The following is a 70,210-nucleotide window of genomic DNA, read 5'->3' on the forward strand; positions in this document are numbered from 1 at the left end:
ACAGCAGGGGGAGGAGGGGAGTCCTTGAGACTCTGTGCTGGGAAAGGGAGCCTCTGTGACAATTTCCCGAAGACAAAGAGCCTTTACTACCTGAGAAAGAAAGCCTTTGTAGCTGCACATGATCCCCAAGGTTTAAAAGGGGAAGACAGGGGGGCACCTAGAAGCTGACGAAAGTGTATAGCCCCTGAACCCCAGTAGTTAGCACTCAGATTAGCTGAGTGCCCACTCGCAGGCTTGGCTCAACTGTACAGAACACACTTTCTAGCAAACGTATTAGCCGCCTTATTTCCCCTACACGTGCGGCATTCAGACTAGCCCGGTGCCCACTTGCAGCTTCGTGTCCCTGTGTCTTTCTTAAATAAACCTGCTGTCTCATTTCCAGTGTACGTGTTGTCTCTCGCGTGAATTCGTCTCTTGTGAGAGGCAAGAGCTGAGGAACTAGCAGGGTGGCCCCTGACTGGAGCCTCTCCCATAACAAAGGTATTGAGTTTTTTTTTTTTGTTTCCTGAATTTCTTCTCTTTAATTTTTTTTATGCTTATTGATTTTAGAGAGAGAGGAAGGGGTAGAGGGAGGGGGAGAGAAACACCAATGTAAGAGAGAAATACCCCTACTGGGGACCAAACCCAAAACCTAGGCATGTGCCCTGACCAGGAATTGAACCTGTGAACTTTTGGTTTACAGGACAGTGCTCCAGCCAATGGAGCCACCTTGTCCGGGCCTCTTCTCTTTTTTTAAATGGACTCTGATGCTATTCTTGGCTGCTGGTTCTCTTATCCCTCTGAAGATATTATTCATAGATATTTTAATGTTTTGCCTTATTGTGTGGGCTGTTTCTTCCAAGTTGCCATGTTCTGTCCCTTTGAGTGTGTTTTGTTTTGCCCTCTTTGATGTTAAAAGATCTCAGCTACGTGGTGATCATATGTAAAATGTGGAGGCTAAAAAGGTGGTTGGGAGCTCAGAGCCTATAAATAAATAGGCCTTGGTGGGGTTTAGTTTACATAAGTTTGTCACACAAATACTTCATAGAAACAGGAATGTGTCAAGCAAGGTCAGGGTAGTAGGAAATGGCTTTAAAATGTAGGTTTGGCCCTGGCTAGGTGGCTCAGCCGGTCGGAGCATTGTTCTGATCTGCTGGGGCTGTGGGTTTGACTCCCGGCCCGTCAGGGCACATCCGGGAGACAACCGATGGACGCATGGTGAGCAGGGTGGTGACTCAGCCTCTCCCTCCCTCTCTCTCTCTCTCTCTCTCTCCAATCAATGAACACACATTTTAGGAAATAATAGAACGTGTAGGCTTGTACGTGCTGTTCTGTTTACATGAGGGAACAGGCCCTCCCAGTGTCAGGCTGGTACAACATGTGAAGCATGGGCGGCGGCAGGTCTCTTCTGCAGGAAGTGCCTTTGCACTGTTTGCACGTTTGGGAGCAGGGCAGATGAAAGTTCAGGAGCCTCTCGGCGGGAACATCTGGGGCAGGGACATCTGGGGTTCGTTTTGAGCTGAGGTGAGGTCAGAGGTCCAGAGCAAGTGCAGACAAAGTACTTGGGCTGGCTGGCAGGCAGTGTGCTCTGGGGCACGCTGTGAACTTAATTATGGGGTGATCTGGCTGGGCCGTCTTACTGGGCAGCCTTGACTTCAGTATCTCTTCTGTTCCCACGACCCAAAGACGGTTCTTCTAATATCCTCCCGCCGAGAGGCTGGAGACCTGGCAACAATGTTTCTGTTGCTGAGTACAGAAATCGGGCTGGGGGTTGTGGGAGAAATTGTTTTATTGTTCAGTATGTACGTGTTTGCTTCATCTTCATTTTGTTTTATCCTCTCCAGAAGGGAAAGTTTACAATCTTCTTCCAAGAAGGGGGTGGTTTATATTTCCAGTTACTCAAGTCGGGGAGGGGACCTAACTGCCTCTGAAACAGTTTTAACCAATCCTCCTAATCACAGGACCTGTCTCTCCCGCTTCACTGCCACTTCAGGGGTGCCTGAGGTTATCAGGTCCTAAACCTTTAAGTGATCCCACGATGCCAATAAAAGTGCCTTTGAGCTTTCCCCGTAATCGGCTTTCTAAGCCGGCCAGTAGTCGTCCACTTTGGGATGCCTTCCAAAATGTTGGTGCTGTAGCATCCTCTCCCGTTCTCCTCATCCTTATGGACTGAGGCTTAAAAAACCAAACAAACCCATTTGTGTTTTCAGCAGTTTCAGGAGAAAGAAAATAAAGATACATCTGTTCAATCTAGTATCTTTCCCAGGGAGTGACTCCCGTTTGCGCTCGCTCCTCCTGCGACTGCCCTGTGATCCGAGCCGCCACCAGCATGGCTCAGCTGGTCCAGGCGGCAGCCTGCCGGCTTCCTGGCCCAGTCCCAGGCCGCTCTTTCCTGACCTGTCCTATCTCACTGAGGTCAGAGTGGACTTCCTACAAAGCAAGTACTATTATTTCTCCACCCTCCTTTACACATTTTTTTTATTCCCTTTTCCTTTTAAGTATAAGGTCCTGCATCATCTAGCCTTGATCTGTTAGTGGTGAAATGGCACCAGAAAGTTACTGGTGACTGAAACTCGGTTCAGCAGCCTTGATGCTTGAGCTCTGGCTAAGAAAGAATTCAGAGTCAAGACTTAAACACGAGCAAATTGTAACAGAGTACAGCCAGGGGGACCCCCCAAATAGGGATTTGTAATGGGGTCCTGAACTCAGAGTGTCCAGGAAATATTAAAAACAACATAGGATGTCCTCACTCCCACAAGTCTGAACTGGGGGATGGGACACATGGGGCAGGGCCATTGAGAGTTGCCCTGCATAGCAACAGTTTTGCAACTAATCTCAGGCATGGTCATTTAGCATATCGATAACTTTTGACTGTTTTCATGGATATGTGAAATAGCTGTGGCTGTGCTTTGAGCCAGGGGGATGGGAGTGTCTTCCACCTAGGTTGTAACTGGGAGGCAACTCCCCCCAGTTGCAGCGCCTGCACGAGAGCTTGGAGATGATTCGCTCCATGCCATGGGGCCATGCCTGCCTGGACTTACTATGGCAGCCCAGAAAAGCTGGAAAACTTTGGCAATGCTGGCAGGTGTAGCCGATTGTGGGAGGAGTTGGAAATAGAGCTGCCGAGGAAGACTGGCGCTGGGATTTAAACCCAGGCATGGTGGCCATGCCAGGTTGGGACCATGTAGCTTTTGGTGAGAAAGGGGGAGTCATGTGGTTTGGGTGCTCCCTTTGCCACGCAGCTTAGGAAGCTGGAAAGCAAGATGTAGCGATGGTGCAGAGCTCTCTCTCAGCAGTTTGGAAGAATGCAGGAGAGACGCTGCAGGAAGGAAGGGGGTGAAAGGACTCTTGCTGGTGGGCCATGAGAAGGTGTCCCACAGTTTTGAATTAACTGGAGATCATGGTGGTGACACAGCTGATGGTGCTGGGAACCGAGGGAGGCCTGCCAGCCGAGCACGGATTACCGGGAAGAACCAGGGGCTACCTGAGCCACGGACTTCTATTTCTTTTCCTGAGATACGGTACCCCTGACTGGGCAAAGCGGGGAAGGAAGGTCTGTGCGTTTGTCGGTATTTTAAGGGACATTGGGATCTTAATGAAGACACTAAGTCATTACTCTAAGTCTGTATAGCCTTTGAATAAGTAATTCTTTTCCTTTTCACCAATCTCTGGCATTGAGATCTATAATTCCCTGGTGGTGGGCAAGGAGAATCTAGTTGCAGGGGGATCCCGGGAGAAGTGGGGGGGTCCATTTGGTAATAGTATATCATCTCTCCCCACCTTGGGTCCATTTTGTAACAAAGTGTTTATTTAGAAAGTCAAAGAGGTAGAAAAAGTGAGCCAGCTGGGCTGTATGGGCTCAGGGAATGAGTTATAGAAGCAAAAGAAGGGGACCTTGGAACTTAGAAAAAAGCAAGCAAGGATATAGATGCCTGGGGGAAGGAGGGGGATTGGGTGTGGGAGGGAGGGAAGGGGGAGGGAGATGAGAGAGCGTGCACATGCGCTGGGGCCTCAGTCCTGAGGGTTTGTACCCTCTCTGAAGGTGGGGCTCTTCGGAGAGGTCCCAGGGGAGGATCTCAATGAAACATTCATCAGCTCTCCAGGTGTGCCCTTTCAGGGTCCTGGTCTCTACTGACTGGTTGGCACCCGAGCAGGGGGTCATTAGTCATCACACTGGGTCCTGATGTCAGCCGTGGCGTCACCCTGCCAGGCCTTGCTGCTTTTCTGGACCTGGCGCTGAGACAACTGAAGCCCAGATGTTATCTCTAGTTCGGCCAAAACTGTCTTGGACTTTCGGTCAAGATGGAGGCAAAGGCAAACATGGCTCGCCTCTCTGTAAAACCACAACAAAATTACAACTAAAATATAGAACCACCATTGCTCAGAACTGACAGAAATTGAGTTGAATGGAAGCCTGACAACTATAGAATTAAAGAAACCACATCCATCCAGACTGGTAGGAGGGGCGCAGGTGTGGAATGGGCTTTTATCCATGTGTGGTGAAGAAGAATTCAGGAGGATATTTTGGGGTGAGAAGTCCCAGCCCACACCAGGTCCCCCAGCCCAGGGTTTCAGTGCCAGGAAGATAACTCTCCACTTAGCTGTCTGCAAAAACCAGAGGGGATTGAGTCAGTGGAAGAAACTACTGGAGCCCCAAGCAGCTCCTCTTAAAGAACCCACACATGGATTTGTGTGCTCAGACTCACTCCCTCTGGGTCCCAGCACCGCGGTGGCAGCTCGAGTGGCACCAGTGGTATGCGGGCAGAGGATGAAGTGTCTGGCATCAAAGTAAGCGGAGGCCAGTGTCTCTTTGCTGAGCCCTCCCCCCACAGAACTGGCCGACTGGCGGCATATCTAAGATTCCATCAACTTGGCTAACACTGTCTGACCCGCCTGCCTTGGAGATCCCCAGAGACTCCACCCCATCCAATTTATGGGCACACCCAGGCTACTTTTCCATATGAGTGGCTGGTCTTAGCTCATGTGGCACAGCAAACAGAATCAGCAGGCCTGTGATTCCCAGGCCTGGAACTTGCAGCCTAGATTCACAGCTTGGCTTCGCCTGGAAATCCTAAAGCCCAGCACAAGTAGCAGCCACCTCAGATTTCTTTATAACTTCGGCATTGTGGTCCCAAGCAAAACACAGGTTGGGGCTGATCTTGGCGTGCACCATCCAGGAACCCCCAGGGGTCAGTGCACCCAGTGGACAGCTAGAGACCCTGTCAGAGCACCGCCACCCCGTTCCTGTCCCTGCACAGCTGATCCTCCCCGGAGGGCAGATGTTGGTGGTAATTGGTCACAGCCAATCCTTGCATCTGAATGGCCTGGGTGAATCCCTCCCATTGATCTGCCAACAGCAACCAAGGCTGAAGAGGAGGGTGCACCTTGAGCACCCAGCTTGGGTGATAATGAAACCGGAAAAGACACGAGTTCAGGCTGCCCGTCACTACCACGCCCAATAAGCAGAGACAGGGACTGAATCTCTATGGCGCTTTATTCAGATGGCTGGCGACCTGAGAAGATGGTGGGTTCACACCCTAACAGACTACCTTGTCTTTTCTTTCCAGGCCAAGGTTTTTGTTTTTTTTTTTTTAAGATTTTATTTATTTATTTTTAGGGAGGAAAGGGAAGGAGGGAGGGAGAGAGAGAGAGAAACATTAATGTGCAGTTGCTGGGGCTTATGGCCTGCAACCCAGGAATGTACCCTGGCTGGGAATCGAACCTGGGACACTTTGGTTCCCAGCCTGCGCTCAATCCACTGAGCTCCGCCAGCCAGGGCCAGGCCAAGGTTTTTATAGAAGGGAATAAACAAGGTGTGGTGAGGGGGCTTTGAAATTCTGGAAAAAGTCAATTGGATTAAAAGAAATGACTTCAGCATTCTTGTCCTGGGGGGTGGTCTTTAGCTGTGTCCTGGGTAGAGATCTTCTCACCCTGGAGTACAGTGGCTCAGATATCATCTTGAGTTGCTTGCAGTCCTTCTGAGGAACAAAGGTAGAACTGCTTATGGTCTCCTGGAGTCAGGGTGGGTCATACCTTCAGTTCCTGGAACAAAAGCTTTTGCATGCATCAATTACTAAGCTTATTAGCTATCACTTAAACTAAAATTTTCTAACTTTTAAGTCCTCTATCAATAGGGGAGGCTATGGCACTGGACCCTACAGGACACCTACTACATTAGGTCACATGACCAAGACAGGGAGGCTGCCAAAATGAGACAAAGAAACATGGCCCAAATGCAAGAACAGATCAAAACTCCAGAAAAAGAACTAAACAAAATGTAGATAAGCAATCTATTAGATGCAGAGCTCGATACACTGGTCAAGGATGCTCAAGAAACTTAGTGAGGACCTTAACAGTGTAAAAAAGATCCAGTCAGAAATCAAGTATACACTAATGGAAATAAAGAACAATTTACAGGGAAACAACTCTTAAGTGGATGAAGTTGAGAATCAAATCAATAAGGAACATAAGGAAGCAAAAACAATCAGAATAGCAAGAAGAAAAGAGAATCTAGAAAAACAAGGATAGTGTAAGCAGCCTTGGGACAACTTTAAGCATTCCAACATTCGCTTCATTGGGTAACAGAAGAAGAGAAAGAGCAAGAAGTTGGAAATCTATTTCAAAACACAATGAAAGAAAACTTCTCTAATTTGGTGAAAGAAATAGACATGCAAGTCCAGGAAGCACAGAGTCCCAAACAAGATGGAGAAGAGGCTGCCAAGGCACATCATAATTAAAATGTCAAAGGTTAGAGGTAAAGAGATGGGAGGGGGCGTGTGGGAGAAGGAGCGAGAGGTGAGCGGATTAAGAAGTACAGTGGGGAAATCCCAGAGGGGATTAGGTAGTTACAGATTAGCTATGGGGAAGTAAAGTCCGGTGTAGGAAATGGAGTAGCAAAAGAATTTACACGCACGACCGTGGACAGGAACAAGGTGGGGTGGGATTGCCTGAGGGATGGGGGGTGCTGGGTGAAGGGGGCAAAGGGGGAAAAATCAGAACAACTGTAATAGCATGATCAAGAAAATATATTTAAAAACAAGAAATAATGTCAAACAAAACAAAACTCTCTGTGGTCAACAGACCAGAGGCTTTGGTTCTAAGATTATTTGACGCAGGTCCAAACCTCATCATCTGGAGGGCTTCATACTTAGGAAAGTGGTTGTGTGAGGGCTTGTCTGGGAGTCTGCTCTCTGGCCCCTTTGTCCCTCCTGTCCACCACAGGACTAGCCACGTGCCAAGGCAGGAAAGGTCAGAAGAGGGTCCAAACGGTGTAAGCAGTGATATGCTGGGGGAGGAAAGGTCACCCCGGGGGGTAGGGTCCCACTCTGTAATTGTCTGTTGTTGCTAGGCACCCAGGGCTCTCCGCACTGGCTCCCTTCTGTGCCTGGCCTCTCACTCCCGCTCTGCTCCTGTCTAACTGCCCACTTTGCATCTCAGCTCCCCGCTTTCTCCCACTTGCTCACAGGGCTCCGGCCATACTCTAAGCTACATTTCTCTTAGCACCCAAATGGGCATCTCAGAGTATCTCTAAGAGCTGTCTCTTACCACTCCCTCCAAGCCCTCTTCCTCAAGCTTTTCCAGGTAATTTCTGCTAGTTGTCCTTTAGGTATCAACTTTGATTTTGCTTCGTCAGAGAAGGCTTTTATGTCACTGTAGACTAGGTTGTTGACAGTCTGATTGTTTGAAATAGTTGTTATCCCTCCCCATTAGAAAAATTCTACCTCCTTCTCTTGGGGGGAAATTCTACACTGTAACTCTCACTGCACTTTAATTTATTGTTATTATGGGTTTAAGTGTCTGTCTTTCTGACAGACAAGAGAATTGCCAGGAAGGAAGGGTTCTGTGTGTACATGACGGTATCCCCGGTGTTCAGCATGCTGCCTTGCACACGCACAGTAATGACACGGACTCTCCCTGGACAAACTTGAGCACAGCTTCTAGCAGCTTAAGGCCATGCGCCTAGGATGACCCGTCTCCTTTAACATGCCTGCCTGACAAAGCTCAGCACTGCAAGAAGAATTCACTGTCTGTTCCAGCCAAAACCTGGTGTTAGGCGTATAATCCCCGGAACCTCTTCTTAAAGTAGTTACTTCAGAAAGCTTGCAATTGTAAATCCTTTCTCCTCCCCTCTGAGATACAAATCACACAGAACTATGTCTTCTAGGACTGGAGAGTTGTCGCCTCCCAGCTTGGTGTGTACCTTGCTCTAACTTGTGTCACTGCCTGTCATAAAGGAAAGAGAACTTGGTTGCCCCTCCTGATGAAGTTCAATGAACAAACTCAGGTGGCCTCTTCCATTGGACCAGTCCGCCTTAGCGCCCTCCAGTGGCTTTGACTTTGCACAGTGTTCAAAAAGTCTCAAGCCTTCTGTTTTGGGGAGGTTTAGTTCACCATGTTCCCCCTTCCCTATTTCAATAGTCAGTACTTAATAAAAATCTATCCTTATTGCTTTCCCTAGTGTCTGGTTTTGTTTTTATATTTGACAGTAAACACTAAATACTTACTGAATTAAGCAATAAACAGGTTCTCCAAAGGCGTGAACAGCTAGGGGGCGGTGTCATAATTTCCAAGCTTCTTTTGAGGTCTCTTCCATTTCCCTCTTCGAGAAACTGCTTGTCCGTTATTTTTTTCTTTCCTAATTTCTGTGAAAAAAAAAAAAAAAAGACAATTAGATCCTTATTATCCACAATGCAATTTGGGGATGAACTAGTCAGATTATTGTAGTTATAGAAAGCTATTTTAAAAGTCACAACCCTAAGTTTCAATTACCTGGTTTCTCTCTTTTTCTTAAAAAGAGACTTGACTTATTTACTTTTAGGGAAAAGGGCAGGGAGGGAAGAGAGAGGGAGAGAAACATCAATGTGTGGTTGCCTCTCACATGCTTCCCCACAAGGGACCTGGCCTACAACCCAGGCATGTGCCCTGGCTGGGAATCCAACCAGTGACCCTTGCGTTTGCAGGCTGGCACTCAATCCACTGGGCCACACCAGCCAGGGCTGGTTTCTCTTTTATTTAAACATTTTTTTCCCTTATGGTTTATCAACTTCAGAAGTTTTACCATTTTTATTTCTGAGCCAAAGACGAGTTCAGTTCAGCCCAGAAAAAACATGTAGGCGGGTTAGATACGGGTGCGTTTGGCTAGGCCTTGGCTACTGTTGCCCCTACACCTCGTCTTCTCTGCCTGTGGACTGCGCCCTGCTGCCTGCTCCTGTGGGCTTCTGCTGTTCCTGCAAAATGTTTGCCAGTTACACCCTTGTCGGTACTTTTAAAAAGCGCCCCCTCCAATTCAGGACTTTCAGCGTTAACTCGTGTCTCGATTCAGAAACCACACCACTTCCCCTAGCTTTAGCCTCCGCCTCCAGTCTCGCCTCCCCCACGGCCGGGTGTCACGTGCTAAAACTCGAGCTTGAAGCCGGCGCCGCCATATTACTTCATGGCAGCTCCAGCTAGGGGCAGGAAGAGGGTCAGGGACCATCCCGAGTTCCGGTCCTTGTGCGCAAGTGCGGAAGTGTGTTGGCCCCGAGCGTGACTGGTTTCCGGCCAGTGGCGCCTCACCGGCTTCCCGGAGACGTGTAACGGGTGGTGGGCCACAGCCATGGCCGAAAGGAAACCTAACGGTGGGGGCGCCGCCTCCACCTCCTTGTCGGGCACTAACTTACTCTTCTCATCCTCGGCAACGGAGTTCAGCTTCAATGTGCCCTTCATCCCAGTCACCCAAGCCGCCCCTGCCTCGGCCTCCTTGCTCCTGCCCGGAGGTAGTGACGGGATGGGGGTCTGGTGGGGCGATTGTGCGGGGGAGGCGGGGGAGGGGCGGGTGATCGGGTGACGACAGTCGGACTGCAGGTTTTTCTTCTGCCTCGACCCGACCCTCTGGGTGGTTGCCAGGGCCATCAGTGGCCAACTTTGGGTGGCCTGGGTACTCGAGGACCTTGGGGGCGGGGTCAGGTCACGGGACTTGCTTTGCTCTTCGTTGGAGGACCCCTGTTCTGAGTGCTGGACACCAGTGCGCTCCACAGATCTTTATTGAGCACTTCCTGGTGTGCCCGGTACTTTCAGGGGGTGCGCACGAAGCGGACAGTGCTCTCTCTTCTAGGATACAGTAGGGTATCTGCTAGGGTAGACGAGTAACGTTCGCAGGGTTGAGGTCCAGAATGCAATCCTCCTCTCTGAACACGCTGCATCACTTCCTCCAGGGCTGTTTCTTGTTCTCTCGGGTCCCACTCCTATGTGCACCTTAACTCCGTGTTCACATTTTTGTTATTGCAGCGAGATTGCTTTTCAGCGACTGTGTGGGATAAACCCGGAGAGCGGTGTTTAGGAGCGCATGCTGTGCTCCGGCCCGGCCCTTGCCAGTAACTTTCTGTGCGACCTCAGGCAGGTTGCTTTACCTCTCTGTGCGCAGTTTCCATTCCGTGCAGCCTGATGGGGCTGTAATGAGAAGTGAGTTAATTTTTGTAAGGCGCTGAGAATAGTGCCTGGCACATAGTGTTACATAAATGTTTGCAAAATAAACACACATGCCTATTGGGATTGTGGACTTCTTGAAGTTTGCAGCTCTGATTCACCTTTTTTATTTCTAGGATATTTCGTGCCTAGCATGTAGATCCTCAGTGAATGGGGACTATTTCCCCATTGACTCACTTATCCTGGCTCTCCAGACTGAGAAGAGTTTCGTTGGAGACCTGAAGGGCAAGCTGGAGGCCGTTGTGCATGCAGATTCCCTTTCCCTTGTGTTGTGTTTCTTCTTGGTGCTTGTCACCAGCTGACCTGCACACGTATTTATCTCACCCCTCTAGAACATAAGCTCCACGAGAGCAGGGAGTTATACCGAGAACGGTTCCTGGTATGCTGTAGACCAGTTTTTCAATGGACGGTTGTTGAACGAATGAAAGCATAGGAGTCAGGAATATATACGTCTCGTTTTGATAACACGGCTGGAAGGTTAGGCACTGCCGTTCTTGGTGAAGGACTAGCCCGGGTGGAGCAGGAGGTTGCAGGGACACATAAGGCCACACGCGGGGCTTTCGGATCGTCCCCTGCTTCACAAACGCTTGGCGCAGGCCCCCCGTCCCCCTGTGCAGTGTTTGGTTTGTGTGTGTCGCTGTCAGCTGCTGGACGACTACCTGTTTTGAAAACTCTGGTTTCTTGGACATACCTTATTTTGTAGTGAGAAAATTAATATATATTTTTTTGGAACTGAAATTCTGTACAATTATTTTTCCATCTCTAAAAAACACTTGGTCATTAGAAACCCATTCAGAAAAGCAACAGTTAATCGTCTTGGGGAAACAGTTACCTGATACGTAGGAAGCGATTTCGTTCATTCAGCAAACGTGGATTGAGTAGCTTCTGTTTACCAGGCCTTGTTCCGTGTGCCTGGGAGACCCAGAGCAGATAGCAGCGCCCGCAGTGATTGCACAGTGTTCGTGTACACACTGCCCAGCTGTGTGAGCAGTTGTGTTGCAGGTTCATCACGGCTAGAGGGAGGGATTGATAGGCTGCTGTGAAAGCTCTGGGTGTCAGTCTGGCTGACCTGGGAGAGGACATCCTTTGGGCCTCACAGAAGAGGTGATTCTTGAGCTCAGTGCAGGAGGATACACAGAAATTAGGGAGTCTGGAGAGGCAGGCGTACGTAAAAGTCTGAGGTGGGAGAGAATCTGCACACCCGGCAGGATTCGATGGTAGGTGTTCACATTGTCTCTTCCCCCACGTCCTTCTCTCCCCGCCCCTTCTCCCCTCCCCCAGTGGACCGGTGTGACCAGAGGGTATGCAGGGGAGCAGCTTGAGTGGTCAGCGGGGACCAGGTCACAAAGGGCCTCCTATAACAAATTGAGGAGTTTGTAGTCACCCTTGGTAAACAAGGCAGTGAAATTAGAGGTGTGTTTCAGAAAGACCGGAGTATTCTGAGACTGCCCTGGAGTAAAGCTGACGGTAGCAGGAGCGGTCAGCCTGGAGGCCATTGTGAATCAGGCAGGAGTGGGTAGCGCTCTAGCCCTGGTCAGCCACATGGAGTATGGAGAGCAGGGAATGGATGTGAGAGGTTCTCAGGCTATAAAATCTTAGGGACTTAGTGGCTCATTGGTGGCCAGGTTGTCTACCATAGTGACTCCTTCTCCTAGTTCCGTTTTAGCCTCCAGACCTAGCTCCAGCGCCTGGCACAGAATGGATGCTTTGTACATGTTTCTGGAATGAGGGTCCGAACGATTAAATCAATGGGACGGGAGAGAGGGAGGAGACTGAGAGGCGAGGTTCTGGTTTGAGGGGATGGATGCGTGGGAGTTGTGATAGACGTGGCAGAGGAGCACGCGGAAGGGGACGGCGGTGATGGTACGTTCTGTCTGAGCTCACTGAGCTCAGGGTGTACGTGGCTGGGCCTGCTGAAAGTATTGAGGAAGCAGGTGGAAAGTGGGTTCTGGAACGAATGAGAACAGTCTCGTTTGAGACGGAGTTGGGAGCGTCACAATATACAGGGAGGTAGGTGCCCATTAAAGGTGTGGGTCTTGATGTTCACTGTGTTCACATGTAATTAGAAAGTGCCCGTGAGGTGAGGCTGGCGTTATGGTGAGATCACTATTTCATTTGTAATTGACGCTAATCAGAAAAAAGCTTCCTGGATGAGGTTGATTCCCAAATTGTCTTAAAGGATGAAAGAGGTTTTTTTTTTCCCCTCCTATCCTTGCAGTTATTTTTCTTTTCTTTGAGATTTTTAAAATCGATTTTTAGAGAGAGGGGAAGGGAGGGAGAAGAAGAGGTAGAGAAACATCAGTGTGTGGTTGCCTTCCGTGCGCCCCCTGCTAGGGACCTGACCTTCAACCCAGGCATGTGCCTTGACTGGGAATTGAACTGGTGACCCTTTGGTTCTCATGCCCGCATTCAGTCCACTGAGCCACACCAGGCAGGGCGATGCTGGTAATTACTGAGAGATGAAATATAGGTAAGTCCAAGTGAGTTACATGACTGAAGAGAGAAGGGTGGGAACTGGAAATACGTAAGAAAAGTAGACTGATACAAGCCAACAAAAGCCTTTGTGCAGGAGGTGCTATTTTATTTTTAGTTACAAAGAAACAACCTAGAGGAGTATTTTGAATACTGGGTTATTTCTGTTACATTGATGAAAAATAGTGGGAACAACCTAGAAACCCAAGCCAGAATCTGCCAGCCCGGGGTCCTCCTTGGGCAGACCAGGATGGAGGCTGCAGCTGGAAAGAAGGCCTCCTTTGCCAGGTCTCACAGGCAGGGACCTCGGCGTGCCTGTGTCTTGGGAGCCGGGCCGCCCCTCGGACAGGCTCCACCCTTCAGCAGTAGGAGATAAGAAGGTGTGGAGCCCGAGAGGGAAGAGATTAGGGAGAGGACACAAGTTTGGATGGGAGAGCGGGCTGGACTTTGAGGCCACGCAGAGGAAAAGCGCTTTGATTGTACAACTTGGTGGCAGAACAGAAGGTGAATAGTGGGTGCCGGTAACACCTGCAGTGGAGACCAGGTTGGGCAGAGGGAAGTGAGGGGACTTCCCTGGGTTAGAGAAGGACTTTCTAGTGGTTAGGCATTCTCTGATGACAAATGATCTGGTTGTGACACTCTGTGATTGTAGGGATGGCAGTTCACGGTTGACCTGTTTTGCCTTGTGAATACAAATACCACGTGTTCATTTGTACAGTCCGTGCTTTGCTGATAAGAGCCGTAACATACCCCTTCTCGTCAACAGAGTTAATATCTGTCCTTTAGTTTCTTGCCATTACTGTAGAAATAAAATAATGTGTGTCGGGTAGCAGAATACTATTTGATTTCTTACCAGGAAACAAGAGCATTCAAAAGAACATGTAAAAATAGTAGGTATAGATTTTGTTTCTATTTTAAAAAAATGTCTATATGCAAACATGTATAATTTCTATATATCTACAGAAGAAATAACACATAACTGTTTATATTCATTTAAAAAGTATGGAAAAGTATGGACCAAAATGTTGTTAGTGGTGATTGTCTCTGGAAAGTGGGCTTATGAATGAATTATAATTTTTTCTTCCTTTTTCATTTCTTGTATTTTTAATTTTTAAAAAGATTTATTTATTTTTAGAGAGGGGGAAGGGGGGGAGAAAAAGAGGGAAACATGTACAAGAGATGCATCGATTGGTTGCCTCTTGCACACCCTCAGCTGGGGACCTGGCCTGCAGCTCAGGCATGTACCCTGACCGGGAATTGAACTGGTGACCTTGCGGTTCACAGGCCGGCACTCAATCCCTCGAGCCACACCATCCAGGGCTATTCATTTTCTTTTAAAAAATTTTTTTATTTATTGATTTTGAGAGGGAGAGAAAGAGAGAGAAACATCAATTTGTTGTTCTGCTTATTTATGCATTCATTGGTTGATTCTTATATGTGCCCTGACTGGGGATTGAACCTGCAACCTTGTTGTATGGGTATGGCAGTCTAACCAACTGAGCTACCTGGCTAGAGCCTTTTTGTTGTTTCTTACTCACATTTTTTAGTTTTTTATTTCAAAAAGAAATTTTCTTTTTTTTTTTTTTTAAGATTTTATTTATTTATTTTTAGAGAGGGAAGGGAGGGAGAAAGAGAGAGAGAAACATCAATGTGCGGTTGCTGGGGGCCGTGGCCTGCAACCCAGGAATGTGGCCTGACTGGGAATTGAACCTGTGACACTTTGGTTCTCAGCCTGCGCTCAATCCACTGAGCTATGCCAGCCAGGGCTTCAAAAAGAAATTTTCAGAGAAAAAACAAATAAAAATTTTTCATTTTTTTCCTGTAATGCAGAAGTGAAAGTTTGAGCAAAATAGGAGTAACGAGCACTGGATCTGTAGAACGATGTCATACTTTTGAGACCATTTGCCCTTCTGCCTTTTTCAGAGGATTCCACAGACGTTGGTGAGGAGGACAGCTTCCTCGGCCAGACTTCGGTTCACACGTCCACCCCACAGACGTTTAGTTACTTCTCTCAGGCATCAAGCAGCGGCGATCCGTTTGGGAACATCGGGCAGTCGCCGTTGACAGCCGCGGGGGCATCGGCTGGCCCGCCCGCGTTCTCCAAGCCCCCAGCTGCGCTCCCTTTCACACCCGCATCCCAAGACGCGTGTCCACCGTCCAGCGCAAAGGCTCCACATGGTGCTCCGCCTTCGTCACAGATGGGAACGAACGCTTACTTGCCTTCTCAGCCGAGTAGTCTCCCTCCTTCAAATTTTGGGAGCCCACCCCAAGGAATGCCCCAACAAGGGTACAACCCCTATCGCCATACTCCCGTGAGCAGCAGAGCCAACCCTTACATTACACCGCCACAGCTGCAACAGTGCCAAACCCCGGGCCACCCCGCCCATCCGCCACCCTCCGGGCCCCCCGGGGCTCACCTGTACCAGACGCCTCCGGGACCTGTGCCGCCGGTATGGACACCTGCTCCCGTTTCCTTGATTTGTCTCACCAGTTATTCATTTGATTTGTAGTCTCTCTCTCAGTGCTTTTTGTAATCAATATGATGACACATTATTTTCAGAGATTGCTTTGTAAGCTGTATGCTTTGATTTCTTACCAGGAAAAAAGAGCATTCAATAGGACATGTAAAAATACTAGGTATAGATTTTGTTTCTATTTTTAAAAACTTTTTTATACAAGCATATGTTAAAGGTAGTGTGTTGAATGGTTCACGTTTTCATTTGTATTCATCTGTATTGAAGCAGTAATTGATTTTAATGAGTTAATCTGTGCCAGTATTTCCAGATTTTAGTGCTAGATACCAATAATTAATGGGATCTAAGGACCGGTGAGAGTCAAAGCAATTATTATCTTAACAGACTGCCAACTTCTCATTTTTTAATTATACTATTCAATCTAGATATTTAATTACAGGGACTAAAATGAATTACTCCAATAATTTCTTTTATTTGCATTTATGAAGTTTGGATCTAGACAGTTAAACTCTGTCTCAGGAGAGTGATAGAATAACATTTACACCGGGTAAATTTTATGAAGTTCCTTTTGTTCTTTTCCCAACCGATATCCAGCTGACTTCCAAGGGGAGATCAACTAAATCAGAAAAGGGGAAACAGTGGAAAGAAGAACCCAACCCAGAGTGGCAGAGATATCAGTATCATAATGAGACTGGAACATAACTTTACTCTTGGGGGTGGAGAATGGGTTTCGTTTTATTTGATGTAAATCAGACTGTTACGCAGACTCTTGATAATGGGTCTGAAGCGTGTCCAGAACTGTTCCTTGGAACAAGCGTGACGGTCTTAACTTTTCCGTCCCCTCCAGATCCCTCCTCCGGTGCAGCCAGGGCTGTCCCCTGCAGCACAGCCGCCGGCCCTGCCCAGGCCCCCGGGTCCCGCTGTGCAGGGGCCGCCTCCTTTCTTACTTCAGAACCAGTACGAGCCCGTCCAGCCGCACTGGTTTTACTGCAAGGAGGTCGAATACAAGCAAGTGTGGATGCCTTTCAGTGTGTTTGACTCTTTGAACCTCGAAGAAGTCTATAATTCAGGTAAGCACTGACTGTGCGTCATTTATCAGTGTAGCTGATTTTAGGGAGAGAAGAAATGAGGGGTGTTTGGCCATGGCTTACTTTTTGTGAATGTCACATTGCTTAATCCTCGCAGATCCCACCAAACTCTGTACTTTAAGATGATGATATTAATGTAAGTCCTGAGTTGTCTGAGCAAGTTATTTGAAGAAGGGTTTTAATAGAGGCTTTTTGAATCAGAGAAATAGAGCAGTTCATATAATCTAGGTGTCAGGTTTTTTTGGGTGTCAGCTTTCTTATTTCCATTATTCATAGGGTATTTGCAAAGCGTTTTCTCTGGAAATTTTATTTTTTAAGATACTGTGAAAAAAATACTGTAACCATGGTCACCTGAGTCGTGGAACTGCTGTAGCTACGTCTGTTGAAATAGCCAGTGTATGGGAGCGCGCTGAGGCTCTGAGAAGTCTTGCAGTATAGAAATATGGGATTTTTTGTGTGTGTACCCTGATGATATTCTTTCATGAAACTTAATTACCTATTAATATTCTTTAGAAATATACTTCTTCATGAGTATTACTGCTTTGGTTTAAAAAATATATACCAGTTATTTCACTTATTTTACCATCGTGTTTTAAAAAAGTTTGCTCTGGCTGTTTGTTCACTCGAGAACAATCATACCCTGGTCGGCGTGGCTCAAGTTGGTTGAGTGTCTTCCCTCAAAATGAAGGGTCGCTGGTTCGATTCCCACTCAGGGCATATGCCTGGGTTGTGGTCCTGGTCCCCAGTCGGGCATGTGTAAGAAGCAACCAGTCAGTGTTTCTCTCACACATCAGTGTTTCGCTCCCTCTTTTTCCTTACCTTCCCCTCTCTCTCAAATAAACAAATTTTTAAAAAAGATTTTTATTTATTTATTTTTAGAGAGGGAAGGGAGGGAGATAGAGAGAGACAGAGAAACATCAATGTGCGGTTGCTGGAGGTCATGGCCTGCAACCCAGGCATGTACCCTGACTGGGAATTGAACCTGCGACACTTTGGTTCGCAGCCCGCGCTCCATCCACTGAGCTACGCCAGCCAGGCAAATAAACAAAATCTTAAAAAAAAAGGAATCGTAATTTTGATCAGTACAGATTAATCTCAAATCTTTTCAAATAAAAATGAGCTTCGTTCTTTGTCTTTCAAGATCAGTCAGTCACTGTACTCATTATGCATGACTTGTAAACATGCCTTGTAACCGCCGGGTTAAAACGTGGGCTTCGCTTCCAGTGCAGCCAGACCCCGAGAGTGTGGTCCTCGGCACGGACGGGGGGCGCTACGACGTGCACCTCTACGACCGAGTGAGGAGAGCCGTGTACTGGGAAGAGGGGCCCGCCGAGGTGAGGCGCTGCACTTGGTTTTACAAGGGGGACACGGACAGCAGATTCATTCCCTACACAGAGGAGTTCAGCGAAAAACTAGAGGTACGTGCGCTTTATTCCTCCGTGCTTTGGTTTAAAAGACCTGGGCCCTGTGTGCGTTGGAGCCGCGGGTGATCCCGCCCACAGGGAGCAGCCTCTGTTGACGAGAGAGCCTGTCTCGGTCCCGCCACGAAGATCACCCTCGTCGGTGTCAGCAAGTTGCAGGCAGAGTGAACTGCAGCTCCGCCTCGGCTGCTTGCCACTGTGCAATCTCATGCAGCTGGGAAGGAAAAGGCCTGCTAGGGGTTGGGTTGTGTCCCCTCCAGAAGAGACAGGTTGAAGTCCTAACCTCCGGCAGCTCAGAATGTGACTTTGTTTGCAACTAGGGTCATTGCACATACAGTTACTTAAGAGGAGATGATCGTGGAGTGGGGTGGGCCCCTTATCCCGTGTAACTGGCATTTTAAGAAGACAGTATGATAAGACACAGGGAGACGGCTCTGTGAAAATAGAAGATTGGAGTGATGCACCTGTAAGCCGAGGGACACTGAAGATTGTCAGCAGGCTGCCAGCAGCCAGGGGGAGGTGAGGAAGGAGTCCCCTGTAGCTCTCAGAGGGAACGTGGCCCTGCGGACACCTTGATTTCAGACTCCTGGCCTCCAGGGCGGAGGGAGTAAATTTCTGTCGTTTTACACCTCCCAGTTTGTGGTGCTTTGTTATGGCAGCTCGAGGAAACTGACTGTCTAATGTTGGCTTTTGCCTCTGTGTAATGTGGATAACGTTATTTAAAGTGATTGAAAGTAATTAATTAAATGAGGTAATACATGTAAAGTGATAAGTATGGTAACCAGTTAGCACATGAGAGCTGCTGTTACTGTTATTTTTATTACCATCATAGTTATAATTTTCTTCCTCTTTTTCTCTTAATGTGTTACAGATTTGTAATAATGAATACATGTTGTTTCCATTATTGTAGGCTGAATACAAAAAAGCTGTAACCACAAATCAGTGGCACCGCAGATTAGAATTTCCAAGTGGGGAGACAATTGTTATGCACAATCCAAAGGTAATGGCATTTTTAAGATATTAAAGTTTATAGGTTCATTAAGATAATTATTTTGCAGAACGTGTTTGATAAATGTTCGTTTTTCTGCAGTAGGGATAGATTTATAACAATGCATTGCTTTTAAGTTTATCGTTCACAGTGATCATAGAAACAAAAATAACATTTAAATCTGGCTCATGAAGCTTCTATTTGTGGCAACGTGTTAGCTGAGCTTGGTATGCAGCACAGAGGTTGCTTGATAAATTTGTGCACTTCATCAGAGGTCAGCTTACTCTTTCTGGAAAGGGCAAGAGAGTAAATATTTAAGGCTTTTTACACCATATGGTCTTTGTTGTAGCTGTCAATTCTGCCTTTGTAGCCTGAAAGCAGCTACAGACATTGTAAAACTTTATTTTTAATAAAACTTTATTTGTGTAAACAAGTGGTGGGCCAGTTTGGCCTATGGGCCCTAGTTTACCCACCATGCCCTTGATGACAGTTTGTTTCAACCTTTGAAATGTAACATATGTTTTTCCTTCTTATTTGTACTGTTTTTAGAAACTTTTTTTCTTCTGCTTATTATTTTTAATGTAGTGCAAGTGGTGTTCGCATCCTTTTATTTACCATTCCCAGTCTCTGAGCTACAGGTTCCCCACTTGCAATAGGATTACCTCCTTGGGCCATGTTTTAGATGAAGTGTGGTAATTTATGCAGAAGCATCTAGCATAGTCCTTGGCATACAGCTGCTCAAACACAGGCTGTTTGTTTATTACAGGAAAGTATAAAGTAACCTATACTCTAACTACCTCTATAGTCCTTATTGATATTAAAGTAAATAAAAATAGCCCTGGCCAGGTGGCTCAGTTGGTCCCATATCTCAGAAGGTTGTGGGTTGGGGCACATACGGGAGGCAACCCATTGATGTTTCTCCCTCATACTGAAACCTGTCTATCTCTCTCTCTTTCTCCCCCTCTCCCCCATCCCCCTTTCCTTCCCTTCCCCCTCCCTACCTTCCTTTCTAAAATCAATAAAAAAACATATTCTTGGGTGAAGATTAAAACAAAAACTAAGTAAGTAAAAATAAAAACCTGTATATGTCAACAAAGTTTAAACAGTATAAAAAGGTATAAAATAAAAAATAGCCTCAAAATAACAGCCTCTTACTTCTGCATCCCCCCAGTATCTCCTCTTGATGGTAACCACTCTTATCCTTTTGTTTAAAAGTTTTTTTAACTTTTTGTTTTGTGTACAAACACAAAATTTTGCATAGCATTTTGCATGCATTTATTTTTTGAAAAATATTTTCATATGACACTAGGTTTAATTTAATACAGTTGGATTTAACAGAATATATGTCTTCCTGCCCTGGCTGGTGTGGCTCAGTGGATTGAGTGCTGGCCTGCAAACCAAAGGGCCGCTGGTTCGATTCTCAGTCAGGACACACGCCTGGATTGCAGGCAGGGTCCCCAGTAGGGGGTGTGCAAGAGGCAATACACAGTGGTGTTTCTTTCCCCCTCTTTCTGCCTCCCTTCCCCCTTTCTAAAAATAGTTAAAGTATTAAAAAAATGATTATATGCCTTCCTAAAAAGGGATGAATAAACCAGTTCTTGGCAATGAAAAAGCAGTTGTCAATAGACTCCTGTTGCAGGTAACTTTTCCTTAGTTTCTTATGTGTGAACTTGGATGTTTATTACATTTCTAAATCCAGGTGTGTGTTTTTTTAAAGATTTTATTTATTTATTTTTAGAGAGAGGGGAAGGGAGGGAGAAAGAGAGAGAGAAACATCAATGTATGGTTGCCTCTCACGTGGCCTCCACTGGGGACCTGGCCTGCAAACCCAGGCATTGCCCTGACTGGGAATCGAACTGGCAACCCTTTGGTTCACAGCCCGTGCCCAATCCACTGAGCTACACCAGCCAGAGCAGGCGTATTACTTCTGATTTAGTTGTATTATTTTCTAACGTTAGCATTGGAAATAATGGTATTGATTTGCTTAGTTTTAATGATTCCTGAACACCATCAGGACTGTTACAGATTGGTTCGGGGGGACAGTAGTAGTACTTGGAGTATAAACTACCCATACTATGCGGGTAGTTTATTGTGTGTGGAAATACACATTTAGCCCGTAGTGGAAATGAATTTGCTGGTGAGACCTGTCAAAATCCTTCTGTTGTATCTTGAAGGTTATTGTTCAGTTCCAGCCTTCCTCAGTGCCCGATGAGTGGGGGACCACACAGGATGGACAGACGAGGCCCAGGGTTGTAAAGCGCGGGATCGATGATAACCTTGATGAAATTCCCGATGGTGTGTATGATTTGTTTGGGACCAGTGTCATTTCTGCACTTCTCTGTTTTAGCATCATTTTTTAGAAGGAGGACGTATAACGAAGCAGTTATTAGGGTTACCTGCCTAACATGCAGAAGGCAGCCAGGTCGGCACATGTCTTTTAAAAATTTTATTGCCTGTTTTCTTTATTTTTACATTTAGAATTCTGTGAAGATACATAAATTATGTAATGTAGATTCTAAAACATGTATTGTTGTAAAGAAATATTTTGGTGGTCGAAACTAGGCTTTTCGCTGTGTTTTGGGGCTTGTTTTGTCATGCCTCAATTCGTTTTTCGTACTTGAGTGCCAGCGCGGCAGGTGTTTCCTGTAAAGGCTAAGCGGTCAGTGTTTTAGGCTGTGCGGGCCACGTGGGTTCTGTTGCGTCCGTGCAGCTCTGCCGCTGCAGCGCGAAGGCATCTGCAGGCCGTGTGAGCCAATGGGCATGGCCGTGTTTCAGCAGCACTGCATTTATAAAAACGGGCAGTGGGCGGGATTTGGACCATTAGCCGTGGTTTGCCAACCCTTGCTCCAGTGTTTGTCCTTTGGTTTCTCCTATTATGCCATTTGAAGTATGGGCTTTATTTTGACAATTACATACTTTATATTTATTTCATTGTCTTAAGAGATTATAAAATGAATGTAGTCATATTATGAACCTGAATGAAATAACCAGAATAAAATAGTAGATTTAACTTGGAGATGTTCTTATTATAGTATATATGAATCTAACAAATCAAAGAAAGGGATTTGGGGGAAATATTTTACAGTTTTATATGGGCAGGTGGCTTCTCCATGTGGGGTTCAGTGCCCTGTGGAGTTCTGAAGAAATCACCAGGTCATGGAGCCTCTGTAGGTACAAACCTGCTGGTCATCACATGCTGACGACTTCTGGGACCAGAGATGGCCTGCTGCCTCTGCTCCTTGGTCCAGCTCACTGCTGTTTGCCGAGACGGACTTTGAGTTTTGTTCTTCTGATTTGGTAGAGGGTCATGAGGCTCATTAGGTTGGAAGGACCGTGAATTCCTTGAGAACTTTGTGATGACAAAAGGGAAATCTGAATATTGCTGTTCAATTAGGAGACCCAAACACGTGTCTAGCTTATGTGTGTGTGTGTGTGTGTGTGTGTGTGTGTATTTCTTTTGCAGGGGAGATGCCCCAGGTCGACCATTTGGTGTTCATGGTGCACGGCATCGGACCTGTGTGCGACTTGCGCTTCAGAAGCATCATTGAATGTGGTGAGTGTTAGTCCTTTTACTTCGTGGAGTGATTGGAGAGCTGATAGAGGGACTCTTAAATGTTTGAGGGATGTTTTAAAACAGCTTCCAGCTGAGAGGCCTGTAAGAGGTGAATTATTTGATCACTGGGAATATTAATTTGTACTTGATTTACTTTTATGACATGTATAACTCATAAAAATCTAGACTGAAGAATTAGATGGGACCTTGGAAATAATTGAGCCTTTCTTGTCGCCTCTGCTCGAACACTTCTAGCAACTAGGAACACCTGTATATTAAACTGATTTATAGTGAATTAGTGGTGAGGAGTTGTTTAATGGAAGTATGAGTCTGCGTGGTTTACAGAAATTTTTGAAGTTTTTTTAAAGTATATTTTATTGACTATGCTATTAAGAGTTGTTCCATTTTTTCTCCCCTTTATTTCCCTCCACCCTGTAACCGCCTCCCTCCAGCATTTCCTCCCGTAGTTCATGCCCGCGGGTTGTACAGATAAGCTCTTCGGCTTCCCCTTTCCCATACTATTCTTAACATCCCCCTGTCTACTTTGTACCTACCAATTATACTTGGTTTTCCCTGTACCTGTGCCTCCATTCTCCCTCCACCCCCTTCCCACTGATAACCCTCCACATGATGTCCATTCCTATGATTCTGTTCCTGTTCTAGTTGTTTGCTTAGTTTGTGGGGTTTTTTTAGATTCAGTTGTTGATAGTTGTGAGTTTGTTGTCATTTTACTGTTTATAGTTTTGATCTTCTTTTTCTTAGATAAGTCCCTTTGATATTTCATATAATAAAGACTTGGTAAGGATGAACTCCTTTAACTTTACCTTATCTGGGAAGTGCTTTATCTGTCCTTCCAATCTAAATGAGAGCTTTGTTGGATAGAGTAATCTGGCTGTAGGTCTTTGCCTTTCATGACTTTGAGTACTTCTTTCCAGCCCCTCCTTGCCTGCAAGGTTTCTTTGAAGAAATCAGCTGAAAGTCTTACAGGAACTCCTTTGTAGGTTACTGTCTCCTTTTCTCTTGCTGCTATTAAGATTCTTTTTTTATCTTTAATCTTTGGCAAAATTAATTGTGATGTGTTTAGGTGTGTTCCTCTTTGGGTCCATCTTCTTTGGGACTCTTTGAGCTTCCTGGACTTGCATGTCTATTTCCTTCACCAGATTGGGGAAGTTTTCCTTCTTATTTTTTCAAATAAGCTTTCAATTTCTTGCTCTTCCTTTTTTCCTTCTGGCACCCCTCTGACTCAGATGTTGGAATGCTTAAAGTTGTCCCAGAGGTTCCTGAGCCTTTCCTCATTTTTTAAAATTCTAGTTTCTTCATTGTGTTCTAGTTGAATGTTTATTTCTTCCTTTTATTCCAAATTGTTGATTTGAGTCCTGGTTTCCTTCCTTTCACTGTGGGTTCACTGTGTATTTTTCTTTATTTCACTTTGTATAGCTTTCATTTCTTCCTTCATTTTGTGAGTGAATGCAGTCATTTCTGTGAACATCCAGATTACCAGTGCTTTGAACTCTGCATCTGATAGGTTGTTATCTTCTTGTCACTTTAGTTCTTTTTCTGGAGTTTTGATCTGCTCTGTCATTTGGGCCATATTTCTTTGTGTTGGTGTACCTGTTACGTTTTAAGGGGCAGAGCCTTAGGTATTCGTCGGGGTGGGGCAACCCTTTTTGCTGCATTGTGGTGCTCTATGTGGGGGAGGTGTCCAAGAGGGAACAGTGCTGCCTGCTCAGCTCTTACCCCGCCTTCAGTCACTTCCCCTGCTTCCCACAGTGAATTTCGCCCTTCCTGGTGCTGCCCAGGTGCTGATTCCCAGGTGGGTGGGCTTGTGTATGTTCTAGGACCCTGTGGACTGTCCCCAGCGGACTCTCCTGAGAAGACTGGCAGTTTCGCTGGCTGCCGCAACCCCCACGGGTTTTTACAGCCAGAGGTTTTGAGGCTTTGTTTCCCCACACTGGAACCCTGGGTTGTGAAGTCTGTCTTACTCCTCAGTTGTTCCTCCTGGCTTATCTGTATGCAAATTCGGGACCGCCCAGTCTGCCAGCCACCAACGTGCTGCACATCCTCTCTGCCCTGGTTGCCCATCTCCACCCCTCCTACCAGTCTCGATGAATGTTTCTTCTTTAGCTCCTTGGTTGTCGGACTTCCTTACAGTTTGATTTTCCGGCAGTGCTGGTTGTTTTTTGTTTTTAAATTGGTTGTTATCCTCCTTCTGGTTTTACAAGGAAGCAAAGTGTATCCACCTACGCCTCCATCTTGGCTGGAGAAATCTGAAGCTTTACTTTTATCTCTGTATAATAGTTCATATTTATTGAATACTTAGTATGTGCCAAATATCTTACATGTATTGTATTATTTACTTATTTATTTATTTTTATATGTCCTCACCCGAGGACATGCTTATTGATTTTGGAGGGGGGAAGGGAGGGAGAGAGAGAGAGAAACACTGATTGGAGAAACATTGATTGATTGCCTCTTGTATGCTTCCTGACTGGGCACCAAAACTGCATCCCAGGCCTGTGTCTGACTGGGAATTGAACCGGTGATCCTTTAGTTCAGAGGCCTGGACTCAATCCACTGAGTCACACAACCCAGGGCAGTTTGTGATAGTTAAACTAATGTTTTTTAGTCATTGACATGCCTCTGAAATAATGAAAAGTTTAAAAGAACTTTCTAAATGTCAGGGGTTTTTTTATTCTTGAAAAGTTTGTGTCATAAAAAATACAGATATAGTTGAAATAATTGCTAACTACCTATCAAGCTAGGAGAATTTAATTAATATAACTTGTTGTTTTCCTTGATATTTTTTTCAAGTGGATGATTTTAGGGTGGTTTCACTCAAATTGCTGCAGACGCATTTCAAGAAATCGTTAGAAGATCGGAAGATAAGCCGAGTGGAGTTCCTTCCGGTCCACTGGCACAGTGCGCTGGGCGGGGATGCCACGGGCGTTGACAGGTGTGTGGGTTTTGGTAATTTGTTCTTCAAACTGTTCGAACTTAGATTCAAATTTTAAACCATAACGTAAAAGAGTTTATTATGACTTGAACAAATGTATTTTTTAATTTTAAATTTATACTTGCTCTGATGCATGGTTAAATACTGGTTATGTTTATATGCTACTTTTCTGTGTGCACACATGCACATGTGTGTATGCAAGTATATGTGTATGCACATGTTCTTACTATGAATATTTAAGAGCGTCTAGGAGACTTATCCTGGTTGTAAAATCCTGACGCAGAGTGGTTTGGCTAGGGGCTGTCCTGTATGTTGTAGGTGTTTAGGAGCATCCCTGGCCTCTACCCCCTAGACAGTGGTAGCACGTTCCTTCCCACAGTGTGACCACCAAAGACTCGTCTAACCATTGCCAAAGGTACCCTGGGGCGAAGCCACTCCTAGTTGAGAACCGCTGGTTAGATATTGTTTCTCAGTGGGGCTCTTTTGGCAGGACCGTTCCTTGTCACGTCGGGTTGTTTCGTGTGTACTGGACGCCATTTAGTGTCCTTAGTCTAAATGCCACTGACTGCCCGAAGCACTTAACCAGGCACTGTGGCAAGTAAGAATGCTCCTAATTGAGAACCATAGATTTAGGTAATTTTTTAAAAACGTGTTTTAAAAAAGATTTTATTTATTTACTTTTAGAGAGAGGGGAAGGGGGAGAAAGATAGGGAGAGAAACATCGATTAGTTGCCTCTCACGCATCTCCATGCGGGAACCTGTCCTGCAGTCCAGGCATGTGCCCTGAGTGGGAATCGAACTGGCGACCTTTTGGTTAGCAGGCTGGTTGCTCAGTCCACTGAGCCACACCAGCCAGGGCAGGTAATTTTTTTTAAAGTCTAAGTAATAGCTCTGCTAGGACACAGGGTTAATAACATCGGAATTTTGGTAAAGGTCATAATGTTTCAGAGCACACGGTTTAATAAAACTGCGTTCTGTGCAAACAGCGTTCTGTGCACGCTGGGCCTGTTACGAGGGTGTTTCCTTTTTCTGCGGGTGTTCTTGAACTTCGCTGTGGCCATTCTCAAACCAGGAAGGATTTGCATTCCTTTAAGCTCCTTTCTTCCTGATACTTTCTCTGTTGTCCTTCGCACCCACAGTTTTTGTCATCCTGATTTCCAATAAATTGGAAGACAAATGAAACTGTAGGCTTTCTTTAAAAATAAAAATCTTTTTGTAAGCCTTATTTTATATGATAACTCTTCAGAGAATCCCCAAATTCACAGTACAGTTTAAGGCACAAATAGCAATTTTTTGCTATATCTTGATTTATCTATAATAACTCTGTCTACAGATCAGCTCATAATTCGTCTGTGGGATTTTTTATGCAGTATATTTTCAGGATTCAAAATCTAAACTTAAAAAATTCATAGGTTTGAGGTAGCTACTGACAATATACTTCTTTTTCTTTTTGAACAGGAATATTAAGAAAATCACTTTATCAAGTATTGGTCGGTTCCGTCACTTTACCAACGAGACCTTGCTGGATATTCTGTTTTACAGTAGCCCCACCTACTGTCAGAAGATCGTGGAAAAGGTGGGCATGGAGATAAACCGTCTGCACGCACTCTTTATGAGTCGGAACCCAGACTTCAAAGGAGGCGTCTCTGTTGCTGGGCACAGTTTAGGTAAACCTGTCAAATACCCACATTTTAAACAAAGTGTTTCTTGAGTCACACTGAAAGTCATTACTGCTTTCAGTGTGGATGACATTGTTAGTGCAAGATTTAGAATAATTGATTTTAAGTTTAATAAAGGGTAGAAGTGAATGCTTTGAGTTTAGATCTGCCTTTTCTATTCACCTTTCATGATACCTAGTAAGACTTTATATTTTAATTTATTCTGCTGTTTGGTAAAACAAGAATATTTGATTAACATCTAATCTTTGTATGACTTCTGCCTAGGGACTTTGAGAAAAAGTAAGAGGATGTATTTTGTGTTATAAAAAGCACCTAGAGCATTAAAAAGCAAAATGTTCTTTTCTTTTTAGGTTCTTTAATATTGTTTGACATCCTGTGTAATCAGAAAGATTTGGCTTCAACTGAGTCTCCAAGGCCTTTTGCAGTTGCTAATGGAGCTGTGAAGCAGCCGCATTTTCAGGAGAAGCAGGTGTGGCTCAATTAACGTTTAGATTGTAGTTGGAACTGAACAGTTTTCCAAAAACCCAAACTGTTGCGATATATCAAAATACACTGAGGTTTACAAGTGTAATAGAACTCCGTAGCTGCCTGTTGCTGTAAGAAATGGGAACACGAGTGATTTATTAAATTAATGTGCTTTTTCAGAATGTAAAACTTTGGATGACAAACTACTAAAAATTATGATTTGTTTATAGAGCAGAATGATTTTAGAGTTTCTGTAGATTAGGAGATATTTTATGGGAGTTGTTCTGAGCTTTGTAATGTTTCCCCAACTTTTTTAAAAGATGCATGAGGAGCCAAAGCTGACCTTGGATGAGTCTTGTGATCTTGATGTTGAAAATGAAGAAGTCCTAACTTTGCAAGAAACTCTGGCAGCACTTAGCCTCTCTGAATACGTTAGCACTTTTGAAAAGGAAAAGATTGATATGGAATCTCTGGTAATGATGATAGTTTGATTCACTTTTGTGTAAAATTATTTTTCATGTGTATAAATTAAAAATTAAGAATGATTTAAACACTCTTAGGCTCTTACCTCATATTACATTTCAGATAAAGCAGAGACTTAAATGTTTAAAAAGTTGAAAAACACCGGATAACTTTAAAAAAAAATCTGAGGAGATTGTTGTGAGTGTGACACAAAACCCAGAAGCCATAAAGGAAAAACATTGCAGAGCAGGCGAGGCTGTGAACAGCATCTAAAGGCCCATGATAGGTTAAGAAGACTGTTTGGAACACACATTGTGTACACATGGCTTATCTCCTTACTCTTCACAGCTTCTGCAACTTAGTTGTGCACAGATATCAACACAATAGGAAAATAGGCAAAGAATAGGAACAGATGATACACAGAGAAGAAACATGGCTTCCCATACTAAATCTCATAGGAGAAATACAAATAAAAGTGCAATGAGATTTTTTTTAACCTATCAGTTTGGCAGAAATAGTTTGCTAATACAGTGTGGGAGAGAAAGTATGTTTACAGTTTGTGACTATATGAAACATAGCTTACTTTTGTTATTATTTATTAATTATTTATGTTCCAGAGGAATGACTGTAAACCCACTTTGGCCCTACTCTGTATACTGTGTGGCTAGGATGAGGGGAAGTAGGCACTGTTACATACTGTTGGTAACAGTGTAAATCTCTCTGGAGGGCAGTTTTCCAGTATCTTTTAAAATATGCTCTGTGTCCCAGCATATGCACTGCCAGGAATATTTCCTGTAAAGAAATATTCACTCAAGAAGATGCATAAGGGTACTGCACTGTTCACACTGGCAAAACCTCAGAAACCCCTTTTGTGTCCACTAGTCGGGCACGAGTGGGGTTATTTGTGGTGCATCTATGTGATGGTGTGCCGTGTAGCCGTTGAATGAATGAGCAGTGTCAGAGGTACCAGTGAGAGGATCTCTTAGGCACGTCACGTGCAAGGACCAAAAAGTTCAGTCCTGTTTGTGTAGTGCCCCCCCCCCCCCCCACACACAGAAAAGCATGCAGATGCTGTGTATGTGTAAGGTATCTTTGTGGAAGGAGAGCGAATCTCCAGCAGCTGCTGCTGAGGGGGCTGGGTCGGGTGGTTGGGGCAGGACTGCAGGGGAGAGACTTCAAGACTTCAGCTTTCCTGTAGCTTTTGAATTTGTACATCATGCATGTATTTTCTGTTTAAAAAAGTGATACAATGATTTGGATGTGGAGGGCTAAGATTTTACAGTCTAAATCCGTGATTTAAAAACAAAAAAATACTGTTAAAAAAAGTGAGTGAATCTTAGATTGCTTTAGATGTGTAGTTTCTTTTTATTAGGTGTGTAGTTTCTTTTTATAATCGTTTTTCAGGTTCGTTCTGCCAGTAGACTAATTAACGTGCGTGTTTGTTTTTTTTTTTTAAGCTCATGTGTACAGTTGATGATCTGAAGGAAATGGGAATACCTCTGGGACCCAGAAAGAAGATAGCTAACTTTGTAAAGCATAAAGCCGTCAAACTGGTAAAGGTCATCTCTGCCCCCAAAGAAAAGAAAACTCACCCGCGACTAGTCTGTGTGTGTTTTGGAAGGTTTCGTTACTGCCGCCCCGTTAGGCCAGCTAGTGTGCCCCGCCCCGGGACACGGTTGTGGGGTTGATGGACGCTCAGACTTGGGAGTCTGTCAGAACCGGATTTAAATTCCAGTTAGGGTAACTGGCCACCCAGTTTCCTTGGGACTGAGAATTCCCTTGAAAAAGGACTTTTTATTTGTAAAATGGGAATTTCTTAGTGCAAAAACTGGGTAAATCTTGGACAGATGGATGAGTTGATTACCCTGATGCCCAGTTCAACCACTTATTAACTACATATTCATGAGAAATTTGTTTACCTTTTCCGTTTCTTAGTTTCCTTTATTCCTAAAATGGGAATGACAGTACCTTCCTGATAGAGTTGGAGTGAGGATGAAGTAATGCATATGAAGACTAACACCCAATAAATCTTAGCTCATGTGTCTTGACCAGGAATCGAACTGGTGACCCTTTGGTTCACAGGCCAGCACTCAGTCCACTGAGCAACACCAGCCAGGGCCATTTTTGAACTCCTGTTTCTTTTATTTGTGTTATTTCTTTGAAATGTAACATAGGCCATTTATGTAATATGACTGTGGTCATAGGACTGATTTGTTGTGATTAGCTTAAGCAATTGAGTTAGTTAACATTTTATAAATGTATCTTTGGGGTCAGGCACAGTGCTTGATTCTTGGAATGTGGAGATGACTGAGGATATTGTGTCTAGCTAGAGGGAGAGATTTGACCACAAATGATGCCACATCAGTCCCGTGACAGCGTGCCGTCCAGGCTGTCTGAGCCAGGAGAGGGTGGCAGTTCTGGCCAGGGGAGAAGGGACTGGGGCTGGTAAGAGAGGACTTTCCCCGAGATGTTGGTGCTTGAGCTTGAGGGGTGGGTAGGATCAGGATCAGGGGACGTGGCCTGCCAGGCATGGGCCTGCAGCTGATACCGAAGGCGAGCTGAGAGCAAGGTAGAGCAGGGAGTCCTGAGGGCCCGCATGGCAGGTGTGGGAGTCTGGATTTTGTCTTGCAAGGCAGTGGGTCTCAAACCTGTTTTTACGGCCGTGAAAGTCATGATGCTTTTAAATGACCACCATGAAATGCTGGCCTGCTTATTAATTCTATCACCAATTATGATGTAGCACCAAATCACCTGTTTAGTCTAAATCTTAACGTTCACTTTAGACATTTTAAAATATACGTGCTATAAACTCCTTATAAAATTTTAGCCCTGACCAAATGTTTCTATAATAAATGCATTTTTAAACATACTGACTCCTTGGTTTTTCCATGAACATTTTTCTCCTGGTGAGGCACAAGTTGGCAAAAACAAAAACAAAAACAAAAACCAGAAACGAGTTGCTGTTTCCTTCCCTGTATTCTGTACTAGAAGAAGGAACAGCAGGAAAGCATCTTACTGTTCTTGGAAAACTTGTGGACGGAGTCTGGTTCATACACTACAGTTGCTTGCATATATGAACTACGGCATTATGGAAATATTTTGAAAGGAGTATAAATCAAAAAAGTGATCTTATTTTTTAAATTCAGAAGTAATTGCCTCTGAATGAACCATGACATTTTCACAGCCATGTTGCCATTGATCGCTCTTTGTTTTTTATAGATAACAAGGTGCTGCCTGATCAATAATTAGATAATATGGTGTATCCTATTGATTTAATGGAACTAAAATAACGGGACCAAAATTGGCCAATTAGTTTATAATATGGACATCAAGTATTTGTAGTCTGAGTGCTTTTTTCCCCTTCGTAAACTATCTTAGTGATTTCCTTTTGAAAAGGAGGAGTTTTAATGTTGGGAGCATTGATAGGCATGTGTATGATGTTTTCATAATCACCGCATGAGTCTAGGGGAAACAAAACAGCTTGCAACGGGGCAGTTTGCGGCCTATCTAGACAGCTCTCTCCGCAGCTCGGAGTGGGCTCTGAGACTGTGATGGGACGCACTTCCGAAGGAGGAGGCGAGTTGGAACTGCAGACCCCGGACACGTTCTTCGTTTAGGGTTTCGGAGTTAATCCCGGGCTGCCGTCCAAGGGCAGAGACGCACCTTCCAGAACGTTCACTGTGGAGTCAGTTCTCAGCTGGCCGGCAGGGAGTTTTCTTTCTTCTGAATTGCCTGGTGAATAACCAGTTGGATTTCCTAGTACTGCATTTTGCTGTGTATAATGTGTACTTTTTTTTTGCCCAGATATTTGAGGGAAAAATAAGCATGTGCCTTATACATGGGTGCAATGGTTATATACCCTGGGTATAATAATAATCTTGTGCATGATGCGCTCAAAAATGTGGGTGTGCATTGTACATGGGAGTACATTGTACATGGCAAAATATGGTATTTGGAAGTCTTTGACAGGTAAGACTGATTTGGCCAGCTGTTTTGTGTGGGCATTTTCAGTCACTTTAGACAGAGACTGACACAGTCATTCGCAGCCTGGGGGTTGGGGGCCACTAGAGCATGTACTTGTGGGGAGTGGCCACGCCCACCCATGACAGCTGTTCACACCCCAGGCGGTGCTGCTGCTGCTGTATCGGGGGGTGATGACATGCCAGCGTGAGTGGGCTTCATCTGGTTTTTTGATACTCCTGTTCCATAATGCTCCCGAAGCTCTTGCTCGCTTATAGAAATGTGGACATAATTGATCTTAAGTGTTTGTGGCAGTAAGTTCTGACAGTTTCTGCTCCTTTGTAATCACGACCTGAAACAAGCAATGGCACATTCTGTTACTCATGCTTCTCTCTAGTCAGCTCCTCCTGCCGTGCATCTGCTGCTGTGATTCTGCCACCGTTGAAAGTTTTGCCTCTTCTGTGTAGTAGAACGAACACTGTGTATGTACTCTTTTGTACTTGGCTTCTCTTACTCCACATACCCTTTCTGAGGTTCACCGAGTTGTGGAATCGTTCCTTTATTTCTGAGCGTTAGTCTGTCGTGTGAGCATAACACCGTGTGCCTCTTCACCCTCCCCAGATGCTTTTGAGGGGGCGTGTCGGTGGCTGCGTGCAGACACGGTGTTGAGTGGAGAAGTTTCTCCTAAGTTACACATCTTTCTAGAAGTAGCATTTAAAAATGATATAGTATTTCTGAACTGTCAGTCTAAAGTGGAGATCTTAAAGGAAGACGTTGACATTTTTAAACTTTTTATTAAAACTGTGGGAAAGTATTATGAACAGTATAATGATAATCAGTGTTTAGATTGAATTGTAGCTACTTTGCTGTATTTTTTTCATTGCCTCTTAATCTTTTTTTCTTAAGAATTTTAAAGGAAATTATAGATATAATGTCACTTCTTTCATAAATCTTTAGTACGTGTCCTCTAAAAGGGACATTTCTCTGATGCCACAATATGATTGTTGTGCTTAAGAAATTACTAGTCGTCCCTTACCATTGAGATAGCATGTTTTGTGGTGATAGCTCATACATGGACTTCTTTCCTCGAGGTTGTGTTAATCAAATGTTGGCATTTCACAGGAACAGAAGAAAGCGGCCTCAGAAAAGAGGGCGATGATGGTGGCGTCGGCAAAGGGACCAGAGGACGGCGCCCAGAAACCGAAGGAAACGGCGTCCAGGAGGAAACCCCCGCTTGGCGCTTCTGCTTCGTCTGTGCACGTCAGCTACGAGTCCTTCGAGGTCGGCACCGGACAGGTGGGTGCGCGTCTGCCCGGGGCTGCGCGCTTTATGTGGGCGTCCCGTGTCTTCGTTATGGTCACGTTTCTCCAAATTCTTTACATAGTCACTCCACATGTGTAGGGGGGTAGAGAAAACCGGTTTGAATACAGCCTGTATACTCCCTTTATGATGTTCAAAGTAGGGGGTTGAATCCTCTAACTTTCCAAGTTGCGTTTGCTGCAGTTTCTCACCACCCAGTTTTGTAGCTTGACTCCCCCGTAGCCACCGGCGGCAGCAGGGCCGTGGTTAGAAGGTGATGCTCGGATACACCGAAGTTCCTGGGGGAGGAGCTTGCGGTATTCACTCCGTTTATGTGTGTTTAGTACTCTTAGTCCTTTCCCTGGGGAAAAATCAATCAAATAGTTGAAAATTCTGCATTTAATAATATACTTTGATACGCCTGTATCTTAATGGCTGAGAAGTCTGAAAGTGTTTTGGATGTTATTTTCAGGATGTTTATTTTTATAAATAAGGTTCCATTATCATAAGTGAATTCATGACTGGTGTCAAGAAGGCAGAAAATGAAACTGGATGTTCGCTATAGCTTGTTCAAGCTTTTGAGCCCAATTCATTGATAAAGACTGCCTTTTAAAATGTCTCTAAAAACATGAGCGTATTTGAACAGACTCAAGCAAGTGGAGGCAGGTATTTCCTCCCCTCACTGGGCAGGATCAGGGTGGAGGCAATGGGTGGGACCAGGGCCTCCCTGCCACCAGGACCCTCGCTGTGCGCCTTTCTCTGGGGCCTGGCGTGCTTCGAGACCCTGGAGTCATGGGTGTCCGTGGCTTTGAGCTCATGTACAGCTGTGTGGTCACAAGAAAGGGAAGCTGCCCTAGTAGTAGGTCCTGTTAGACAATTTCAGGAAGGTATTTTACTTGATCCACTTTAAGTCACAAGTCCATTTGGGACCAATTCTTGTTGCCTGGGGAATGGGGCACTGGTTGATGGACCCAGCTCAGGTCACATGCCACCTCCGTGTCGGGTGGGCTGAGGTGGGCACGTGGGATCTGTTACCCAGATGGTTCTTGGGCAGTCCACACCGTAGCAACGGTGCGCATCATTCGGTGCCAAGAAATACTCATTAAGCAAAGAGATTAAAAAATAATCTCAGAATTTCTGTAACCAGAACTAATTACCATTTGCTGTTTGGAAAGGCCTGGTAGTCTTTTATTTGAGCATATATTTACTTACATATTTTAACAAAAATGGGAAAATAGTACATACAGTGTTTTACTTGGGGGTTGGAGCACCCGCCTTCCATGTGGTTGAAGTCTGGCTCCCCCTAAACTAAACGTCATCATGAGTAGCCTGCTGTGGACCGAAAGCCCTACTGATAACATAAACTGTCGATTAACACGTATTTTATATCTATTATATATTGTGTTCTTAAAGTAAGCTAGAGAAAAGAAAATGTTAAGAAAATTGTAAGGAAGAGAGCATATATTTGCAGTATTTATCGAAAAAACCCGTGTGTAAGGGCACCCATGTAGTTAAAACTCACATTGGAGGGGCAGCTGTATTATGAATATATTTCATGTCAGTAAGTATTTTTCTACAACTTCATTTTTTAAAAAGATTTTATTTATTTTTAGAGAGAAGGGAAGGGAGGGAGGAAGAGAGGGAGAGAAACATCCATTGGTTGCCTCTCGCGCACCCCCAGCTGAGGACCTGGCCTGCAGCCCAGGCACGTGCCCTGACTGGGAATGAACCGGCAACCGCTTGATTAGCTAAATTTACTAAAAATCAACTAAATTTTTTAGTCCTCTAAGCGATCCAGTGATGAACAGTTTAAACCAGTTTCTCTGTGCACATTCTTTGTTCTTTTTTCTGTTAAATAAGTAGGAGAAGGTTAGCTGGGCCAAAGGATGTGCACGTGGAAATGTTGGTAGTTGGTGCCACTTGCGGCCTGAAGGGCTGTGGCAGTTGGCATTTCCCCTGGCAGTTTGTAAGACCAGCTCCCTCACTAGTACAGACAACCCCGACTTACGAAGGTTCAACGTGATGATAGTTTGGAAGTGATGTGCATGTGCTAGAAACTTACTTTGAATTTAGAGTTTTGGTCTTTTCCTGGGCTAGCGGTGTGTGCTGGGACACTCTCTTGTGCTGGGCAGTGGCAGCGGGTGCAGCTCCCAGGCAGCCACGCAGGCGCGGGGGCAAACGGCCAGTGTGTTCTGGATGTGGTGTTTTGTGTTTTCACATAAATTACATGAGATATTCAACACTTCATTATAAAACAGGCTTTGTGTTAGATGATTTTGCCCAGCTGTAGGCTCATGTAAGTGTTCAGAACATGTTTAAGGAAGGCTATGCTAAGCTATGATGTTCTGTATTTAATGTATTTTTCATTTAAGATATTTTCAACTCAATGATCAACTCATGATCATTGGAATGATCATCGTTTATCGCTCTTTGGTTCTTTCTAGGTGTCTGTCGTTTACAGCCCGTTAGACTTTGAACCAGAGATTTTCTTTGCCTTGGGGTCTCCAATTGGTGTGTTTCTCACTATTCGAGGAGTGGATCGGATAGAGGAGAGCTACAGACTTCCCACCTGCAAAGGGTTCTTCAACATTTACCATCCGGTGAGTGAGCAGAGTTAGCTTCCTGCCGTGGAGAAGGCGAAGAGCCTGCGCCCTTCATCCTGCTCCTTCAGGAGTCAATGCTGGTCTGGGTTTCGTGCAGCCCGGCTCCCGGTCCCAGTAGGTGCAGTACGGTGTGTTCCAGCCTTTTCCACCAAAAAGCTTTTCTTCAAGCAAATACAGTTATTTTACCCACAAACTTGAAAGTCTTCTTATAATTACCAATATTTGAATAGGTGTAAAAAAATCAAAATATCTGGTTTGTCAGTCTTTGTTTTTTTGCCCAACTAAGGTATATAACTCAAAATAAACTAGCTTTTCATAAATTTTAATTTTTCTATTTACAGCTCGATCCAGTGGCGTACAGACTAGAACCCATGATTGTTCCAGATTTGGACCTAAAAGCCGTTCTCATTCCACATCACAAAGGCAGAAAAAGGCTTCATTTAGGTAAAAAGCAAATATTATAAACTTATTTCCTTGTTGTTTTTTAATCTGTCATTTGTAATGAATTACAAAAATTTTAACACTAAGTCCTTTCTTACGGAGTTAATGTTAAGTGCCTACTGTGTTTAGAACTTGTTTACTAAATATTTGGAAAAAGCTGTAAAGCAAGTTATGACTGAGTTCTTCTCCTTGATGACTTTATCCTTGATGACATTCCAATTGCTGAAATATTTAGGAAGGAGGGGAAAATGGTAATAAAGTGATGTGGTACCTGTGAGGTCTGTGCAGAAAGTATCCAGCCATGTGCTATGAAAAATAGATACATTTATTGAACAAAATACAAGAAACATTGTACACAGGACAATGACGCCTCAGACCCCTTCAAAGTAGGGATCAACCTCAACACAGTTCTCCCAATTGCCATTAGCTGCCTCATTGTATTTTCCTGAATTTCATCCATGGTCTGAAATCTCTTCCCTTTCAAAGGTGATTAGTTTTGGGAAGAGCCAGAAGTCAGTGGGCATCAAACCTGGGCTGGAGCGGGGGCTGAGTCACCTGAGTGACTTGATGTTTTGCCAAAAAACGGCACCAGATGTGATGCAGGAGTGGGTACATTGTCGTGATGAAGTTGCTAGTCACCAGTTGCCCGTAGCTGCGGCCTTCTGAATCACCTGAATAATTTCCGCAGAAGAATGTTGAAGCTTGATGCAAAATTTGATGCAGATTTATTACTCTACTCTCTCAGTCATTTTGAATGCAACGGCCACACAGTATACATGCTCACTCGACAGCATCTACCGCTCCCACTGACTGGTACAGTGAAGTCCTCATTGTTCACGCATGTGCATTCCAGTCCACGCTCCTTGGCTGCCAGGTTCATCAGTGTCTTGCAAACCGTTCTCATTGTATTAACAATGGTTGGACTTTTTCTGGACAGACCTTGTAGATTTTCATAGAGTGTGATTAAAATTTTGGGAATTGAGAAGTAGAGTAACATTTGAACTGACCAAACCATCAGAAAATAAGTTTGATGTTTTTGAAGTTAAGAGGGCTTTTAAAAATTTTCTTGCTAACTGGACAGACTTTTCCTTTAAATAAACTCATTTAACATATGGATTGATGATAATTCTAAGTGGGGTTTAAGTTTTTCTTATGTCTATTAATGTTGTATATTATCTGCAGGTTTAAAAGAAGGAAAAGTGATCATGCGCTCTTATTGAAAAGTTCTCTTTCCTTTATTTATTTTTTGTTGTTTTTATGATGCTTTAAAAAAATGTTTAACTCTTGGGAGTTAAAACAAGAAATTTGCTATTCAAAGACGTTGATTTCAAATAGGAATTATTAGACAACAGTAGAAAAGGTGAAAGGGTAGGAGTTTCTTCCTTGTTAAATTAGAAGTTTAATTGTGCTTTTCACATTTCCGAAATCATTTCACTGTTACAGATTAGAAAAAGGCATCTTTTCAATTTGGGGGTCTACTTTTTGACTTCCAGTGAGAAAAAATCACATGCAGGTGTTTAATTACTTCTTTATGGCATTGAACTCTTTTTGGAGAGAGCAGATGTATAGGTGTGGTTGCGTCAAGTTTAGTCATTACAAGGATGAAAGGGGTGAGACTCCAGAACATTTTAACGTGTTGAGGGTTTGGCTGAGATGCTCCGTGTGCCTGGTGTTTAAGGGAGCACTGAGGGGTGTCGCCTCCTTGAGAATCATGCGAACTTGTCATTTTCCTGGTGCAGAATTTTACCCGCCGGCTAATAACAACTTGGTGTGTTGCTTTAACCTCTTCAGAGCTGAAAGAAAGCCTCTCCCGCATGGGCTCCGATTTGAAGCAGGGCTTCATCAGCTCTTTGAAAAGCGCGTGGCAGACGCTAAACGAGTTTGCTCGTGCCCACACCTCTTCTGCTCAGTTGCAAGAGGAACTGGAGAAGGTGGCCCATCAGATCGAGGAAGAAGAGGAAAAGCGAGTCGTTGAAGGTAAATCTGATACTTGAGGCCTTTTCCAGTGCTTCCAAATGTTCCTTGTCAACAGAACACATAAATAATTTAATGATGTTTGTCCTCTAGCCTTTTTTGTTAAAATGTAAAGACTCTCCCTATAAAGGAAAATCTTTTATGATAAATTACACTTCAGAATGTGCCGTCCCTTTTGCAACTACCTGATTCTGCCTGGCAGTTGCTGAACGTTTTTACTCTTCAAGGTTATAATTGTATTGAGATTCCTAAGGCCAGAGTGTAACATCAGAGTGAGAACCAGGTTTGTATTCGGGCAATTGGAACACCTACGCTGGGAAATGCTCTTTTCTGATGCTGCCGTTTAACTGTGTTGCTATGGACTTGACCGCAATGTCGGGTCGCTGTGCCGTGATGTGCTTGATTTTTTCAGATTCTAATTCTGTTTCTTTTCTCTCTGCAATGCTCTCTCACCCCTTTTCTTCCAAACCTCTGTCAGCTCCTTGGCTCGTTCTCCCCTCTCTGGGGTGACCAGCCCCTTCCCCTGGCTCTCTGGAGGAATGGGAACGAGCCGGGTAGCTCCCCGGGTTGCTGCGTGTGTCAGGCAATGGTCTCGTTGAGCCCAGTAAGTCAGCTAAAGTCAAAGGAAAGTGATCATGTGATTGACTTTGATGTTGAAATGGTTTAAATTCTAGCAGAAAAGATTGTTGAAAGCCCAGATTTTTCCAAGGACGAGGACTGCTTAGGGAAGGTCGGAATGCTAAACGGAGGCCGCCGCATTGACTACGTCCTTCAGGAAAAGCCGATAGAGAGCTTTAACGAGTACCTTTTCGCCCTTCAGAGCCATTTATGCTACTGGTAAGTGTTTTCGTCTCTGGTGACGTTCACGTGGCCTTGAGGCGCTGGCACGGGAGGCAGGGTCGGCTCTAGCGAGGCTGTCCGGCGGGTCCATCATGCTACGCAGTGTTAACTCGAGCACCCGTATGTCCCGAGTCAGGGTTGCCCTTATTTAGCTGAGTTACTCACAAGATGGCAGCAAGTCATCTGCCTTGGACCAAGGCCCTGGACACTCGCGCACTGCTTTCGCAGGGATGCCTGTCACAGAACGGGGTGACGGGGGCGAGGGGGCCTCAGAAGAGCCACCCCTTCGTGTGCCCCTCACTCGGGAGGGCGCAGCGTGCTTGTTCTGGAGCTGAGGGTCTCCGCCCACTCTGTAAGGGCAGCTTGGAGATTACGCTGCTGTCATTGCGTTCACCCTTGGGTGCGCTGAGTGCGGCAAGAGCCGCGTTTTCCATCGTTAAGCACAGAGATTGATTTCTACTGACTGTCTTTTAAGTAAACGTACTTTTTTTTTGATAGGGAATCTGAAGATACTGCCCTGTTATTGCTTAAAGAAATTTATCGGACAATGGACATTAGCCCAGAGCAGCCCCAGCATTGACTGGACTTCAGTCTCCCCGTGTGAGTTTACCTGTGTGAGTTTACCCGTGTTGTGTGTGTAGATGCTGAGTGAGCTCAGCCTCCCCGTGTGAGTTTACCCGTGTTGTGTGTGTAGATTCTGAATGAGCTCAGCCTCCCCGTGTGAGTTTACCTGTGTTGTGTGTGTAGAGATGCTGAATGCTTCATTCTGAAGTCCTGTTTGTGGAGTTGACCGTAATTTCTTCTTGTTTCTGTTTCTTCGGGTGCTTTTTTATTTAAAAATTTAGACTAGACAGTAAAGGAAGGGAATTAGTAAACAGTGTACATTTCTGACTTGTTGTGATCTTCTAATTCTACACAGAATTTGAGTTCTTTTAATTTCAGTTTTTCTTAAAAATAGATTCTCGGTAACATTAGCTAGGGGTTTCTTTGGTTGTAGATAATAGAACCTAAGTCAAAATTCCTTAAACAAGTAGAGGTTTACTTTCGTTTTGTAACAGGAAGGGTTCATTGGTTGGGTGATGCCAACAGATAAAAGGTAAGATAGGATGTGGAGAGTGACCCGGTGGCTTCTGGGGAAGGCCCTGCTGACTTAGCGACCCTTGAATTGAAGTTTGAACAATGGGAAGAAGGGTGGCCGTCTGAAGATAAGGGGAAGAGCGACCTAAGCAGAAAGAAGAGCAGCCGCAAAGGTCATGAGATGGGAACAGATGCCTCAGGTGTGAGGGACCAGGATAGCCAGAGGGTAGTAAGGGAGGGGGGCGGGGCGGGGAGTCGGAAGCAGTGGGCGTGGTTAGGAGGGGACTGGTAACACACTTGCATTTTACCCTAAGTGGGTGAAATGGACGCGTGGGGGGTCTTGAAGAGGTGACACCATTGGGTTTCTACTTGAGAAACGTTGCTCTGGGTGTGGGTTGGAGGGTGGAGTGTTGGGTCAGGAGGGAGGAAGGCAGACTCTGACTGGGGGTGTAGTGGTAGGGATGGTCGAAGGGGGTTCAGTTCAGATCCCTTTTGGAGGTTTCTCTTTAGAGTTGTTTAGGACTTACTGACGAGCTCATTGTGGAATATTGTTCTTGGGGTTTTGATGTGAGCAGCTGGGTAGATGGTGGTACCTTTTCCAGGGAGGGCTTCTGGAAGGTGTTGGGGGTGCCATGCGCGGGATGAGAAATCAGTAGTTCTGCTCTGTTCAGCCAGCAGTTGGCCCGAAGCACAGAAGAAAGCCCAGAGATGAGAATAACACCTGTGGACTCACCAGCATGTGCTTGCCCTTTGAAGGCGCAGACTGGGTGAGCCCACCTAGGAGGAGCGTGTGGGGAAGAGAGGGGGCTCTGCGGAGGAGGGGGAGCCAGGGACTGGAAGGGCAGTGCAGGGCTCTGTGATCTCGGGGCAGCCGAGAGAAGGCCACCTCCAGGGGAGCCTGGGCAACCAGGCACACGCTGCTGAGGGGGCCAGTGAGAGGAGGACCAAGAATCTGCCGTGGTCCTGCAGAGGGCTTGGACGTCCATCACGGGCGACCTTGAGCAGAGGGGGAGCGGACTGAGGCGAGGTGAAGGACCGGGGAGGAAAGAGTTGTGCTGGGAAGGGTCACAGGGGTGAGACGGGGACGTGGGTGACACTCAGGTGTGCTTGTTTACTAGTGGCAGGGGCTTGGTGTGGAGGGAAACTGGTAATTCGAGAGCAAGAAGGGGTCATTGTTGGAGAACACACTTGGAAAGGCAGTGGGATGGGCCAGGGCAGCCTGCAGGGCTCAGCCCTGGAAGAGGAGCCAGGATGCATCTTCACGTGGTGCCAGGGGAAGGTGGACAGGCCGCGGACACCACTAGGGCGGGGGGGTGAAATTGCTGGTGTCCCAGCGAGGGGCTTCTCTGGTCACCTTGACTTCCTCTCGGGAGTGTGGGAGGGGAAGGCAGCCAGTGCAGAGCCTGAGAGGGCCGGGGGAGAGGGGCAGAGAGATGCCCGTCTCAGAGAGGGGGAAAAGGAGTGTGCTGGCCACACGTGGTGGGGTTGGATGGCCGGCTTGAAGGAATGCTCATTTGATAGTCTGGTAAAAGATTTGGGGTGAATACAGTGAACACAATTGCCTGGCTTTTTCCTGCCACGTGCCACTGCTTCGATGACATTCAGAGTGAGCAGATACTTGGTTTTACCAGACTACGGTTTCGCTGGGTGAGACAGGAAGGGAAAGACAAGGGCAGGGAAGGAGTGATGGAGGGTGAGGACGGTGAGAGGCCGGTGGCGGGGAGAGGTCGGAGAGCCGCAGGAGAGGGCACCCTGCTCGAAGTGGGGACCCCTGAAGCAGGGCAGTGCGTCACCGTGTCCTAGGGTCCAGGGTGGGTGCTGTCACACTCTAAGCAAATGCTGTGTGTGTTTAAAAAGCAACTTAAAAATTATAAAATAGTAGTGCCTCATACAGAAACATTAGAAAATACAGAAAAGAATGAGAAGCAACAGAAATCACCTATAATCTTGCCAATTAAAAATGTTAGAAGTTAATCCTTTTAAGTGTCATATATTTTATATTATTTGTTATTTTGTAGCCTGTTTTTTCCACTTAAGAATATACTGTGTAATTTCCCCACAGCCTACAGTGTGTATTAGCAAGCATGTTTATAACTTTTACTGGTTCTTCCGAGCGAGTTACACTTACAGTTTGTTCAGCTTTTAAGTGACAGAAGTGAAGGATCTTCCCCCATTTTCCTTCCCATTGATGGGGCCATTGATGGTCTGAGGATGTGTTCACACACACACACACTCACACTCACACACACACACTCACACACACACACGATTTTTGTTCCTTTTTAAAAGGCAAATAATAGCTAAATAGACAAATTGTTATTACCTTTGTATCTTGGAGACTTTCCCATATCCGCCAGCATCTGGTGAACGCGGTGCTAAGTGCCAGGTACTGTGCCCGCAGTGGGGGCGCAGCAGTGGACCACACACGTCACTGCCCTCCGGGGCCTCCTTTCCCTTGCGGGAGGACAGACAGTGAACAAACAGTGGGATTGTGTCCGACAGTTATAACTAGGTCAGTAGGGTAAGGGTGGGAGGCAGTACCTTTGTATGTAAGGTGGCAAAGGACACCCCAACAAATAAAGTGTCATTTGATTAAGTGCCAGGTGGATATCTTGGGAAGAAGGTATTTCAAGGAGAGAGAAGACTCTATCATGACATAAGAGCAGCCCCCTTTCCTTTTTAATGGCAGTATAGTATTCCACTGGCTGCTAAACTAATCTAATCTGTATAACCTGTTCCTTCATTGTTGCATGTGGGTCACCGGCCAGCAGTGACCACGGAATGCTGTGGATGGCTCGCCGAAAAACACGCGAGAAAAAACACATGCACAGAGACAAGACTAGTTTCTGTGGGGAAGTAGGGACAGAAATGGCCACCCCCCCCTAGTGGGGAGCGCCCTGATTTACCGTCCATACCTGCTTTTATTGGGCTCATTTTGCATAATAATTCAGGTAAAGTACAGTACTTATCAGGGGGAAGTAAGGAACCATAGAAAACAAGGAACTCTGCTGGTCTATTGAGTCGGGGTCAAAGAGCTGTAAGACTTTGAGGAACAAACTAACTTCCTCCTTGGACCCTTCTCATTCAACTGAGAGCATTCTAAACAAAGCAGGTTTCACAGTAATTTACATGTTCTTTCTTAGGCCTGATCACCCGGGGAATCTGCCCTTTTCAGCACAGAGCTATACCACCCTGTCATTGTTTCAGGCTTAGCACGGGAACTGAGGCAATAAGGAGATTTTCTCCCAGAGGATGAGAACTCAGGCTATGTCAAAGCCGAGGAGCGAGGGTCCGTCACCCTCTTTTGCTGCAGCCCCCCGAGTCCTTTTTTGGGGGGGCCTCCCAAAGTGATCGTGCCTGGCTTAGGTCGTTCCCCCCGTGGGGAATCTTACCCGTCTTTGGCTAACTGACCAAGCTTTTTGGGGTTCAGTTATGAATAAAGCAGCAGAAGCAGCATTCCTGCCAGGGAGATAAGCTTTTGTCTCCTTGCTGGCTTACGGTTCCAAGGGTGTTCCCTTAGCCTTAGCCTAGGCGGGGGGTTTTCAGCTTCTGATACCAGTCAGGGCGGTTCCCAGCACTTCATGATAGGTGTTTATATTATCTTTTTACTAGTCTAAACAGTGCTTCAGTGGTACATGGTATTTAATAGCTGCATTGTATTCCATTTTGTTGTTTAATTTACTAAATTACATTGTTGGGTGTTTAGGTGATTTTTCCAATTTTCACTATTATAAGTAATTCTAACGTGTTGTGCATACATTTCTGACTGTTTGGGATAAATTGCTTAGAAGCAGGATTGTAGATCTAAGCATATTGCACATTTTAAAAGGCTTTTTGATTTATACTTACCGCTAAATGACATTTCAGAAAGGTTGACTCAATTTTTACATCTATCATCAATATATGTACTAGTTTTTCTGCACCCTTGCCAACACTGAGCATAATTGTTGTTTAAAACTTTGCCAACCTGATAGAAATTGTTATATAATTGTTTTATTTTATATTTTCATTACTAGTGAAACTGAGCTTTTTTTTGGTGTATTTATTTGGCTGTTTGTGTTTATTGTTTTGTCAATTTGCCTATTTTTGACTTGCTCATTTTTCCGGATGTGTGGGGTGGGGTATTTTTGTTTCTTACTCATTTATAATTGTGATATTTAAGGATAATGACCTTTTGCCATTGCAAAATGTATTTGTTTTCAGTTTGACACTTGCCATTTATTTTTGCTAACGCTTTGGATATTTTTGCGGGGTAGGGGTAGAGAGCACGGTTTTAAAATAAGTTGGCTAAAATTTTAAGATTATTAATGATGTTTATTTGTTTAATTTCTTAAATGGTGTTTTCATTTGACTTTATAGTTAGAAGAATATGGTTTAGAGAAGGATCTAACTTTTTTCTTAAATAATCATTTTTGCCTGTGCCATAATGTACTTTTTTGTCATTGACTTGATGTTTTTGTAATATGCTATTATTGTTCGACATTTTTTAGCATATGCCCAATATTTGTTTTCTAGTCTTTCTGCATCTGTTTTATTGACTTATTTATCTGTCTGCCATATTTCACTGACTTCAAATTATATGTTTTTCACATTTTAGAATCTTTAAAATTGGAATGCATCTTGAAATCAGCTGTTGCCTGGATGAAGCTGAGCTCTTCCCAGCGTGGTTTGCAGTTCTGCAGCCGGTCACTGGGGGGCACTGCCGACCTGAGTCTACCGAGCTCATTTCTCTGAGATTTTGTTGGACTGTGCTGGTGGTGTGAACTTAGACCACAAAATTTGCAGGCGGGACAGGGTGGGTGTATCAATTCAAATACCAGGGAAATTTTCCCCTCTTCCCATAATTAAGGAGGAGGTAAAAAAACTTCTTTGTCATCCCTTCTGTGGGAAGGGTTATTTTTTTACCCTTCGTTGAGGTTGTAGCCATTCGATTTCCTCACTTTTTGTGAAGGCCTCTGTCTCCTTTTAGATTTCCTGTCCTGGGCATCTTTTCTTTGCACGGTATATAAAATAATGTTGCATTAGATTCATTGAAGTATGGTGTTTTGCTGTAACTTTATAGTTTTTACTGTCTGACAGTACAGGTTATCAGTAGCTGATAGTCTTGGCGATTATTCCAGATGAATTTTGAAATGATTTAAGTTCCCCAAGAGGCTCTGCCCACAAAACGAACACAACTCTAAACTACACAGTCCTCAAACTTTAATATTACCTAATATGAAAAAGTAAGAACCATGCACACTTAGTTTGCATACTGTTCATTGTTTTATTTCTTCATGTACTTTGTTGTAAAGTTTAGGCAAGAATTTAAGCTCCCAGTACACTCCTGATACTATAAAGTAATTAATTTAAAATACCGACAGTTCTTCCACACGTGGTTCACTCGAGCAGAGATCGGTTTGCTGAGTTCTTTCATGTTCATCTCATTTACTCCTCTGTATTCCTGTTCTTCAAAAGGCCCCAGGTTAACCCGTCAAGAGCTTTCTTTTACTTGCTACACTCACTGCGTTATGAAGATGTCCTGCTAGTTAGCCTCACGGCGCGGCCCTGGCTGCACTTGCGTCCCCTCCCTGCCCAGGGCCCGTCCGAGGGCTGGCGCTCTGGCCCGAGCTGTCCGGGGGCACTTCACGGTACGGACGGCATGTTCTTCTGGTTCCGGAAGGAGCGGCGTGCGTTACTGTTTTCTTACTGTGAGCTCGTGAAGTTCACCACGGATTCTTCTCCTCCTTCAAAGACTTCCTTGTCTCCCCAGAAAGCCACAGTGTAAATGTCATTGCTCAGAAAATCCTCAGAGGACATTCCCGGTTCGCTCCTGTGATGGGTGACAGAAGTGATGCATTGACAGTTGCTCAGACGTGATTCTCAGATGCAGGGACTCGTGGGAAGGAAAACACAGAACAAAAAGATGGTGGACACAGCGCCACATTCTGACGGTGTAGATGAGAAACGTAACCACCAGGATGACGCGGGTAGACACCCCTCCCGTCCGTCAGTGGCACAGCTGTCAAAGCGGTGTGTGATGCAGCAGGACGTGTGGCCTGCAGATGGCTGTTGCTGTTTCCCAAAAGCCCACGGTCCGTCCCGTTAAGCTTGCTTTTTTTGTTGTAGTATGTTCTTTTATTCGAGTATGGATTTCTTGAGAAACTATAGAAAGATGATTAAAAAAATGTATGTTCTACTTTAAATGTGAATTGTTCTGAGATGCTTTACTGTAGGGTCATTTGTGTTTGTTAAGAGGCAGTAACCGAGATCGTTTGTGCTCCAAGTTGAAGCGGAGTTTGTGTGAAGCCTTTGGAGCCGTCGCCGGCCGCGCGGCTGGGGAAGGAGACGCACGGAAGCCCTCGGCAGCTCTTCCAGCAGCACGCCCACTGCCACTGGGGTGGGGAACGCAGGGGAGGGTTCCCTCGGGGTTCTGGGGGGTGGCTGCAAGGTCGCCTCATCGCTGCAGTTCCAGTTAATGTGAGAGCCAAACTAGAGATTTCATGGTTTGTGGTCTTTTTGGCTTTGTATGAATTAATTTCACTGACACCAAAGTATTTGAAAGTATGAAATGTATTGCTTCTGGACCATGAATCTGCATCATGAAAAGACTGTTCTGTAATACTTCATTTTGTTTTACTGTATCTTCAAATTATCTTAACTATTTTCCTAATACTACATGGGAATGCTGATTTTTCTTCTTTTGTTATGCAGTAGAAACATTTTACACTGTTTACATAGTTCTCATGGGACACAGAATTTTTTGAAAGCAACCAATGATACACATTTTTGTGTATATATTCTAATTAGTTGAATAAAAAGTAACATCAGTGCATTTTTTTAAGCAGCAAACTTCTGTTTCTCTTGTCTTCCTTGCAAGTATTCCTGTGAATTCGGCATTTCTTTCCTTTTCACTGTGAGTACGTGCTGTATGTAGGTAACACATAGCATTTGCTTCTAATGATGGAATTAGGACAGCAGAATTTCAGGGCTGCCGTCAACCCCAGACAACGTGTATTCCACGCACCTCGGTGTGGAGCTGCGCGCACACCGCTCAGGGGCGTTCTCGGGCTGCTGGCGGTGGGCGGGGCCGGGCCACCGGTCTCCCCGCCTCCTCCTGCCCTTGGTTCTCCACTCGGCTTCCCCACGCTGACGACATGCAGAAAAATGAGGGTTATTTATGTATATTTTAATAAAATCTGGTGTGATTTTGCAAATTACAGCTGGCTTTGTCTGCATTATTCAGCCTGTCTTCTGAGTATCGGGCAGAGCAGAAGGAACACCTAAGGCAGTGTCCACGGAAGAAAGGTGTGCCCGCTGAGTTTCAGGAAACCTTGTGATTTTATCTTAACACCGAGAAAACGTAAAATAGAATTTTTTGGCGACTCTGCCTGTGATATTTGTGTCACTCTTCCATTTCCCGCGAAAATCAGCCGCAGGGCCCCGGAGGGCGGAGCTTCTGCTAGCACAGTGTCCGCTGTCGGACCAGCGTGCCGCACAGAGTCTTGTCCCGTGGTGGGCACTTCCCACACGTTTGGTGGATAAAGGAATTTTGAAAACGAAAATATAATTCAACAGTTGGATGAGACCTTGGAAAACCATTTTATATCAGTGCTTTACACACTTTTAAAAAGCAGCAAAACCCTTTTTCAAGTGAAACTTGCACCGAATCTCAGTACATACACTGGATGAGCCTATACCTGCTGAATAAAGCTTCCTCCCTCCCCCCTCCCTCTCCCCCAGAAAGAGCTCACCCCGACCTGGAAACCGGCTGCTAGTCTGGATTAGTGCCCTCATTTCCCCCGGATGAGGGGAGTCCAGTCTCTAGTTGTTCTGGTTTCATGACCAGTTTGGGACAAACAGGAAAATTCTCAGCGTCCAAAATCGAAGGTCCGAGACCCGGCGTCGTAAACCTGATGAAGATGATGGCCCAGGCCGGTCCGTCAGTGCGGCTGCGCACAGCGAGAGGAGACTGCATTCCCGGCCTGCCAGACTGTGCATTTCCTGACTCTCAGAACCAGAGTGCGGCTTCAGTAAATGGAAACTACACAACTTCTGTTGGGTTTTGAGGTAAGGACGAGGTTTGTCCGGGGAAAGTCCAGCCATTGTTAATATGACAAGGACGGTATGTGCAACATGGATGTAACCTGGCAGGCAAGGAGAGGGGACTGGAATGTGCATGCGTGAACAGTGACGACTTCACTGTACTAGTCAGTGGGGGTGGTAGACACTGTGGAGTGAGCATGTGTCCTGTGTGGCTGTCACATTCAAAATGACTGAGTGAGTAGAACCACGAATCTGCATCAACTTTTGTGTTATGCTTGAACATTCCTCCACGGAAACTATTCACGTGACTCAGAAGGCCGCAGCTTTGGGCAGCTGGTGACGGGCAGCTTCATCACGACAACGTGCCCACTTACGCATCACGTCTCATGCAGAGTTTTTGGTGAAACATCAAATCACCCAGTGACTCGGCCCCTTACAGCCCAGATTTGGTGCCCTGTGACTTCTGACTTTTCCCAAAACTAAAGTCACCTTTGAAAGGGACTTCAGATTGTCAGTGAGGTTCAGGAAAATACGACGGGGCAGCTGATGGCAACTGGGAACCTGAGGTCTCAAGGTGTCCACTTTGAAGGGGACTGAGGTGTCATTGTTCTCTGCACGGTGTTTCTCGTATCTTCATCAGTAAATGTCTCACATATTACACGGCTGGATACCTTCTGGGCAGACCATGTATGTTATTGGAAAGGTATCATCGACATAGAGCTTTGAGAATGAAATCGGAGAGAAGATACCGCATCTCGGCAGGGGCGATCGTATGTTCTAAGTAGTAACTCACCCCATAGGTTCCGCCCGTAAGCAGAGCCCTGGAGGTCAGCCCTGTCGCAGAAGGCCCGGATGGCTGGTCTTTACCATCTTTTAGGCTTTTATGACTCCAGGCATCTGAGCACCTTAGTGCTGTACCACCAGTGTGTACCCAGCAACACTCTGGTGGTTTCCCCTGTAGATTTTTCCACCTTGGGAGGAGGATGAGTTGATCTGCAGACACTGAGTGTTGCGGTTTCCTTTCAAGTTACAGTTCTCACTGTAACTTAGTCAGTCGGCATTCTGGGTAAGTTTGAGTCTGTTCGCCAGGGCTGGGTCCGGGGCCGGGGGGCAGAACTCAGTTCCTTTGTGAGCGGAGCTGCCGACGGGGCATTCCTGCTGTTGCCCATCTCCCTGCAAAGCATTGGATGGACCGACAGCGGACATACCTCCTTGATACTTCTGTACTGTCAACAGGTTATCAGTGTCGTCTGGCATTTCACCTCTAAATTGAGCCCATCAAAAATTGACCACATACCAAGCCCTGGCTGGTGTAGCTCAGTGGATTGAGCACGGGCTGTGAACCAAAGCATTGCAGGTTCGATTCCCAGTCAGGGCACATGCCTGGGTTGCAGGGCTACGGTCCCTAGCAACTGCACATTGATGTTTCTCTCTCTCTCTCCCTCCCTTCCCTCTCTAAAAATAAATAAATAAAATCTTAAAAAAAAAACCCTTAAAAAAAAAAAAGAATACAGGATGTCCTCACTCCCACAAGTCCCAGCTGGGGGATGGGACACATGGAGCAGGGCCATTGAGAGCTGTTTTGCATAGCAACAGTTTCACAGATAACCTCTAGAATGGTCATTTAACATATCTATAACCTTTAACTGGTTTCATGGATATGTTAAACAGCCGTAGCTGTGCTTTGAGCCAGGGAGCTGGAGTGACTTCAACCCATGATGCAACTGGGAGGCAGCTCCCCCTGGTTACAGAGCCTTCGTAAGAGCTCGGAGATGATTGGCTCCACACCACAGGGCCACACCTGCCCGGACTTACTATGGCAGCCCAGAAAAGCTGGAAAAGTACTGGAATGCTGGCAGGTGTAGCTGATGTGTGGGAGGAGTTGGAAATGGGGCTGCAGAGGAAGATTGGCCCTAGGATTTAAACACAGGCACGGCAGCTGTGACTAGAAGAGCCACATGGCTTTGGGGCTGCCTTTGCCACACAGCTTAGGAAGCTGGAAAGTAAAATGTACCAGCGATGCAGAGCTCTCTCTTAGCAGTTTGGAAGAATGCAGGAGAGATGTGGGAAGGGAGGGGGTGAAAGGACTCTTGCTGGTGGGCCGGGAGAAGTGCCATGCTGTTACAGAACAACAAGGGGAAGGGGGGCCAAGGGCGATACACTATTACCCGAAAAGATCCCCCCAGGTTTGTTATGTCCACCGCCAGAGGAAAGGCATCTCTCAGTGCCAGAGATTCTTGAAAGGAAATGTTTAATGCTATACAAACTTAAAGTAGTGACCTAATGTCTTCATCAAAATCCCAAAGTCCCTTAAAACACCCACAAACACACACAGTCCTTCTTTCCCCCTTTGCCCAGTCTGGGGTACTGAATCTCAGGAAAAGAAATAGAAGTCCATGGCTCAGGCAGCCCCCACTTCTTCCCAGTAATCCGTCTCGGCTGGTAGGCCTCCCTCGGTTCCCGGCACCATCAGCTGTGTCGCCGGGATCTCTGCTAAAGCCGGGTGGTGGTTCCCCCTTCTACAGCTGCGGGGGTCCCCACTCTGGCAAAGCCGCGAGGTTCTCTCTCCACTGCCCCAGCCGCACGGTCCTCCCTGCACAATGGCTGCGGGAGTCTCCACTCAGCCAAAGCCTCGTGGTTCTCTCTCCCAGGGCCACGGCAGTCTCCACTCTGCCAAAGCCGTGTGATTCTCCCGGCAACGGCTGCTGCGCCTGGGTTTAAATCCCTGCACCAATCCTCCTCTGCAGCCCCATTTCCAATTCCGCCCACACTCAGTCACACCTGCCGGCACTCTCAAAGCCTTCCAGCTGCACTGGGCTGCCGTCGTGGGTCTGGGCACCTAACAGCTCCCCTGCGCCTCTCGAAACCCGCTCCCCGCTGCTTCTCCCAAGCCCGTTTGTGGCTCTTTCCGGGGCGCACGGGGGCAGCAGAAATAGGTTCACAGTGGTTTGTGTGGGAAAGGTCATTACCTGAAAGATAAGTTCTAAGGAAGGATACAAAATAATTAGATGACAAATAGATAACAGTAATTTATAAAGAATCCAGGGATAAATGGCTTTGCATGCTCACAACTGTGCACCCACTTTTGTCCGCCCCTGTATTCATTAGGAGTTGCATGGCTGGTTTGAAGAGTACTGCTAACCCCTGGAGAAGCTCCAGGTGAACCGGGCTGTGGGGATGCCCTGCACGTTACTCCCTGGAATAAAGCCGGGAAGGGGAACTCGGGGGTGCTGGGCGTCAGCTGTGTCCAGGCGCTGAGCAGGCCCCTGCACTGACGTGGTCTCTGCAGAAGCCCGCCGGAGCGGCTGCCATCCCCCATCTCGCAGATGAGCGGACTGAGGCTTGTGGAAGCCGGCCATGTCTCTGGGGCCACGCAGCTCATGGCAGGGCAGCATAGAGTGCGCTTAAACCTCAAATTAAAAAGGTGAATTCTCCACAAGGTGCAGCAAGACGTCTCTTCAGACACTTGCAGATCGACTGCTTGCCTCTTTTTAAAACGCTAGGCAGTTGCAAAGGCCATTTCTCGCCTTTCTCTTTTCCCTCTCTCCCTCCTTCCCTCCCTTCTTCCCTGTCTCCCAGGAAAACATTTCGAAAGGATGCCTTTGAAAGAAAAGGGTAGTTTTAGAAGATGTAGATTTTAATTTGCTTTGTTGTTTTTGTCTGCAGTAGTGTTTTCTTTCTTTCTTCTTCCTTCCTTCCTTTCTTTCTTTCTTTCTTTCTTTCTTTCTTTCTTTCTTTCTTCTTCCTTCCTTCCTTCCTTCCTTCCTTCCTTCCTTCCTTCCTTCCTTCCTTCCTTCCTCTCTTCTCTCTCTTTCTTCTCTTTCTTCCTTCTTTCTTTCTTTCTTTCTTTTCTTTTCTTTCTTTCTTTCTTTCTTTCTTTCTTTCTTTCTTTCTTTCTTTTCTTTCTTTCTCTCTCTCTCTCTCTCTTTCTTCTCTTTCTTCCTTTCTTTCTTTTCTTCCTTTCTTTCTTCCTTTCCTTTCCTTTCCCTCCTTCCTTCCTTCCTTCCTTCCTTCCTTCCCTTCTTCCTTTCTTATGTCAGTCAAGATTTCCAGATATTGACCTGAACAGGACCTGGGTGTTTGCTGAACCACCCCTGGACTAGAGATAAACCAGGAATAAACACTGGATGGGCTTCCGTTCCCGTTTCTGAGTCTGGAACCTGTCCTACCTGGTCTGCGTGCCCACCTGAGTTTCTCTGTGGTCACAGCCACGTTTTATTGTTCCCCTTGGTTCCTCCATCCTCATTTCCACGCCCTGGGATTTCCGTAACCCCAGGGAGCCGAGATAGCACACAGACTCTGCTGTCTGTCCCCCAACCCCACCCTCCCAGCCTCACCTCAGAAACCCTCCCGGTGGCGCCCACTCCCTCCGAGGGGTTTCCTTTGTTCTGAATCACGTGTCCTCTCTGCCTTCCTCTGCAGCCTTCTCCAGCCCTGCCCCTGCCCGCCGCGTGGGTCAGGCAGTCACTCACTCTCCCAGCGTGCTTCTGTTTGCAGCGCTGCCCTGAGCCGCTGGGCTGCTCCCTCCGGCTGCAGGAAAGCTGAGCCTGCAGCAGTTTTCTGGAAGCCTCCCCACGCAGAATCCCCGAGCCAGGGCTGCTCAGCTGATATTTAATTGACATTAATGTTGCCCTGGTTTGGTCTCTGGTGTCGTACTCCAAAAGCAGAGTCCAACAGGGGAGAATGACGCATGGGATTCCGTTCCTTACCCTTAAAGGACATTAAAGGGAGGCAAGCCCAGAGCCCACGGAAAGGCCAATGAGAACCCCTTTCCTCTCCAGTCCCCCGGGACCCGCAGCCTCCGCCGCCACGCTGTCCTCACCTTGGCACCCGCCCCCAACAGAACGGGGACGTTAGGATGCCCGAGTTTCTTACAGGGACGCCCTGGAGGGAGCCTCCCCTGCCTGCAAGGGCCGTGTGTGCGTTGCCTGCGAGAGCAGGTCGCAGCCCAGGGCTGGCCAGCGAAGGAGGCACCGGGTCCTAAAACCCCTGGCGAGGCGGCCTCTTCAGTGTGGACTGTTCACTTTAAGGATCTGGACTGAGAGCCTTTTGCTCCTCTGAATGAAAGAAGACTTTTATCACAAAGCCTCTCTTGGAGAGATGCAACATGCTTCCTCCCCAGAGTATCCGGTTTTAGTTTCTTTCAATGCTCCCCACAACAGCTTTTACCGGATAGACTTTTCTAGATGCCATCCTGAGATGCTTCGTTTGCCTGTTTGGTTTGCCTCTTTGGAGATGTCCCTTCGCTGTCATTCTCACTCGAAGTTCCGCCATGTTTTGGGAACGTGCGTGGGGGTGGGGGGGAGGTTTTGGCATTTCTTCCAGCATCTGGTAGGCAGCTCTTTGGTTTTACATTCGATGTACATGGTTGTAACGTGCAGTGACCTTATTTTTCTTGAGAATGTGTCTCGTCTCTTTTAGCTCAAACCCCTTTCCCCTGACGTCTTTGAAAATTCATTTTCTGATGCTACATTCCCTTTTCCAACAACTTTTAAGACCGAGCCTTAGATGTCCAGACAGTTTTTTCCCCTTCCCAAGTTTGCATCAGCGTCTGGATCTTGTGTGGCCACGGCCTCCGGACCACTGTGTGTGATTACCTCCCTCTGTCATCACTGTTATTGCCTGGGCCCGGTGGAGTGCTGCTCTCCGTGAAATGACCGTGTTTTGTTACCTCAAAATGATAGCCTCCCTTGACTCTTGTCTGATAGAGTGAGTTTTGAAGTGGTGATTTTGAGTCTCAATAAATCTCCAGAAGAAACAAGTAAAGATTAAAATTTCTACCCTGGCTGGTGTAGCTCAGTGGATTTAGTGCGGGCCAGCAAACCAAAGGGTCACCGGTTCGATTCCCAGTCAGGACACATGCCTGGGTTGCCAACCAGGTCCCCAGTAGGGGGTGCGTGAGAGGCAACCACATATTGATGTTTCTCTCCTTCTCTTTCCCTCTCCCTTTCCCTCTCTAAAAAACAAACAAATAACATCTTTAAAAAACCCTGACAGATTTATATACACTGAACCATTCACCATAGGAGAGTGATGGAATGAAAACCTGGAAACCAGAGTTCTCTGGAGTAAAAAAATGTGTTTTATTTGGGAGGCAGTTAGAGGAGAAGAGGGGGAAAGAGCTTGAAGTTTCATAAAATTTGGCTCGCAGCTCGCACTCAATCCACTGAGCTACGCCAGGCAGGGCTAAAACACCAGTGTTTTAAAGAGCGAAGCAGGCTGGGATGGGGAACGGGGCTTGTCCGAGGCCCTCCGGTGAGAACACAGCGCTGATGGTCACACCTGCCCGGCCTGATTCAGCCGGGAGGGAGGTGTTTACCAGGTGGGGGTATTTTGTGTGTAAACCCACCAACCGGTCCGCCCCGTGGGTGCCGTCTAACGGTGCCTGGCTCCTGTGGCCACGTCAACCTAATGACACGGTTTTTCTGGGTCTCCAGGAGAGGCCTTTCCTTTCAGCGCATGTTGAATTACCTTGTTGAGGCCTCCTGTGTGATTTGCGCTCGCTTGCTTTCATCCAGACGTGACCGTCTTCCTTGCACACGCGGTCTGATTCACGCAGCCGGCGGCACGGGCGCTCGCCGTGTCTTACACTCCTTCTGTGGCATCTGCGGCGCTGCGTTTATTTACTCTGCTCTGAAAATGCAACTCTCCCTTGAACATGAAACTTTCATTTCGGGAAATACAGTTATTGGCTGTAGGTGTTGTTTCCTCGCAAACCTGTTCAGATTTCTCTAGTTTACCTTCGAGAGATTCAGATCCCGGGCACACGAGTGAGAAGGGGAGAGGGGGAGGGGGCAGCCCCTCAGGGCTGCCTCTCGCCGGGCACTCTTGTCTTCCAGAACACACCCGCCCCTGTTGGCTCCCCCGCACCCCCTCCCCAGTTCTCAGGACCCACTGCATCATATTTATTTATTTATTTATCATCCTCACTTGATGATATGTTCATCGATTTGAGAGCAAGAGAAAGGAGGAGGTACAATCCTCACTTATAAGTGGACTTCTGCCAGGAGGTAAAGGACCCAGAGGATACCATATGCTGGGATAACAAATTACTGTGAGAATTGTACAGATTGACTCCCCTTTCCCAGACTGACGTGGAAAACTGCTGTCGCAGTGTTGAAGACCTGGGTTTGAATCCCAGCTCCACCACTGGCTGGCTGTGTGACCTTGGGAAAGTTACTTAACATCTCTGAGCACTGGTGTCCTTTGTGTGTAGAGCGGAGATCATCGTAATGACCTCAGAGTGTGGTGTGGAGATTTACACGAGATCCCATATTTAAATGCTTGTTAACACGTTCTCTGGAACACCCTCAGTCGTGTCAAACGTTGTTGTCATCACTACTGGGTAGACGGCCCGCTCGGGTGGATTGTGTCTATGTGACAGGGTTGCTGTGAGGGCCAGGAGAAACGGGGTGTGCTTTGCAAGTGTTCCTGCGCGTTTAGAGACACCCGCTGTGCGGGAGGAATCGCTGTACATAAAATGAGCCTGTGTGAGGCTGTGCGTGTCTCATGGACAGGATGTCCAGGCGCCCGGGACAGAAAGAGGAGCACAAAGGAGCAGCGGGGGGTCGGTACCGGGGTGCCTCACTGAGGTCTAGTAAAAGCCGAGGGTTTGGGAAGGTGCTACCTGAGAGGAGAGGGTTCCTGCAGGGAGGCACTCAGCCATAGAGGCCAGGGCTGGGGGTTTCTGGAGCCCTCGGGAACTGCCTGGATCTTCTCTCAGGACGGTGGGGTCTGGCCTGGCACAGGGCGGGGCGGCAGCTTCAAGGCGCAGTGCCAAGGGGAAGCAGAGGTCGTGCCCGGGGCTCGGGGTGGGCAGAGGGAGGGAAGGGTCTGTGCAAAGGGCCTGGGTGAGGGAACGGGGCCCAAGCCGAAGTGTCGGCCTTGGGGCGGTGACGCGGGACAAACTGCTGGGGAGGCTGGGTGGCAGACTGGGCCAGGGACTGTGCCTGCATTGAGTGGTGGGCGGGGGGCGCCGTTTCATGTGGAGTACCAGGCACTGGGCCTGCCCACCCACCCCACCCCTCCCCGTGCACCACATGGCGGCCCCTGCTCAGTACATTCGTGAGTTGGAGAGCCGTTTCCACGGCATTGTTCCCACGGGAATCCACGCACTGCGTGCCTTGGGTCAGTAAGCCCTCCTCAGGAGATTTTGATCTTGTGTTTTCTTTCAATCTTGGCGATGATCTAGAAACAACAGCAACAGAGGAAAACAGAACGACAGGGGACATCCCAGGCGGATTCCAGGCGCTGGGTCTCACGTGTCACTCTGGGTTCAGAGCGATCTGCTCTCAAATCCCAACTCTGGACACTTTTTTTTAGCCTCACTTTTAACAGCTTTTTTAGGTGTTATAAAAACTATTAACAAAAATTCAAAATATCTGGGCGTCATTCAAGATGGCTTAGTCCATTTGGGCTGCAATCCCGAGCTCCCCTAGACCGGATGGCTTGCAAACAGCAGAAACTCATTTCTTACATTTCTGGAGGCTGGAAGTCCAAGATCATCGGTGTCTGCTGAGGGCCCACCTCCCCATTCACAGACCATTCATTCTTGCTGCATCCTCCCATGGTGCACAGGGTACGGGAACCCTCTGGGGTCTCTTTCAAAGGGCACTGACCCCATTCGTGGGGCCCCACCCTCAAGACCTAGTCACCTGCCAGGGGCCTTACCTCCTCATACCATCATCCTGGGGATTAGGACTTAACACGAATTTCAGGGATAAGGGGACATATATGTTTAGTCCACTGTGCCAGGTAAAAAGTAGATTTTTTTTCAGCCCCAACTGGTGTGGCTCAGTTGGTTGGACGTCATCCCACAAAGTGAAAGGTTGCTGGTTCGATTCCCAGTTAGGACGCATACCTGGGTGGCCCTGGGTTCAGTCCCAAGGCTGAGGCACTTATGGAAGGCAACTAATCGATGTTTTTTTCTTCTCTTTCACGCTCCCTCCCACTCGTTCTAAAATCAAAATAAAATTTTGAAAAAGTGAAAAGTTTTTCTTACTCTATCCCCTTGTCCCTATTTCCTTTATGTGTATTTTTCCATAGGTCTTTACAGGGCTCCTGAGTATGTTGTAGTTCTGGTTGTGGCTGTGAACAGGATGATTTTTAAAGAAACAATTTTGAATTGGATGTGGCTAGTACATGGGGCAGCATTGATTATTTTTCGTTTATCTCATGTCCACTTGCCTACTCCTTGCTGGTGTTAGTGCTATTAATTTTTTTTTGATTTGCTGAGCATCCGTTTTCTCCCCTGCAAACCGCAGATAATGTTGACCTTGCTGAGATTTCCCGGATTAAATGAGATAAACGAGGAAGCCTACTTTAGCTGCTGGCTTGATTGATAGTAACTGCATTCTCCCTGCTGTCGTCTTCACGATACGATCTTTTCTTCACCGATCATGGAGAAATGGATCACGGAGAAAAACGATTTGACCACAAGAGGCTCTGCTTACAGCTGCTTACCCAGACAGAAAGATGGACATCAATCAAGGGGCTGCTGATGGTTGTTTTTAAACTCCTTAAAAAAATCTAAAATTGTGGTGAAATACACATGGCATAAAACTTACCATCTGAACCATTCCCCAGTGCACCCTTCAGTCTCATTCAGCACCTGCCCCTTCCTGGGGGGCCCTCGCCCCTGCTCACCCCCAGGGCTCGTTTGGTCTCGCAGAAGTGAACCTCGGCGCCCATCAGATGACCGCTCCCCTCCCCCTCCCCGCCAGCCCTGGCAGCCACCCTTCTGTTCTCTGTGTCTACCGATTTGACCACAGCAGGTGCTGCACAGAAGTGGAATCACATAGTGTTTGTCTTCTTGCGACTGGTTTGTTTCATTGAACACAACGTCCTCAAGGTTCATCCACACGGGAGCGTTTACCAGAATTTCCTCCCCTTTGAAGGCTGAACAGCATCCCGTTGTGTTGAAGGACCACGTTCTGCTTATCTGGTCCTTGGTCAGTGGACACGAGGGTTGCTTGCACCCCTTGGCTACTGTGACTGACGCTGCTTTGGACACGGGTGTGCGCCTACACCACTTTGAGTCCCTGCTCTCAAGGCCAAGGGGTGATGGAACGCTGTACAGCATTGAGGAAAAAACTGCCGTGTGCCTTCCCTGGAGTCGGCAGCCCTGGCTGGACCAGCCTCACACTCACCCGGGGCTCCCTAGCCCCCTGTGACGGAAAGGAGGGGCTGCGAGCTGAGCTCGCGAAGCCCCTGCCAGCCGGCCGTCTCAGCGCTCAGGGCTGCAGGAGGTGCTAGACGAACGCGGGATTTGCCGCGCCAGCTGCTGCTTTCGGGGCTTCCCCAGAGGGACATCTTTCTAGTGCATCGTGTGATTCCAACCGTCCGGCCGACCCCGAACAACGTGCGCACTGCAGTCAAGCATCAGCGTTTGGCTCCCAGGAAAGTAAAAACGCGGCAGGGAGGCACAGCAGCGGGAGAAGGAAACGGCTGGCAAACACTCGCGGAGTGCAGCGCCTCGGCTGTGCTTTATGGCTTCCCCTGCTGTTTCAACTCCGCGCGCGTTGCTCGGTGCAGCGTGGCGTGTGGCGGCGGAAGACCGCTGACACCTGGGCTGTGTGTCGGCGGGAGACGGGGAGGCGTGGGGCACGGTGCAGCTGTTGAAGAGAACGGAGAGCCTCCCCCCTCCACGAAGAGCTAGCTGCCAGACATTTTAAGGGGAGTAAAAAAGGCAAAATGCCAGCCCTAGCTGGCGCAGCTCAGCGGATTGAGCGTGGGCTGCGAACCAAAGTGTCGCAGGTTTGATTCCCAGTCAGGGTACTTGCCTGGGTTGCAGGCCATGACCCCCAGCAACCGCACATTGATGTTTCTCTCTCTCTTTCTCCTTCCCTTCCCTCTCTAAAAAATAAATAAAATCTTAAAAGGCAAAATGCCGAGCAGGTTGGAGAGGACCCTGTCCTTTGTGGAGTAAGCAAGCCAGTGACGGTGTGTGAGTGCCTATGCAAGACATCGTCATGCTTGTTGCGTGCACGTGAGGACACTCTGGAAAGACGCCTAAGACACCGGTATCGGTGGTCATACATAGGGGTGGGAAGGAGACTTTCCCAGTATGGCTGTATATATATTTTATTTTATTTTATTTTTGAGCCACGTGAACACACCATCTATTATAAATACAGAGAGAGGGCTTATAGTTCCCCACCAAACTGAGCAGAGGAGAGGCTCAGCATCTAAATTAAGTTGATTTATAGGCAATAAACAATCGTACCATTGGTTGCAAGAGAAAAAAACCAGTTACAGGCTATTTAGGGTTTATCTGTGGTCAAAGAAACCAACAACTTATTCTGCTCCCAACCCTGGAGATGCCCGAGAAGAGATGCGGGGAGGGTGCCCAAAGCCTCCCTCTGAGACTGACCCCGAGCTCTTTGGAGAAAGCTGGAGTAGTTGCGCGGAACCGGAGACCAAAGCCAGGGTGGGCCAGGACGGCTTTTTCTCTCCCTCACACTACCCTGGGTGAACCAGGAGGTTGCTGGGAGTTGCTCGCCAGTGCAATGGCCAACCTTAGCGTGTCTGGCCAGACCAGAACTTGGGTTGTTCACAACCTCACCATCTACGGCCACTCATAATCAAGCAGGCGAGCGAGCACACCGGTTGATGAGTGCCCACCTCCATGCGACCAGAGCTTCTAGCACTGCCAGCCCAGAGCGTGCCCAGGCAGGAGCTGCTGCACCTTGGAAAGCCTAGGTAGCGGCTTCCTGTCCCCACGCCCCCAAGTCACCTGGAGAGGTGCAAGGTAGAGCCCCTTCTCTCTACCAGGGAACCACACCTGGCCGAGGAATAGTTTCCGGGGAACAACAATGGACTCAGGAGAACAACTAGGAGACATCTGAGGAGCAGGAGCCCCCTGAAGGAAGGGTGACTGCCGAGTGTGACAGGCTCGGGTGGGCTCGACAAGAAAGTCCTGGGACCCAGCAACATCTGGGAAAGGGCAAAGAGCCATCCGCAAGGATTGCCGCCCTCTTTCTTCAGCCTCGCTTTCTAATACCTTTGTGTGGGGCTGTGTGAGAAATTACCTTTGCGTGGGGCTGTGTGAGAAATTACCTTTACGCGGGGTTACGTGAGAAAATGGTCTTTGGGTTGTGACCATGAAGGGACATCCAAGAGAATTAACCAACCTTGAGAACTTTCTCCTTTGGCTTTCTTGTAATGTAAAATCATAAATCCCTCTTACTTAAGTTATTTTAGTTGATCATTCTGTCACTTGTATCTAAAAGCATCCAATTCAATGCAACTTACAATATTAATGGGTGTGAAAAGAAAAATCACGATCATTTCAATATTTCAATGTGTATTTAAAAAGCACTTGAAAATGGTATTTAAAGAAACCCTGTTGTTAACATCATGTGGAATGTAACTACAATAGACAGAGGGAGGTCTTGGCCAACAGAGGGAGGTGAAGAGAAGTAAGAGGCCTTGAAAAATATGACAGCATCTACTAAGCATCCCCCGATAGCTGTCTTTCCCTTCTTGTTCTGTAATGGAGTCTTGGAATTCTTGCTGAGGCCGCAGCCACTTAGAGTAAAGGCTACATTTCCCTGCTTCCCTTGCAGCTAGGTTCTGGACAGCAGATAGGAGTTGTGTGGGCAACTTCTGAGATGTTCCTTTTGTTTGTCCTGCTGCAGGGGGTACACACGGGATGTCAGGAGCAACATTGTAGATCATGAGGATGAGTGACACATTCCAGGGCCAGTGAGCTAGCCTGAGTCCTGGATGACTGCAGAGCTGTCCCTCCGACTGGCTCCTTATAGCCCCACTTTTACACGAGAGAGAAATTTCTGTTTTCTTTTTTTTTTTAAAGATTTTATTCATCCATTTTTAGAGAGGGAAGGGAGGGAGAAAGAGAGAGAGAGAAACATCAATGTACGGTTGCTGGGGGCTGTGGCCTGCAACCCAGGCATGTGCCCTGACTGGGAATTGAACCTGCAACAGTTTGGTTCGCAGCCCGCGCTCAATCCACTGAGCTACGCCAGCCAGGTCTCTGTTTTCTTTAAGTCACTGTTACTTTGTGTCTCTCTTCAATGCAGCTGAACCCAAATCATAACTAATAATGAGTTGAAGGCACAAAAATATCCTTATTTTTAAGTGGTATGAGACTTTATATAGTAAGCCCATGAGAATAAATAAAGCATTAGAACGAATAAGAGAATTAAAAGTTCATCAAGGTTTGGGGGACAAAACCATTATTAACAGCAAGTTCTACTCTAGAAATAACCTATAAAATGTAAAAGAAAACCCAATTAAAATAGAAGAAAGCTGCAAGCCCCATAAACTTATAATAAATTCTGTAGGAATTAACATAATAAAAAAATCTCAAGACTTTTATGAAGAAAAATTTTAAACTCTTCTAAAGGGTATAAAATGAAATGTAAATAAATGAAGAGCTGTGGCTGGGATGATAACATTATAAAACTATTGATTTTCATGTAATCTGTGAGTTCAGTGCAACTCCAGTTATGATTCCAAGAGTGTTTTCAGGGGACTTACACAGATTAAGTATATAAATAAAGTTCCATAAGTAAGATTTTTTTGGGGAAAAAAAGGAGCAAAGAAAGAAGACTTTACACTATCAGGTATTAACATACATTATAGAACCAGGCATAAAAATAGGCCCAAACGGAACAGGAGAGTATCCAAAAATATACTATGTGCATATAGGAACTTGCTGTTTTACAGAGACGGGGGAAAGCTGGAATATTTGGTAAATAATCTTAGGATAATTATGATCTGGATCCTCATCTCATTCTCTATTTGTAAGTAAATTCCTGGTGGATTAAAGACCTAAATTTAAAGTTAAAACTTTAACATTATGTAAGGGAAAAAATGCACATTACTCTTTGAGATCTTGGGTGGGGAAGGATTTCTTAACAGGACCTTCAAAATGCATACAATGAAGGAAAAAACAGATTTGAATGCACCGAAAGTAGACTTTTGGGGCCGCTGGTCAAAGGTGAACGCCACCGTCACGGCACACGGGCAGGGAGCATCTGGTGACAGATGTGCAACATCTATGACTGAAAAAGAATTAGTTCCTGGACTGGAGAGAAAAGCACCTGAAACTCAGCACGGAAAAAAGGGAAACAAATGAGGAAAAGATAAAAAGGGGCTTTATACGAACAGCCAAAGTACTGAAGGGGCGGCTGGAACGACAGTAAGTGTGTGAAGAGACGCTCGACCTCATTCGGAGCAACAGAGTTACACCGTGACCCCATGTGTGTCAGGTAGGGGCAGGCACGCCCCTCCACTGCGGGGGCTCCCTGTTTAGGAGTCAGAACGCACACGGACCTGCGCTGCGTGGTGGACCACGCATGTACCCAGCCTGTCCACTCCCCTTTCCTTCCTCACACCAGATTTATGTTTTAGTAAAGCTCTGTGACAATGGAGATTGGCCAGAGAAGGTACAAGAAGCGGAATGACTAGTTAGAAGACCACCGGAAGAGAACAGGAAAAGGTATGCCAAAGTCGGGGTCCACAGAAGTGGGGCAAGGTGGGGGAATGCTGGGAAGGGGGCAGACACAGACCTGCTGCTGAGGGACAGGGCGTGGCTGTGACAGAGGTGAGGCTTGAGTCACTTGTCACCGAGGGGCACCTCTCACTGAGGCCGAAGGGAGAAAGCAGAGTTTGAAAGGCTGGATGGTGCTATCATGTTTGGTGAGTCCAGTCTGAGGGAGCCACAGGCCCTCCGGGGGTGGGGTGGGGTGGGGTGGGGTGGGGATGTGCAGTCACAGTGGCCATGGAGACGAGGAGTTCAGGAGCCGCCTGGCCAGGGACCCTGTGGGTCTCACTGATCCACTGGGACCCTAAAACACAACAGCTTCCCGTGGTGAGTCAAGAGGGCACTTTCTAGTTCTCGTCGGACCACGTGTTTTCCCAGAACAGGGTGATTCCCCACCTTTCCAATTTGGCCACCTCATTTTTGGGTCACACGATAAAACTCACCCCTTGTTTCAGAGTCAGACTCGAAGTGTGTGAAAAGGGACTGGTTGCCATTAGTGACGAACGTGAGGGCAGTGGAGCCGATGAAAGGCAACCGGACGACCTGTGGAGTCCAGTTCCTGACCTTGGCCTCTTCAGTGCTGTGCTTGAATCAGGGACCTCAGACCCGAATGTGTGGCACAAAAATAAGTGAATGATCCTTCTTTTTTTTTTTTTTTTATAAAATCATTTTTAAAAAGAAAATATTTTTTAAAGATTTATTTATTTCTTTTTAGAGAGAGAAGGAAAGGAGAAAGAGAGAGAGAGAGAAACATCAATGTGCAGTTGCTGGGGGCTGTGGCCTGCAACCCAGGCGCGTGCCCTGACTGGGAATCGAACCTGCGATGCCTTGGTTCGCAGCCCGTGCTCAATCCACAGAGCCACGCCAGCCAGGGCATGAATGATCCTTCTTAATGTACTTGATTACTAGGTGACATTTTGAATGACTTGTAGGCTAGACTGATAACTGCTGTTAGACTAACTTCCAAGCTGTCGATATTCAAAGATTTGTTTTAGGGTCGCTTCCTGGGATGCATTAATATACAAGTTCAAGTTGCAGAGGTTCTAGCGAACTGCCCTGAGCTAATTACAGGCACTGTGTGAATGAACTATTGTGACGGAGCCACCGGTGCGACTTTTCCTTGAGGCCATTGTCCCTGGTTAGTCTTTCCGTGTCTGTCTTATAGAAGACACAGACATAGTTCAACCTGAGACCTGTGTATTTATCTAAACGCGGCAAGTGATATTAAACCCTTCAAGTGACGAGACGAGTTCTGCCACGTTGCACAACTTTGCACGGAAACACGTTGTGACCACGTGTGTCTGTCACTTGGTAACCATGGGGGCCACCCTGTGTGAGTTCTTCTGTGATAAGGTTTCTGAGGAATTATCCCAAGCACCCATAGGCCATCTTTCGTATCGAGGGCATCCATCTGAGGTTTACAGGATTTCGGACAAGCCTGAGTAGTAGGTTCCATGAGTGAGGGCAGCGTGTCATTCAGCCACACTGCCCCGTGTAGGTTTGCCACACTCTCTTTACCCCAGACCTGTTCTCAATAAAGCCATCTGCTGCTCCGACAGCCTCAGCTGGGGGTGTCACAGAATAGCCTTTTCTGGGGGAACTAGCCCTTTACCCGATGGTCTGCAGTTATCTTCGGTAGGACGGATGCTTTGGGTCACAGATCGGGACACAATGACTGTGGACATTCGGGACACCGAGGGAGTCTGGGGACCATCACGTGTAGGGGCTGCTGCCTCTCCAGGGTCACTTCTGAGCCTGTCGGAACACAGAGGTTCTGTGTGAAATGTCATCACTCACTGGCCATGCCAACAGGTGTTGCCAGACGGGTGGCTGGGAGTAATCTGGAAAATCGGTAGGCATGGTGGGGAGCCAATGGGAACTTCCTGTTTTAACTAAAATGTTTAGGGGTGAGATGATGAGGGTGAGAGGTGATTTAAGGCACAAAATTTATCTTGCAATTCACTGTCAATGTTGCTATTTTTCCAGATAATACAAGTAGAAAAACTGGCAGAGACAATTATAAAGAAGAAAACAGCTACCCACCATTCTACTACCCAGAGATAAACTTTTCCCTGTGTATATATTCCTGCATATGTCACGTTATTTGATGCTTTATAATAATTTCCTTTAAAGAGAGTCTCTAATCGAGAAAGCAGCGCACACCCAGAGGGACCACGTGAGCTAAGGCCCCCTGCCACTGCCTAGAGGGTTGCCGTCGACATTTGGGGCGCCCCCTTCTGGACGTTTTCTTCACGTGCATACTCTCTGCACACTGACTGCTTTCACCCAGCTATTTGGTCCCACAGCCACTGGGCCATAGATTTCCAATATCTCCCTCCGGTTCCCTGTGCCGTGCTCGGTGGGCTCAATTCATGAGCTTGCGCGCTGGACAGACTGGGGTCACTGGTTCAGTCCCAGCTAGTGCCGTTTGGAGTCACAGCCCATGATGGCACTCCCACGAGACCGGCCATCGCCCACGGGTGGGATGGTTTCCAGGATAGCAGCTGACAGCCGAAGTCCGCTTTCCTCTCTGGGAGAGAGGGCTCCCTGATCAGGGGGACGTCTCTGGAGGACCCCTGGGAACAGGGTGGGCTCTCCCCGCTGCGCGTGGCCACCGGGCTCAGTCCCTCCCATCGGCCTGCGGTGGTACTCCGTGAGGTCGTGGGGACCTACTCAGCAAGTGCCGCCTGCGCTGGAGTTGATTTAAAGACATGAAAGGTGGGACCTGTCTCACACCTCGATGTTTGCGGTTGTACGTTCGTACGTGCTCCAAAGTTGCACCTGGTCAGCTCTCAGAAGCGGGAAAGTAGCTTCTGAGTTGGCTCCTGACTGGTCTGGGCAGTTCTTTCTGCACGGGAGAGTCGGGTCATCCCATTTGCCCAGCAACACGTCGTCTGCCAAAACCACCCACTTCCCGGGGAGGGCAGTGGCGGGTGTTAAAACAGTCTTGGCCCCGGACGGAAGAACGGGTGACTCAGGGGCTCTCCGTCCCGTCGCCAGCTGGGCTTGTCCTCTCTCTGTCTCCCCGTCCAGCCTTCCCTCTCTCCGTTCCTCCTCCTCCTCCTCTCCCCCTGACATGCCGGAGGGCGGGCTCGGTGTTGCCAGAAATGCATTTGACCAAGCGTACTCGGAACCTCACATTTCTCTGCGAACTGCTCCGATTTTTAAATGCAGGCGATGAACTCGTTTTCCCCAGACTCCGTGCAGGCGAAGAAAACCGCATCTCTGAGCTGCATCTGGCCTCGGCGGCGCCGGAGGTGCGGGCAGAACGCCAGCTGCCCTCCGGCTACGCTGTCTTTTCACAGAGTTTTGGATCCGTCTCAGATCCCCAAGTCCCCATTCGCTTACGCCGTGTGATTTGCGGGCGATCAGCTGAGTAGTTATATTAAAGGCTCTTTAGCTTGCCCTCCACGGGGACTGAGGGCCTGGCCTTGAAATGAAAGGTGACTGTTCTGGATGCGCTTTTCATGCGCACGAGCGGGGCTGCGGTCTAAGCAGGGAGTTCTGCGGCCCCGTGCAGGGAGGCCGGGTGGGAATTCAGCTTATTACGGAAATATCAGCGGTCGCATCTACCTTCCTCACGTAAGCTTAGGCCTAAATTGATTTAAGAGTGTTATGATGTCGTTTATCTCTTTGAGTGGGGTCCAATGGTAGCACAGATGATAAAACTAAAAGGTGGTGCAGTTTCTTTTGCCCCTATTACAGTCTCAAGCTCGTTCTTTTTCTATGTGAAATGAAGATGAGGATTACAGAGGAAAATACACTCCCTCTGTCCGCACCCGCCCTCCTCCCCCACGTACCTTTCTCCTGCCTCTGCAGTGCGTTCTCACACTGCCTGGGGGTGGGGGGGGGGGAGGGGGAGAATGCAAGGCGGCCTCGGGCCATCAGCCCTGACCAGTGATCCATCCATTTCCTGGCTCATCACCTGTTCCTTTCCAGAAGTTAACGGGCTCTCGGGACCGGGGAGCTGTGAACGGGGGGTCCTACGGGGTGGTAAGGGAAATCAGTGGGTGGAATTAGGCCACAGCTGCTGCCTTCACTCTTCGTGCGCTCGTCACCGGGGTGGTACGAGGACAAAAGCCATTTCTTTTTGTTTGTTTCTTTTTTAAAAGTCATTTCTTGGATGCAATTTCTTTTCATAGGAATCTGGAGGCTCCAAGTGTCTAGGTTCGTTCCCAGACCAGCGGGTGCTTTAAAACCCTGCCCTGCTATGAACAGCAGGAAGGTCGCCTTCCAAAGCCACTCGAATATCTGACAATTAGAAAAAATTGCTAATTTGGGGGGTGGGGGTAAAAACAGAGCTTAGTCAGATCTAATTCTTCCATTTAATCTGAGGACAAACAATACATTGGAGGGTCACAGAAACTGTTCCTTTGGACCATATTTATCTTTGCATAGTTCTTCACGACAAGCCCCACTGGGGCTTAACATTCACAGATGGTGGCGTTGAACTTGTTCTTGCACTGCTCTCTGTTGGTAAAGACATTCTCATACACACAGTGTCCCTGTTGACTTCCAGTGAAGATCTGGTTGTTGATGCTCTTTGACATAGTTCTAAATGCCACAGGTTTTCAACAGCAGTGCATCCCTAATATGGTACACACTGCCACTGGTATGGTAAAAATGATCTTAGGGGAAACATGGATGGTGTTTGAACTTAAGTGGCTATGTATTTAGCTTAAAATAAGTAGAAAAACTACAGCACATCAAACCAGTCCAGTGAATTCATACACACATACACACACACAACTTTGGAAATAAAGCAGGTGATTTAAATAAAAGGATTAAGTAAATAATAGTTTGGGTGATGCATGAGTATGGCAGAACTCATACCGATGGTACAGAAATGACAGAAGCCTGGGAAAATGTGAATTAACGGGGTCTCGCTGGTCTTGTCAGGGTGATATTACCTTTGACCTTTAAATTTTCAGCCAGGTCAGGACAGGCGGGCCTCAGAGGTCCTCACAGGTAACCCCAATGACTTTGTATCTCAAGGAGCCCAAAGAGGCTCTCGAGTCAGCTGCTGACTTGAGTTTCCCCTTTTCCCACCGGCTTAGGTTCGATTCCTTCAGGGCACCACGCTTCGTGCGCAAGCGTGGGCTCTGGACCCCCGACTCTCCCGCTTTACTGGAGTGTGAATGCAGAATAGTTACTTTACCACTTTGAACTTATTTGTTCTCACTTTTAAAGTGGAGGAAAAAAAACAGCACCTAGGTTTCGAGGTTCTTCTTAAGATGAATACATCAAAGCCCATCGGAGACTTCGGCTGTCGACTCAAGACGCGCTGCATAAATATTAGCTGCTTTTGTTTCGTGTGTCTGAAAAGTTGCATAAGGATAACGGCTGAGGCATAAAATTTCATTTATGGTGCCGCAAACGAGTTTAAGAGAAATACCTGGCGAGTCTCATCGCGAATCAGATAATCACGGTGAAGCGTGCAGCTATTCAAGGCCCGTATTTTTGGATAGAACGGGTTTGCGGTGAGGATGTTCTTAGAAACGTTTAAGTCCCGTGGGACTGAAAGGCATTTCTCTCCGTTGGTTTCTCACTATAACTTCACACAAAGAAAGCTACTTCGAGAGGTGATATGCACTAGCTCAGGGTTCTTGAAGGCAAATATTCCAAACCGTACGTGGAATCCTTTAGGACGAAGGTTTGTGTGTCTGCAGAGAGAACTCCTACATCTCCCCTGGGAGCCTTCCAGGGGAGCTCCAGGCGGAGGCCCTGGGGAACGAGCCTTGCCTTCCATTCTCTGCAGCACCATCTGGGGAGGATGCAAGTTCGTTTTCTAAAAAGGTTTGCCAGAGACAAAGCTTTTGCGGTTGTGTGCCATACATATATTCTTACTTGGAGGAATTTTTGGATGCTAGCTGTGTAGGTGGGGCCGTGTGCAGAGTCAGAGACGTTTTAGAGTTGGAAGGAGCCTGAGGTCTCGTGGAGCTTCCTTCTCCCCCCTGTTCTTTTCCTCAAGAGCCCTGGAGAAGTTCACCAGCTCGTCCAAGGCTGCCTGGCTCGCTGGCGTCAGGCTCAGCTAGGAAATAAGTGCAAATAACTCAGCACGTCCCAACTGAATTCCTTTCCCAGCCAGCAGGCTTCTGGAGAGCAGAACGGCATCTTCACCACCCTTGGGTCCCTTGCCTCCCGCCCACTTCCCGGCACGTGGTGACTGGTTAAAGTCTCCCGATCTGTAAAAGATCCCAGTCTCCCGACTGGTTAAAGTCTCCCTAACACTGTAAAGTGTTAGGTAACACTTACAGGATTTCCACTTTGGAAGAATCTCTCTCTCTCTTTTTTTGGAGATTTTATTTATTTATTTTTAGAGAGAGGGAAGAGAGGGAGAAAGAAAGAGAGAGAGAGAGAGAGAGAAACATCAATGTGCGGTTGCTGGGGGTCATGGCCTGCAACCCAGACATGTGCCCCTGACTGGGAATTGAACCTGCGACACTTTGGTTTGCAGCCCAAGCTCAATCCACTGAGCTACACCAGCCAGGGCTGGAAGAATCTCTTTATTAAAGCCACATACATTTTACTTATAAACTGCTTTTTCAGATATTTCTAGTGAACCATTTCTTAATGTGTTTTAAAAAGTATAGTCTATGGGTTTCTTACACCAGAATCTTCTAGAGTGCTTGGTAGAATGCAGATCCAACCACAGAATCTTGGTGGTGTCTCGGAATCAGCATTCGGAATCCCCCAGTGATTTCCAGGTTTGCTGAGGTGTGAGGACCATTGCTCTAGGGACTCTTTAGAAGAGTGTTTACATAGTATACTGTCTTTCAGGTAATTTAGAATTCTGCATCCCAAGCACAGGTTTCAGGAGGAGTTCTTTAATATTTCATTTATTTATTTATTTACTTATTTAGTTTTTTAAAGAGATTTTATTTATTTACTTTAGAGAGATGGGGAAGGGAGGGAGAAAGAGAGGGAGAGAAACATCAATGTGTGGTTGCCTCTAGCACACCCCATACTGGGGATATGGCCTGCAACCCAGGCATGTGCCCTGACCGGGAATCAAACCGGTGATGCTTTGGTTTGCAGGCCTGTGCTCAGTCCACTGAGCTACACCAGCCAGGGCGAGCTCTTTAACATTTTAAATACAAAATGAACACTTTCTAGAAGGAATGGGAGAAATAGGGCAGGAGACTTCCCTTTCACGTTCCAAGTAGGGACTGTTTTGTTTTTTAATTTAATTTTTTTATCTTTCAATTACAGCTTACATTCAATATTATTTTGTATTAACTTCAGGTGGACAGCACAGTGGTTAGACAATCAGCTGGTTCGCACAGTGATGCCCCCGATATTTCAGGCCCGCACCGGGCACCAGACGCAGTCACTGCAGCGTCGCTGACTTTGTTCCCTGTGCTGCACTCCATGCCCAGCGGAGGCTGTTCTGCACCACGTGGGCTGGTGCCAGGCTGAACCCCGGCAGCGCCTCTCAGACAGGTCCAGGCACCGGAGACAGGAGGAGTCTCTCAGCCTTTACA

The 70,210-nt window shown here is 46.7% G+C and overlaps 1 protein-coding gene and 2 long non-coding RNA genes across 6 annotated transcripts; 1 reads left to right on the forward strand and 2 right to left on the reverse strand.

Annotated features, from left to right (window-relative positions):
• Positions 1–5,764: 5,764 nt before the first annotated feature.
• Positions 5,765–9,384, reverse strand: LOC118500922. The gene is made up of 3 exons (XR_004903507.1): positions 9,231–9,384; positions 7,963–7,966; positions 5,765–6,033 (listed from the first exon to the last, which is right to left on the reverse strand). It is a non-coding gene; the product is annotated as an uncharacterized LOC118500922 (long non-coding RNA).
• A 105-nt stretch (positions 9,385–9,489) lies between these two features.
• LOC114497814 (SEC23 interacting protein) lies at positions 9,490–47,023 on the forward strand. Of its 4 annotated transcripts, XR_004903506.1 has the most exons (20): positions 9,490–9,734; positions 14,839–15,365; positions 16,237–16,459; positions 17,702–17,895; positions 18,809–18,898; positions 21,061–21,181; positions 22,350–22,439; positions 25,251–25,392; positions 26,851–27,059; positions 27,422–27,540; positions 27,857–28,009; positions 29,456–29,551; positions 33,081–33,254; positions 35,702–35,857; positions 36,202–36,304; positions 38,093–38,278; positions 38,950–39,112; positions 39,614–39,715; positions 41,162–41,219; positions 44,790–46,077. XR_004903506.1 is itself a non-coding variant. In XM_028513741.2 (19 exons), the coding sequence occupies exons 1-18, from the start codon at positions 9,575–9,577 to the stop codon at positions 39,693–39,695; spliced, it is 2,988 nt and encodes a 995-aa protein (XP_028369542.1). In that variant the 5' UTR covers positions 9,490–9,574; the 3' UTR covers positions 39,696–39,715; positions 44,790–47,023. The 4 variants fall into 4 exon arrangements, 3 of the variants coding, with proteins under 3 accessions (XP_028369542.1, XP_035883287.1, XP_035883288.1); XM_028513741.2 differs by lacking the exon at positions 41,162–41,219 and having other exon boundaries at positions 44,790–47,023; XM_036027394.1 differs by lacking the exon at positions 41,162–41,219 and having other exon boundaries at positions 45,945–46,077.
• Positions 39,086–39,852, reverse strand: LOC118500923. The gene is made up of 3 exons (XR_004903509.1): positions 39,793–39,852; positions 39,600–39,725; positions 39,086–39,109 (listed from the first exon to the last, which is right to left on the reverse strand). It is a non-coding gene; the product is annotated as an uncharacterized LOC118500923 (long non-coding RNA).
• Positions 47,024–70,210: the final 23,187 nt, after the last annotated feature.

This window comes from Phyllostomus discolor, chromosome 5, assembly GCF_004126475.2.
Source record: "Phyllostomus discolor isolate MPI-MPIP mPhyDis1 chromosome 5, mPhyDis1.pri.v3, whole genome shotgun sequence".
NCBI classification, from domain to species: Eukaryota; Metazoa; Chordata; class Mammalia; order Chiroptera; family Phyllostomidae; genus Phyllostomus; species Phyllostomus discolor.

What these genes read in the sequence shown, in the direction of transcription:
- LOC114497814 (XM_028513741.2), top strand. Translation starts at nt 9,575, where the DNA reads ATGGCCGAAAGGAAACCTAACGGTGGGGGCGCCGCCTCCACCTCCTTG. An exon ending in TTGTTATGCACAATCCAAAG is followed by an intron (nt 18,899 to 21,060) that starts GTAATGGCATTT and finishes TGTATCTTGAAG; the next exon opens with GTTATTGTTCAGTTCCAGCC. An exon ending in TCGAGGTCGGCACCGGACAG is followed by an intron (nt 33,255 to 35,701) that starts GTGGGTGCGCGT and finishes GGTTCTTTCTAG; the next exon opens with GTGTCTGTCGTTTACAGCCC.